Source organism: Pituophis catenifer, unplaced genomic scaffold (genome assembly GCF_029215685.1).
Source record: "Pituophis catenifer annectens isolate HBS135680 unplaced genomic scaffold, rPitCat1.0.hap2 SCAF_1, whole genome shotgun sequence".
NCBI lineage: Eukaryota > Metazoa > Chordata > Lepidosauria > Squamata > Colubridae > Pituophis > Pituophis catenifer.
In genome coordinates, this window is record NW_027256881.1 from 164,479,801 (window position 1) to 164,551,889 (window position 72,089).

Genomic DNA, 72,089 nt, shown 5'->3' on the forward strand with positions numbered 1-72,089 from the left:
CACAAACCCAAAATGTCCAGCTAATTTGGAGTCGCACCTTACCATTAAGCATAGTCTTTGGCTGGCAGGAACAACTTCCCTCCCACCCAAGCCAAGTCTTCTTTCATCAGACAGCTGGATTTATGGTTCAAAAACCATTAATCGGTGGCCAATGCTTGTTTAAAAGTTTGGGTGGTGTCATTGTCCATCAATGTTTCTTTTTTTTCCTTTTTTTTATTTTTAAACAAACAAAACATAAAACATCCATCATCCATTACAATTGCAAATAGTGTGTCGATCGGTATAAATCCCTTGTGCTTCATTTTACAAATTATCTAATTTCTCATATTATCAACCTAATATCTATCTTTATATCATTATCCTCATTTGTAATTTATGTAGCAATGGCATTATCATTTCAAAAAAAAATTATTTTCACATATTATATTATAATATTCATTTTATATTTCATATTTCACTTCTATGTTTTAGTATCTAGCCATTGATAAAATAAATCCCATATCTTATAATATTGTTTATCTTCTTATTCTCTAATTTCAAATGTCAACTTACTCATTTCAGCACATTCCATGATTTTCTTAATCATTTCATCTTGCGTGGTATTTTCTCATTTTTCCAATTTTTAGCAAACACAATTCTAGCTACTGTCAATACATTCACAATCAAATATCTCAATTCTCTATTGTATGTTTCTGGCACAATTCCTAATAAAAAAAATCGCTTAAAGTTTAAAGTTTATGTGTTTTTTTGTCATTTTTTCCAACCATGTGTGGATTTTAATCCAGTATCTTTTAGCTTCTACACATATCCACCACATATGGTAATATGAGCCTGGTATCTGATGACATTTCCAACACTTTTCAAATTTGTTCTTGAACATCCTGGCAATTCTTGTCGGGGGTAAAACATCATATACAAATTTTCCTTATATGCTGTTGACATTGTCATTTTATAATTTTGCAACCACAGTTTTTGCCATTTCTCTAAATCAATTCCATAACCAAAATTTTTCCCCCATGCTATCATTGTTTCTTTAACTTGTTCTTCTTCAATTTTACCTCTAATAAATAACCATACAATTTTTTAATTACATAGTCATCAGAAATATTTTTATAATATTTTTTTAAAATTTTATCTAAAGTCCGTCAATGTATCTTGTTTTGCCTGGGATCTGGTAATTACTTTAGTGGCTAGTTGATTGTTTTGTACTATGGGTTTGATTACGTTGGACTTTGCACTGTTGTATTGTGGTTTTCTGGAAAGCGCATCAGGCAGAAAGTTCTCCCCCCCCCCGGGAGGTATTTTAGAGTAAAACCAAACCATTTAAAGTACTGAGCCCATCGTACTTGTTTTGGGGAGAGTTTCCTTGGGGTCTTTAGGGCTTCTAGATTTTTATGATCAGTCCAGACTTCAAAAGGGGTCTTACTGCCTTCTAGGAAGTGTCTCCAGGTTAACAATGCCCAACAAACTGCATAAGCCTCTTTCTCCCAAATGGCCCACCTTTGCTCAGTCTCATTCAACTTTTTGGATGTGTAAGCGCATGGTTATAGTTGGTCTTGCTCATTTTTCTGAAGCAGGACCGCTCCTATCACCACATCACTGGCATCTGCTTGGTTTCTCCATTTCCGGGTGTTTTAGAATTGGTTCTGCCAAGAACAGCCGTTTAAGTTTTTCAAATGCCGCCTGGCATTCCATAGTCCAGTTCAATGGCTGCTTCGGTTTAGGGCTGCCCTCCCCCTTCATTTTTAAGAGCTTGGTGATGGGGAGGGCAATTTGAGTTAAAGCGGGAATAAACTGGTGGTAAAAGTTGGCAAAACCCAGGAAGCTTTGTAACTGTTTATGCGTGCATGGAGGTTCCCAATCAAGTACAGCCTGCACTTTTTGAGGGTCCATTTCTATGCCCTGGTGTGAAATGCGGTACCCCAAATAGTCAATCTTCTCTTGGTGGAATTCATATTTAGAAAGTTTAGCATAAAGTTTGACAGAGCGGAGTTTGTTTAAAACTGCCCTGACTAGTTTTACATGTTCTGCTTTGGTCTCGGTATATGTTAAAATGTCCTCCAAGTAGACCAGGACCCCTTTATACAAATGCTGATGTAGTACTTCATTTATTAACTGCATAAACACTGCAGGGGCTCCTTGTAACCCAAAGGGGAGCACCTTGAATTTGTAGCACCCAAGGGGGGGGTGTTAAATGCCGTTTTCCACTCGTCCCCCTCCTTAATTTTGACATGGTAGTAAGCCTCCCTTACTTATTTTTTTCTTTGAAAAAAATTTCCCTTTAGCGAGGTGTGCTAGCATATCTTTCATAAGGGGGAAGGGATACATGTTCTCCACACTGATCGCATTCAGAGTATGAAAATCAACACAGAGACATTTTGAGTCATCTTTTCTCTCTCTAAATAACACTGGAGCTGCGATTTTTGGTTGGGCTGGCTCGAAGAAACCCCTTGCTAGGTTTTTCTCTCTTTTTTTTTTAATTGAAAAGTTTTATGAAAAATACAAACATTTTCACCCCCCCACCCTTCCCCCCTCAACCCCACCCTCCCCTTCCCCTCCCTCCCCCCACCCCCCTCCCTAGACTTCCCAGAACAAGCACAGGGTATAGCATTCACAAACCAAAAACTAAAATTTGCTAACAAATTATTACATTTCATATTCTCCCTAGGTCCTTAACTCCTTATAACTCAGAAAAAACAAACATAAACTACTTAATATTATTTCATTCATAAGCTATATGAATCTTCTTATTTGGATACTTCTGTATGTAATCAATCCATTTTCTCCATTCTGATATATATCTCTCATTTGAATGGTCTTTAAGGTATGATGAAATTTTTGCCATTTCTGCCAAATGCACAACTTTTAATGTCCATTCCTCAATAGTAGGTGGATCTTCCTTCTTCCAGTACTGTGCCACCAGTAACCTGGCAGCTGTTATTAAGTTCAAAACCAGCTTAGTCTCTATTACAGTACAATCCATAACTATTCCCAACAAAAAAAACTGTGGTGTAAATTTAATTTTTTTCTTCAAAATATTTTGAATAATCCACCATATTTTTATCCAAAAAGCCTTAATCTTTTTACATGTCCACCATATATGAAAATATGTAGCATCTTCACACTCACATCGCCAACACTTGGGTTGTAAATCTGGATACATACAAGCTAGTTTTTTTGGATCTAAATGCCATCTATAAAACATTTTATAAAAATTCTCCCTTAGATTTTGTGCTTGTGTAAATCTTACATTTCTAACCCATATCTTTTCCCATGTTTCCATCATTATTGGTTCACCTACATTTTGTGCCCATTTTATCATACAATCCTTGACTAAGTCTGTTTCTGAATCTATTTCCAGTAATGCATTGTACAACCTTTTTATGTGCATTTGACCTTCATTTCTTATTTGCTTTATCAAATTCTCATCCTGCTGCAAAATACCAATTTTTTGATCTTCTCTCCATCTGGCCAGCAGCTGTCCATATTGAAACCAAGTCTTAATAATCCCTTCTTCTCTTAGTTGTTCCATGGATTTTAACTGTAGTCTAACTCTTTCCTTATAAAGGAGTTCCTTATATGTAATCTTATCTTGCTTTTGCTCTAAATTTATGTTCTCTATCGCGTGTCTGGGTACTGTCCATATTGGTAACCTATCATTTAGTTTATATTCATACTTTTTCCAGACACGCAATAGAGCATTTCTTAATATATGACTTTTAAAAGTCTTATCTACTTTCTTATCATACACTAAATAAGCATGCCAGTCATAAACCAAACCATATCCTTCAATATTCAATATCTTTTAAGTTTATCCAATCTGTGATTGCTGAGAGGGCAGCAGCTTCATAATACAATCTTAAATTGGGCATCTTAAGACCACCTCTTTCTCTAGTATCTTGCAATATCTTTTGTTTGACTCGTGGTTTCTTCCCTGCCCACACAAATTTATTCATGCCCTTCTGCCATTCCTTCAAGTTTTCATCTTTTTTAAGTATAGGTATCATTTGAAAAAGAAATAGAAATTTTGGTAAAATATTCATTTTTACAGCGGCTATCCTTCCCAGCAAAGACAGTTGTAGTTTTTTCCAATTGTCCAACTCTTTCTGCATTTTGTGCCATAATGGTTCATAGTTGTACTGATATAATTTCGTATTTGCAGTCATAATATAGACCCCCAGATATTTAATCTTCTTAACTACTTCAAATCCTGTTAACCTTTCTATCTCTTCTTTTTGGCTCCTAACCATATTTTTAGCTATTATTTTTGTTTTAACTGCATTTATTTTAAAACCAGATACTTGTCCATATAAGCAGGTTATATCCATCAAGGCTGTAATCGATTGTACCGGTTGGGTTAAGGTAACAACCAGGTCATCCGCAAATGCTCGTACCTTGTATTCATGCTGTCTAATTTTAATTCCCTTTATTGTATTCATCTCGCATATCTTGTTTAATAAAATTTCCAGCGTCAAAATAAACAATAACGGGGACAAAGGACAGCCTTGCCTTGTTCCTTTTTCTATGTTAAAGGCATCTGTTAAACCACCATTAACTATTATTTGCGCTGTTTGTTTTTGATATATTGCCTTAATAGATTGTACAAATTGTTCTCCAAATTGCATCCTTTCTATTAGTTTTAGTAAAAATTGCCAATTCAATCTATCAAAGGCTTTCTCAGCATCCAAGAACACAAGCACTGCGGGGACCTGGTTGTTCCTTCCCAAATACTCTAATAAGTTAACAATTTGCCTTACATTATTCTTCATTTGTCTACCATTTATAAAACCAGTTTGATCATGGTGAATCATTTGCTGCATGACTGTCATTAATCTATTTGCCAAAATTTTTAGCAAATATCTTATAGTCTGTATTTAATAATGAAATTGGCCTATAATTTTTAGGATCTGTATCATCATGCCCTTCTTTTGGGATCAACGAGATAAATGCTGTCTTCCAAGTTGGAGGTACCTCTCCTCCCTGTTGTATATTGTTAAATAATTCTTTCAACGGTTCTATCATTTCCTCCTGTAGGGTTTTATAGTAAATAGCCGTCAAACTGTCCATCCCAGGAACTTTACCCACTTTCAACTGCTTAATTGCTAACGCAATTTCCTCGGAAGTTATCAATTGATTTAAACTATCCCTCTGCTCATTTGAAATTGTATAAATATTCTCTTTCTGCAAATATCTATCTATATCTATATCTATATCTATATCTTTAATTTTATCACCAGTATACAGCCTTGAATAAAACTCTAAAAAGGATTTTTTAATCAATTGTTGCTCATAAACCTCTTTACCCTTATATTTTATTCTCTCTATTGTCCTTGATTTTTGCTTTTTCCTTAACAAATATGCTAACCACCTGCCTGGTTTATTGGCATTGTAAAAAGTATTATGTTTTGCATATCTTAAATTAGTTGCCACTTGATCTGCTATTAACATATTAAATTGACCTTTCAATAAATTGATTGCCTCTTTGATTTTCTTATCTGTTGGATTAGCTACTAAAGCCCGTTCCTGTTTACTAATCTCATCTTCTAATTCTTTTCTTTTTGTCCCCTGTTTCTTTCTATATTTATTATTCAAATATATCAAAATTCCTCGCATATATGCCTTACTTGCATCCCATACCATTTCCATCGATGTGCCCTTTTGCATATTCATAACAAAAAAATTCTTTCATAAATTTTTTACACTCTTTTACATTTTCTTCATACCTAAACAAATTATCATTTAACCTCCAGGACCTCCTAGGCCCTTTCTCATACTCCAATTCCAGCCATACTGGACTATGGTCTGTCAATATTCTTGAGCAAATCTTCGTGTTTTTCACCCTAGATAAAAGATCATTAGTAATTAATATAAAATCAATCCTTGAAAAGGATTGATGTCTATCTGAAGAAAAAGTAAAATCTTTTTCTTCCGGGTTTCTTTCACGCCAAATATCTCTCAACTCCCAATCATCCATCATTTCCCAAAACGCTTTGGGCAATTTTGCTCTTGTTAACACATTTTGTTTAGGTCCCTTCTTGTCTTTTTTAACGTCCAAAACACCATTCCAGTCACCTAACAGGATACAAGTTTTATATGCCCACTGTGTCAATTTTGAGTGTAGTAAATTATAAAAATTTTCTTGTTGTTGATTCGGGGCATAAACTCCGATTACAAGTATTTTTTCTCCTTTTACTAAAAGTTCTATCGCTAAAAATCTTCCTTGATCGTCTGCTTCAATTAATTTAGCAACTAAGTCTCTTTTCAAATATATAACTATACCATTTTTCTTTTCTGGTGCTGCTGCTACGTAAGATGTACCAAGTCTTGCATTAATCAAATATTTTTGATCTTGTATTCTTATATGAGTCTCTTGTAAGCAAATTACTTCATTCTTAAATTGCTTGAGATAGTGAAATATTTTTCTTCTTTTCTGTGGAGAATTCAAGCCGTTAACGTTCCAAGTCAAAAATCTAGTTCCCATCTCTGGGCCTTTGGAGCCTCTGAAGCAAGTCCTGATGCTCTGATCTCATTTGAGTTTTAGGTCTTGCTCCCCCCACTGCTCCTGTTTTAGTGGTATCTTGGATCATTTCTTGAGTTGCCATCTGGGATTATTGCTGTCTTCTTCCTTGAGTCTAGCTGTCACCGATCTGGTCTGTCTTTGATCCTTTGGTAACTGCGAAAAATCAATCAGCGCCAACTCTTGAGTAGCCATTTGGATTTGTAATATTTCTTCTTGATCAGCCAAAGCTCCCCACTGAACTACTGTCAAGAGCTCTTCTGTCTCAGCTTCCATTACTTCTTTCTTTCTTTTGCCTTCTGGTGATTTAGTTGATTTGGGTGTGCCAGCCTTTAATACATTAGTATAAAAATCTCTTGCTTTCCAAATTGTATTAAGCCGATATCTCTCTCCTGAGTAAGTCACCACTAGTCCAGTTGGCACCTCCCATCTGTACTGTATCTGGCATTTTCTCAGTTCATCCACCAGAAAGGCATACTCCCTTCTAGCTCTCAAGATCTTAGGGGGGATTTCTTTCATTGTCATTACTTCCTGGCCTTCCACCCGAAGCTTGTTTTTAAAAGTAGCCTGTAAAATTTCATTACGTACTCTCCTTGTAGTAAAATATATCACAATGTCTCTTGGTAGATGTTTCTGTCTAGCAATCCAGGAATTAACGCGGTACAGCTTGTCAATCTGCCAGCCCAGATCATTTTTTGACTCCCCCACCAGCGGTGCCAATGCTTCTGACATCATTTCTTTCAAATTCTCTTGTTTATTCTCCTTCACCCCTGAGGAACCAGTTGTGGGGGCAATAAGCTGACTTTGTATAAATATACAAAAGGATGAAGGCTATTGCTGAGCACATTGTAAGCCGCCCTGAGTCTCCGGAGAAGGGCGGCATATAAATCAAATTTAAAAAAAAAAAAAAAAAAAAAAGCAAATTCCATGTCTCTGTATTGTATCATTGTTACATCATCTTCAGTCCTTTGAATTCTGTTTTGAGCTTCTCCTATTTTACTATCCAAAATATCAGAAGATTGTTTAATTTCCTCAACTCTGTCATCCACCATTTCGATATTGCCTGCCAGATACTTAAATGCCATTAATATATCATCCCTAATCTCCTGATTGCGAATTGCAATCTCATCTGACACAGCTTGTATCTTTTCATTAGTTTCCTTAATTTTTTCATTAGTTTCCTTAATTTTTTCATTAGTTTCCTTAATTTTTTCATCAATCACATCAACAATTTTATTTTGGGTGACTTGGAGAGCTTGTTGCAACATCTCCAACGTTAAGGTCTGTGGATCCTCTGGAGGAGCAGGAATTTGTAATCTAGGAATATGAGCTGGGGAGCTACCAGCACTCCCAGTTCCTTTAGTAGGAATAGTTTTTACAGACTTTGAGGCCATTTCCAGGTTGAAATTAGTCTTTATATTTAATCAGAGTCAAAAAGAAGAGTTCCTCAAAAGATTTCCCAATATTAATTAACGTTTAAAATCCTCCTTCTGTCAGCACAAAAGCTTTTTTTTTCCAGGCAAAGGGCTGCCAGCAAAACGAAACTTTTCCTGTAACTTTCCGTTTCCCCTGCCCTTTCAAGCTTCAATCGCCATATTGTTGCAAAGTACTAAGTGATTACTTCTGAAGGAGGCTCTAGGCATTGGAGTTAGGTAAAAAATACTTGCAGTCTGATTTCTCCTTGCTTGTTCCGCCTGCTGTTAGTTCAAGATGTTAATTCCCTCATTTGCATTCAGCAAGATTGGTCGCGGCTTCTAATTCCGCTAATTAGTGGACACGTCCCTGGTCTGGAGTGGCTTGACAGGCTTTTAGGGAGCGCGCGCCCTTCGCGCCCCAGGATCTTTCCTAGGGCGTTCGGGGGGGCTTTACCTCCACCTGCCTGCTCTTCTCTTTCCCCTTTGCCCGGGGAGAGAATTTCAAGCCTCCAGACAGCGTTTGTCAGCTGTTCTGGGGCTTTAACGGAGCCAGGGAAAGGACGCTCTCAAAAGAACGTCTTTCGAGGCTCGCGGAGCCAAGCAGAAGTCCCAGGTTTTTCTCAATAAATGTTCTCAGCTCTTCCAACTCCCTCGGTGACATGCTATACATCTTGGGTTTAGGGAGTTTAGCACCAGGTAAGATTTCTATCGCACAGTTGGTGGCGTGGTGGGGAGGGAGCTCATCTGAGGCTTTTTCGCTAAAAACCTCAGCCAAATCCTTGTATTCTATGGGTATGCCCTCAGTTGGCATGACCAGACATGGCTGTTTCTTGGTTCTCTGCCCCCTCAGTTCCTTTATATGGATTCTCAGCAAAAGTCACGTTCATCTGAAATTTTATGATGCCTTGTTTCCAATTGATTTTTTCAGCCATGCAAGGCCCAGAACCAACGGTCATTCCATGCCAGGAGCCATTATAAATGTAAGCATTTCCTCGTGGCTTCCAATGCCTATATGTAGAGGCTCGGTGGCAAATGAAGCTGGCTCCCCTCCTGCTATTGACCCATCTAGTTGGTAGAAAGTGATGGGGTTTTTCAGCTTTTTTACGTTAATCCCCAACTTCCCTACTAGGGTTGGGCTGATCAAACAATGGGTGCACCCTGAGTCCACTAGAGCGGAGATATTTATCTCCCTGTCCTGGTTTGGGATAAATAGTCTTAAAGGGAGGGTAAGTAGTTTAATTGGTTTGCTTACCAGTGTTTCATCTTCTGGATTCCTCCTGCTGAGATGCCAGGGTTTCCTCCCCAAAGAGGGGGGAGATGGAAATTCTGCTCCTCAGGGCAATCTCCTTCCCATGCTGGCCAGGTTTTGCAGCGTTCCCCCCCAGTGAGTGGCTCCCGGAGGATGTTTGCGAACGACACTCTGCAGCTCGGTAGCCCTCTTTTCCACACTTGGAACAGGCTGAGGATTTTGGAGCGAATGCAGTTTGTGGTTTGAGGGACTCTTGCTTCCATTGGGGTGGGGATTTCTTCCATGCTCGCACGGCTCGGTACTGGTTTCTGGCCATATCGATCTCAGCTTCTTCGGCAGTGATGTACCACTCATGTAGGTGATTTGGTGTACCTCGGGCCACACAGGCATTGTATAGATCATCACTCAGCTGTCCTTGAAACAACACACTGAAATATCTTCCAGCCAGTTCACATGACACATGATGTCCCAGAATTCTTCAGTATACTCTGCTACCAGATGTCGTTCCTACCTCACCACCTTAATGTGGTTGTGTGCTTTGCGATCTGCTAGTGGGTCCTCAAACCATCGTCGCAGGGCCATCATGAAACGGTCGAAATTATGCAGTTCTGGTGCGTCGGCGTTATGCAGGGTCACCATCCATCTGGCAGCAGCACCCTCTAGGGCTAGGGCCTCAACTCACACTTGGGATCCTTGGGTTTGGAAATCATGCCCGTACTCTTGCATGTAGGTGAGCAAGCCAGATGGGTTGGGGGGAGGGGGGAAGGGCTTCCTCGAAGGCAAGTGCAGCACCCCCCCCCCTTTGCCCAAGCCGGGCGATTTGGCTTGAGTTTTGGAAGTTTCCAAGGCGAACGGCAGCAGGGGAGGTGTGGAGATGGTGGGGAGATGGCACGAGTGCTCATGAAGTGGACCTGTGCTTGCTTTTTCAGCAATAAGCCTTCTGCCCTCCCGAGTGCCCCATGGCTTTCGGCTCATGGCCTGCCCAATGCCTCATGGCACTGAAAAATGCCCTAATGTGCAGATGCTGTGCGTTGAGTAAAAATCACATTAACCACTTTAATTAAATATTTTAATTATATTTTACTTTGTAATTTTATTGCTTGTATCCTTATGATTTTTATTGACTGCTTCCAGGGGTAAAATGTAAAAATGTTTACTACTGGTTCTGTGGGTGTGTCTTGATGGGTGTGGCTTAGTGGTCATGTGGGTGTGGCCAACTTGACGTCACTCACTGTTAGAGCCAAGAGCTGCATATTTTGAAGCTCATTTTGCCCTTCTGAAGCCCCCAATGCTTTGAGTTTCCCTCCATCACCCAAGCAAACATCGGAGTCTTCTCTTGCAGAAGCAGAATCCAGGCACAGAAATGGAAAAACAAGGTGGGGAATGGGGAGGAGAAGGTGTAATTAGCAGAATCCAAGCAAAGAAATGGAAAAATGGGGGGGGGTTGTAATGAAATGGGGTTGAGGGGTACCCCGGACCGTGAACCAGCTCATGAGTAAACACACTGAGACTGAAATGATTCTGACAGAGGCGTCTTGTGTAAAAATATAATTTACTTTAAAACATTTAAAAAGCACTATGTCTTTAAGAAAACACATTAAAAACAAAGTCTTATCTGGGTATGCGAAGCAAGGCTATCTCCCTAGATCCCTCTCCACAATACCGAAACAGTTCACAAAAGAATAAAGCTAGCATGAAGGTAATCAGCTTCGGCGTCGATACATCATCAAGGCCATCATGGTGGGAGCAGCACGAGCTTCACAGCTGAAAGTCACCTGAAGTAAAAACAGTTCAAACAGCAAACATTGCTTGAAGCTTGTGGGAGGAAGAAGGTCCAGCAACAGCAGTCCCAATGATAGCTTGCGTGCTACAAAACAGCAAAAGGCAAGCATCCGTGTGAGTCTCTCTGTAACATCTGGAGTCCTTATCTGCATTCTTCTCCCATCCGCGGCGTTGCACCAAGCTTCCTGCAGGAGCAGTGCATTTAGGCCTAGATTAGACTAGGCCCGAGTAGCAAGCGAAAGGTCCTTGCTTATATAGGGAGTTAACCTGCAATTATCCAGGGCGGGGAAGGCTTGCAGGTAATTGCCAACAGCAGATGGCTTGATTAAAAACCATACTGTTTGTGAGTAGGCAGATAGCCACAGCAATCCTGGAAACACTCGTGACAATCCCCTTCTCTGCGGCTATTTGACTGGTTAACAAACATACATTCTACATTGGGTACATATATACATCAATGGTAAGTACGTTCACATAGCCATCGACATTTTACCCAGAAGATAGAGGTGTTGGTCACGGGGCAGCGGTTTGGTAAGCACGTCCGCTACCTATTCCTTGGTTTCACAATACACAGTCTTAATGAAACCTGTTTTCACCAATTGCCTCACATGTTTGTTTTGTATATCAATATGGCGCGATCTCTGGCCTACAGCATCGGCTTCCGATATGTTAATGGCAGCCATGTTATCCTCATAAACTTTTATAGGTTGCATGGGCTGCCTCCATAAGCTTACCAGAAGATCGTCAAACCAAACTAGGTTATTGGAAGCTTTGGACAAACTTACATACTCAGCTTCCGCTGTGGAAGTTGCAATTAACTTCTGCTTCCCAGAGTACCAATACACGGGGCTACTATTTAGGTATACAATGTACCCCGAGGTACTTTTTCTAGATCTAACATCCCCTGCCCAATCGGCATCCGAAAAACAACTCAATCTTAATTCTCTAGTTGCTTCTGGTTCCAATAACAATGAATAGTTCACAGTACCTTTTAAGTATCTCAGGAGTCGTTTGATTCCACTCCAATGGTACTGTGTGGGATGTTCAGAATGTCTAGATAACACATTTACACTTAGACTGATGTCCGGTCTAGTCCAATTTGCAATGTACAACAACGACCCAATCACGGACTTGTAAAGGGTCTTATCCTCAAACTCCGTGCTCTCAGTGTACATATTCTTAAGGAAGTCTGTTGCCATAGGGGTATCGCATGGCTTCGCCTCTACCATGCTACACTTTTTAAGCAATTCCTGAATCTTATCTTCCTGAGAGAGCCGAAACCCCTTCTCGGTTTTTACGAATTGCACCCCTAAAAATTTGCTAATGTGACCTAATGGTTTTAGGGCGAAACTCTTACTTAGGTCCTCAGAGAACTTCTTATGCCTGTTCTCTGATCTGCAAATATATAGTATGTCGTCAACGTACAACAGTACTGTTTCCCTAATGCCCTGATCTTCCTTGACAAAGACACACTCGTCAGCCGACGATGGTAAAAAGCCCATCTCTCTCAGGCTTTTTGTGAGACACTCGTACCATCGTTTACCAGATTGTTCTAAGCCATATAGGCTCTTGTTCAACAACCACACATCGTCTTCCCGATGGCTTACTCCCTGAGGAATCCTCACGTACAGCTCTTTGTCTAACTGGGCGTGCAGGTACGCGGTCTGAATATCGAACTGATATACATGTTCGCCTAGCATGGTAGCGATGGTGAGAGCTGTTCTCACGCTCTCAGGGCGCACCGTGGGCGAGAAGGTGTCCTCATAATCGTCAGGGAATCTCTGCGAAAATCCCTGCGCCACTAGTCTCGCCTTATAGATAAAGCCCCCACCTTCAATGGGCTTTTGCTTGAAAAGCCACCTGGTGCCGATCACCCTCTTGTCCTTGGGCAATCTTGTTGGCATGAATACATCGAGCCTTCTCAGGCTGTCTAATTCCGTATCCATGGCGGCCAGCCACTTCTGCCGTTCATGGTCAGGTAAGGCCAACACATCCTCATATCTCTGAGGGGTGGCCAGAACCTGGTCGACTGAGGTAACAAAGTTGTCGTACCTCTTAGGCTTATTGCCCCTGGTAACCCTAACTGGTCTGCCTTTAGGAGAGTCACTTACATCAGAGTCGTCCGATGAGTCATCTACCTCGTGACTATCACTATGCGTCTCAGAAGCTGGGTGCCTATCCTTCCTGGCTACCCCCATCTTACGCTTCAATATCCCTTTCAAGGGTGCCTGGGATGCACGCTTCCCAGAACCAGATGTATCCCTATCCTCAGGTAGGTTCTTCGATACATCCTCCGCTCGCCTATGGCAACTACGGGAAGGGTTCCGAGTAAGAATCTCATTGGCATGGATCTTACTCCAGTTGGCCCCTTCGTGAAAGGTGGCGGACCTTGATATCATTAGTTTTCCATTAGGGTAGGCAAACCTAAATGCCTTGGAGCCCTGCTCATAACCAACAAATCTCAGTTTAACAGAGATTGGGTCTCCCTTTCTCCTGAGCTCCTTCGGGACATGAACATCGGCCATCGCTCCGAAAACGTGGAGGTGTGCCAAGCTAGGCTTATGGCCGTATAGCACCTCGTATGGGGTCTTCTGCACCACGCTAGACCACACACGGTTCAGGGTGTAATTCGTGTATCTAACTGCTTCTACCCAATACGCGAAGTTTAATCCGGAATCCTCTAGGGCGCACCGCATCATAGTTTGTAATACGTCGCTGCGCTGTTCTGCAACGCGATTTTGAAACTTAGAGTAAGGCGCAGTGCGTAAGTGGACTATGCCCTTACTCCTTGACCAGCTGGAGAACTGCCTGGAATTAAATTCAGTCCCCCTGTCAGTTAAGATCTTCTTAACTCTGACCTGGTGCTGGTTCTGGACTAAGTTACAAAATTCCTTAAACTTAGTCAATGTTTCACTCTTGGACATTAGGGGAAAAACGAATCCAAATCTGCTATGGTCGTCTACTATGGTAAGAAAGTACCGTCTCTTACCCACGGAAGGTGTGAATGGACCCACCAAATCCATGTGGACGAGCTGAAATGGGTGTTCAGAGTACCTCTGAGACCTCTTGGGTGCAGATTTCACCTTCAACTTTGCACTCCTACAAATTGAACAATCTAGAAATGTGTTACAATCATTGATCTTGGTTCCCCTTGAGTGTTCGGTTATCTTTTTCACTATAGGAAAACTCACATGACCTAGCCTGCGATGCATCAAGTGAGCACATTCATTGTGCAACGGCTCTCCTATAGAAATTGCATTAGCATTTTCAGGTTCCCTATTATCTGACTCTAAGTTAAAATTTAAAAACTTTTTATTAACTTTACATTTGTCTTTACAAGGCTTCCTCTGGTGAAAGTCTTGATCCTCATCACCTAGTTCTAACTGTGATTCATTGTTACTACCAAATGAGATTGCATAATTGCTATCACTGCAGGACTCAGCATTCGTATTGGGGGAATAATAAGGCAAGCCACCTATCTTCAAAACCTCCCCAATCACACATTTGTTGTTTTTGATCACAGCTGTTCCTCCTGAGAACAGAATCTCCATTCTAGGGTTCTCACATATCCTCATTAGGCTTAGCAAATTATGATCTATCTCTGGTACATACAATGCTCCATGAATCTCTCCTATCCCAGGAATGTAAACATCTCCAATGCCAACAACATTCACCTTTTTACCGTTTGCAACTTTGACCATGGATTGATGCCTTCTCATATTAACAAACAACCTTCGGTCACTGACAACATGGTTACTGGCTCCACTGTCCATTAACCACAGTTGCTCTCGCTGTTCCCTTGTAAGTTCTGACTCAGTAGTTTCCACTATACCTACAGAACTATCATTAAACCTGGGATTGTTCCCTTTGTTGCCTCCATTTGGCTTTTTACCCCTTCTGTGGTTAGGAAGGTCTATACTTGGCTTTCTACCAGGAGGCAATGGCCTCCTTTTACATTTATTATCAGAAGGTGCCTTTGAACATGCCCTAGCATTCACATTTTGTGGGCAATCCCTTCTATAATGTTCTCTTGAACCACAATTGAAGCATTCTCCGATAGTATATGCTCTATCTGAACTATCGGGCCTTCTTAAAGGTTTTTCCTTTTTGTGAAAAGCCGCCCTGCATTTTCGCAAGTTATCTTCAGCAATCAGTCTGCCAGATAACACTTCTAAAGATAAGTTATTACAACTAACATTATCCAATTGCGATATAAAATTATCCCAGCTAGGATCAAGGGAATTGAGTATAACAGTAATGAGGGTTTGTTCAGACACTGTTTCCCCCCTCAACATCAATTCCTGCCTTAACCTGTTTAACTCACATAAGTGTTCATTAATATCTACTCCCGCCTTCAACCTTGCGGAATAGAACTCCCTATAAACTCTGTTTGTAACATGGGAGCTTTTTGAACAAAATAGCTTATGCAGTTTCACCCAAACTTCTGTTACGGTCAGGTTACTAGGTATACTGGGATATAGTGCAGGGTTAATGGACATCAATAAAATTACAAAAGGCCTTATGATGTAAAATATCAACTTCTAAGGACCATGGTCTAGGTGGGGGTTTTAACAGCAACGATAAAACATTTTCTTTCATTAAAATTACTTGAATACTTTTAACCCATTCCTTAAAATTTCCTCCACCCACACTTAAACTTTTAAAATTAGGAGGAAGGACCTGTACATTATTAAACATGGAAACAGACATTAATTGATGTTCAAAATGTGGTCCATCCTGGAACGGGCAATAAGGCATTGGAATGGAAGCACACAGCACAGTGTCTTCCATCAGGCATTCTGACGATCGTTCCTCCCCAATGGGAGGGATTAAAACTTCAGGTTGTGTGGATGCAAAACTCATCCTGGCTTGATCACAAAAACTCGAGGGTCCTCTCTGGTGCACATCCCTAGGAATTTTTGGACGTGCTCCCAAATTCCTATCTTCAGTTGAGGTAGCCTCCGGAACCGTCCTGGATGTCGATGTCGTCACGGATGGATATATCCCACTCGTGGCGTGCGCTGAATTAGTCGCAGACATCAGGGGTGCTTTGGTATGTGCAGCTACTATTTGTTGAGCCGATGGTGCCTGCAAACCATCGCCTAAAATGGTTGCCAAAGTTTCTATCACACTCGCAACCTTACGCTCAACATGATAGTCTCTTAAATTTTTAGCAGAAGTCACTGATGTCATCAAGGGAGCTAAAGTCTTTATAGCCTGATCTATGATGGCTTCAACAGCAGGTGGCGCAATGTCAACTTGGCCATGCTGGTTTAACAAAGAAGCAGGAACATTTGAATCAGGCAGTCTGTTATCCCCCATTCTCCACTTATGGTCTGAGGTGGGGGTTTTAGGAAAAGATTGAAAGTCTCTTACCGATCCAGTGTTTTGTAGGACTTCGATCTTCTTTCCTTTCACGGCTGAATTCTTTAATAATTCACTAGAATCAGCAGTCGGGTTCTGACTTACTGTGGGTAAACCTAAAAACTGAAGGATTGCCTTCCTAAACTCATCATCCACCTCTGTATTTGTTTTCAAGACCTGAAGTGGCGTTCTTCCAGTCTCTACTTCTATAGGTGATGATGGTTTACTCACTATCTTAGGCCCTTCAGAAGTTGAGGCCTCTGCTCCAAAACTTACAGCTCCACTATTCTCTAAATCAATTAGAGTTTGGGGTTTTTCAGCCAAAACATTTTTGGCCTGAGCCCCAGACAGTTCAGTTTGTGACTTCATACTTTTTGCTGCTGCTGCTGCCCTAGTCAACATCTATTCAACTGCAGACATTCAGTCTAGCGCGTTACCACATGAGCGTGAGTTCGTTAAACCATCCTCTGCTACCAACTGTTACGAAATGGGGTTGAGGGGTACCCCGGACCGTGAACCAGCTCATGAGTAAACACACTGAGACTGAAATGATTCTGACAGAGGCGTCTTGTGTAAAAATATAATTTACTTTAAAACATTTAAAAAGCACTATGTCTTTAAGAAAACACATTAAAAACAAAGTCTTATCTGGGTATGCGAAGCAAGGCTATCTCCCTAGATCCCTCTCCACAATACCGAAACAGTTCACAAAAGAATAAAGCTAGCATGAAGGTAATCAGCTTCGGCGTCGATACATCATCAAGGCCATCATGGTGGGAGCAGCACGAGCTTCACAGCTGAAAGTCACCTGAAGTAAAAACAGTTCAAACAGCAAACATTGCTTGAAGCTTGTGGGAGGAAGAAGGTCCAGCAACAGCAGTCCCAATGATAGCTTGCGTGCTACAAAACAGCAAAAGGCAAGCATCCGTGGGAGTCTCTCTGTAACATCTGGAGTCCTTATCTGCATTCTTCTCCCATCCGCGGCGTTGCACCAAGCTTCCTGCAGGAGCAGTGCATTTAGGCCTAGATTAGACTAGGCCCGAGTAGCAAGCGAAAGGTCCTTGCTTATATAGGGAGTTAACCTGCAATTATCCAGGGCGGGGAAGGCTTGCAGGTAATTGCCAACAGCAGATGGCTTGATTAAAAACCATACTGTTTGTGAGTAGGCAGATAGCCACAGCAATCCTGGAAACACTCGTGACAGGGGTGGAATGGGGAGGAGAAGGTGTAAGAAGACGTTTACTTAGATCACTGATGCTCCCAACAATGAGTTTAGCGGCGATGTAAGGAAATACCTTCCAGCTCTTGAAGATTGACTTTAAGCCGACAGCAAAAGTAGTGGTGGGGGGGAGGCAACAGGGGCATGTGTGTTTGTGTGTGTGTGTATGTCCCTCCCTCCACAAGGACTTGGAGGCAGACGCTGCCCTCTGAGGAAAAGAGGAGGCAGTGAAGCCCTGGCTGTCAACCTGGGAGAGAAGGAGAGCATGCTGGGAAGGGAGTATGCTGCTAGCTCCCTTCCCCGCAGCCCTGCGAAGCTTGCCTGCCTTCCATGTGGCCTTCCGCTTGCCTGCCTTCGCAAGCTGGTCACGGAAAGGCTGCATGGGAAGGCAGAGAATCATGGCAGGACTGTGGCCGATGGCCCGGTTCGGGGGCATGGCCAGCCACCAATTGCTACTGGTATGGCGAACTAGCCTCAATTTCCACTACCGGCCCTCCCGAACTGGTCTGAATTGGTAGCATTTCGCCCCTGACTGTTTCCTAATATGACTTGATTGCTTATTTGTACCCTATGACTATCATTAAGTGTTGGACCTTATGATTCTTGATGAATGTATCTTGTCTTTTTATGTACACTTAGAGCATATGCATCAAAGACAAATTCCTTGTGTACCCAATCACACTTGGCCAATAAAGAATTCTATTCTATTCTATTTTTTATTCAGTTTGACAGCTGACTGCACCCTACCCTCCAATACATGTGTTCGAAATGTTTTGTGGCTGGGTGGGATGAGACTTGGCCACGGCCACCAGGCGTGGCTAGGGGGGTCATGTGACCAGGGAGAGTGCTGAGTTGGCCATGCCTACCAGGCATGGCTAGAGGTCATGTGATCAGGGGGGAGTGTCAAGTTGGCCACATCTACCCAGGCATTGCGGCTCCCAGTGTTTTTTTTTTTTTTCTGTGGGAAATGGGTCCAACACTCAAATGGGTTTGAGTGTTAAAAGTTGCAGACACCTGGTCTAGACTGTGGTTGACCTGTTTTCAAAACAAGTGCACGTCAACCTCAGCCTGGAGATTGGCCAAAATGTTCATACAACACATCTACAAGCTGCATGGAGTCCCAAGGCATATCATTTCAGACCAAGGGGTGCAGTTTACAGCAAAGTTTTGGCAGGAGTTCCTAAAGCAAATAGGGTCAGCTCAGGGACTTAGTTCCATCTGAGCATCAATGGGGTGGTAGAATGAACTAATGTTGGAGCAATATCTATGTTACTATGTAAACTATCAGCAAACCAACTGGGTGGAGCTCCTACCTTTCACAGAAGTGGTTTATAGTAACTCAATGCATAGCGGTATTGGATTCACTCCTTTTAAAGTAACCATGGGAGTTGAATTTGTACCAATGCCAGAGTTTTCAAGGGAACCTCTTCCTTAGTAACAATAGCTGAATGGATGGATACCTTAAAAGCTGCTTGGGGAAATGGGCAGAAAGCCCTGAATTGCAAAACAGACAGGCAGATTGGAAGAGAGCCACTCAAAAGAAGTTTGGGGAGAGAGTTTACCTGTCTATGAAATACTTAAAGCTGGACCAACCTTGTAAGAAACTGGGTCCTGCGTACAAAGGTCTATTCCCAATTGTTCAAACCATAAACCCAGTTACAGTGGAATTAAGTTACCTAACATACTCAGGCGAGTCCACCCAGTGTTCCACTGTAGTTTATAGAAACCCTTCCAAGGCTCCGTTAAAGCCAGTCGAGGACAGTCCTCCACCTCCTGCGATGGTGGTGGTGGTGGTGTGAAAACACTATGAGATAAAGAGGATACTGGACTCAAAATTACAGAAATTAAACTTGGGGAAATTACAATACTTAGTGCAGTTGAAAGGATATCCCTCAGCTGATGTGGAGAGGGTAGGTGCCCAAAATGTTAGTGCAGACAAGTTAGTAGAAAAGTTCCATGCAAAATACCCCAAGTGACCAAAGAGATTAGTGAAGGCCAGGACCATCTAAGCAACAATAATTAATCTGATTTAATATTTTCCAGGTGCCCTTTTCCTTCACGGGGTCCGCATGTCAAGATTGAATTGCTTTACTTCTTTCAAACCTAATGCTTTTCAACTTGCCAATGAACTGGGGGAAGGGAAATGGAATTTGGAGAATGTATGCAGAGATCATGAGAGCACGGAGCCAGCAAGGTTACGACTACAGGTGCTTGAGAAAGAAATGGACTGTTCTTATAACAAAAGTCTCATAATTGGACAATGTGATCAACCAGGGGTGGGGAGAAGGAGAACGTGTTGTTTAACAGGGCAAGCATTTGTGTGGGAAACCAGAGCTGGCATTGTTTCTTCAGTACCAACATGGTGTATTCAATAAAGCTTTATTTTTGGGAATTCAATTCTCCTGAGAGTGTTTCCTTGTTTTGGGTTCATTAATTGGACAGTTGACAGCAATCTTATCTTACACATAGGTTTTACCCTAGCCTTCCATATAATATAAGCACAAATAAAATCCATATAAATCCATATAAATCAAATAATGAAAAATGGCAGATGGAAACAATCTTGATGAAAACAATTAAAAATAGCAATCAATTAAGGTAAATGGGCTCAAATTAATTGTCAGATTCCAAGTAATGCACCCATCATAAATTGAACTCTGAGGCAATCTCTTTCCTCAAAGAACAAATTTATTTAGATACACCATCTTGGCACTAACTGGTGGAAAGCCAGTACTGACATTCCCGCACTTTCCACCCCAATATAAGTATTAGTTTCTCAAATTTTCAAAACAAACTGTCACATTGTCCAATTCAGTTGAGAGCTGGTTATTTGGTGACTTCTCTCCTCCTCTTCCTCCAATCAGCCAGCCATTGGAATGTACTTGATCATCGGCTAGCTATGTTGTTTCGGCTGAAGGCTCTATCCTCCTCGACTCTCCCCCCTTCAGCTCCAAACTGTGTCAACCTGAATTCATGTCAGAGTACCCAAGGATACAAACAACCCCACACCCGAATCAAATTCAGGTTTGACATTAATACATTAGAGCAGGGGTGTCAAACTCAATTTCATTGAGGGCCACATCAAGGTTTTGTTTGACCTCAGGGGAAGGTGTGGCCAGGGTGGGCATAGCCACCTTGACATCACTCATGTCAGGGGCACCTGTGGAGGCCCAAGCGCTCTTCCAGTGAAAACTGGTCACTTGGAAGGGGGTCAGGCCAGTGCTACTGTGCACTGCATTGTTGTACACTACTTCAGCAAATGGCAGCAACTCCACCCAGTCTGATTGCTGATAGTTGACGTAACATCTTAAATATCCTTTTATTAAGCAGAAGTGATAGCAAGCAAGTTAAAGCAAGATCTGAATACCCTTAGGCAAGACAAGTAGGATTAAAGCAGTAGAGACCCCTCCCTTTAAGTCAGAATGCAAATTTTAGCCAATACACAAGTGTGAAGATGTTTTCTTTACTAGTTTCCCTGAGAACCTGAACAAATATGTATTCACACCATTATCCTTTAAAGTGCAACAACCCATATGGCTCTCATAAACATTCCTTCATGTTAAGAGGATCTCAGGGCTCTTTGGCACCAGGATACAGAGCAGATCACTTTATATATATATTTTGATTTAACATAATTAGCAGTTACCTTATTTGGTACTTAATTTGCTTTAATACATTTGAATTAATAAATCATCATTATCTGAATGTAACTGTATTTAGTACTTATATAACATTAGAAATAAATTCCAGTGATTTAATATAATAGTTCTATTTAATTTAACTACTCCCCAAATGATAGATTAGTGCTTATCTAATCAGATTGTGGATATTTGGTATTGAACCATAGCTGCAACCAACAGTAATTTGTTGCATTATAATTGCTTAATTATAGAGGGGGGAAAATCTCAATTTTGACTTCTACTCCATTAGTTTTTGTTCCATCCAGTGCCTTGGGCAATCAGTTGATCCATTCTATAATGAGGGTTGATCCATTCTATAATGAGGGTTGACCAGGTGTGATGTGATTTTTGTATGTTGCTCAGGAAGAAGCACCTGATGATAGATTATTATATCTATCTAGATACTACTAAAACTCATATGCCTGTTTGTAACCTCCAGTTGGGCAAAATGGTGCATCATAGACAACTGTCAGACCTACCCCAATCTGATCCCTTAGGGAAATAAAACTCTCAACTCCATTTGGTTGAAGTGAAAAGTCACTTTTACTAAGAGATGCTGATTGCAGTAAAATCAAGCTGAATCTAAAATTCCTATGTGCCAATACAGAACTAAATCCCTGCTTTCCCCTAGTCCTCCTCCTATGGTCCATCTCTGTGTAACCAATCTGGCATCACCAAAATGTTTTGGGAAGTGTTGAGGTGTTTGGTTTGGTGAAATTCCAATCTCAGGGCAAATGGCCTTGAAGATGCCAGCACAACAGCACAAATCAGATTCCAGAATGCTCTGTTCTTCCTCAACTTTCAATTTGCCCCTCCCAATTTTCCATAATAGAAGTATAAACCTTTATTGCCCATTTGTTCCCTCCTCACATGCCTGATTGATGGCAGAATGCTGGCAAGGCGCCAAGCTGAAGCTGGTGGATCTGACAGGCAACATTTTTTACCAACAAACCTCAAATAAGTAAACTTATGGAATGCATCCAAAATCCGGGCCCCATGACTCACATGAGACTGAAATTTGGCAAATTGTGGCCACTTTAGTGATGCCACGTTACCATCTTGCCACAGTTAGCCATGGTCACAGAATCATAAACTTCATTGCTCCCTGACAGCTTCCTACAAGTCAATGGGGAAACCAGCAAGAAGTTGGTGATCGAGATTACCCATGCTCCCTGTCAGCTTCTCACAAGCAAAGACACACACTCCTGTGCACTCTTCCTAACTCGCATTACAATCCCACACACCATCCCTGAGCCACTGGGCACATTCATACAATCCTAGCACATCCATGCACCCTTCCAACCGATGCCACACTCCCTTTTGCCCACCCTGCTCGCACAGCACCTCCCATAAATCTCCCCCTCCCCAGCCCATGTGTCATGGTCCTATCGGAGCCTGTTTCAGAGGAGGAGGAGGAAGAACTGGGACCGTCCAACGGGGATGGCACATCTCCCTTGGAATGTTTGGAGAGGCCAGGGGCTGAGGACAATGCTGTCTCAGGCATTGGGAGAGGTGGTCAACCAGACAGAGAACTACCTGCAGTCATAAACACAGGGGAGGATCAACTATTGATAGGCAGTGGTGCTGAGAGCAGCAGATCCCCTCTGATGAAGAACAGCTGCCTGCCTCCCCTACTTGATCCAAGGGCACAGTGAGCAGAGCATAGGCAAACTCAGAGAAGGGCTGTGAGGCTACTCAGGAGAAGGTCACCCCACCCCTCTTCACAAGGAAAACCTGGAGTAGATTCAAATCCTGATCCCCTTGGGAGATTGACTTAAGGAGAAGCCATGGAGATTTAGTCTTTGCCAGAAACAATTGTTTGTTTTGGCTTACACTTCCCCAGCTTTGACGCATGCCTTTTGCCTTGCCTAGCCTCCAGGACTGCCTTTTGCCTTGTACCTTCCCTTTCCCCCGAGGACTGCCTTTTGTCTCATGACTTGACTTTGCCTTGTGGACTACAGTTCACCTCATGGACTCGCTTAGCTGGGTGGGGTGGACTGGACTTGGGATCCTGGAACTGACCCTGTGAGTGTGGTTCTGCTCTGTGAACTTTCTTTGTTATATGTGGGCTGTTGTTTGAGGGATTGAAAGTGGCTGCCTTCAGGGTAGTGTGGGGTGGAGCCTTACTGGTTGTTGGAGGGCTGTTTGTTGGAACATTTACTTAGAGCAATAAAGGACTCTCCTTGCCTTGACCACCTGGGTCATAACACCATGTGGCACCTCTCAACTCTCAGCCCTGCACACCCACCCTAACCTTCATAGTATCCCTACACACCCTGACCTGTGCCATGCTCCCATATGGCCTCCCAGACCTATATGGCACCTCTAACACACCCCCATGTGCCTGACCCACACTTCACTTCTCAAGCACCTTTGTGTATCTTTCCTGACCCATGTCGCAACTCCATGTGCCTCCTCAACCCATGCAGCACCTCACATACACATACACCACCACACCTATCCTGTGGGCTCTCCTTGATCCACATGGAACCTCTCCTGCTTCTCTGCACACCTCTAGCGTACACTTTCTGACTCTCACCATACCCCCACGCACCCTCTCTGACCCACACAGCACCTATTATTTTTAATTAAATCAATGGGGAAGCCAGGAAGTCTAAATTCAATGTAGCAGGAAGGAAAAAGGAGGAAGGGAGGGAGGGAGGGAGGGAGGGAGGGAAAGAGGGAGGGAGGGAGGGAGGGAGAATTCCAATGCTCCCTGCCAGCTTCACATAAGGAAGTTGGAATTCACTGCCAGTGCCACCCGTGGTCATTCTGTTTCTCTGTTTAAATAAGGAAATATCTCTGAAACAATAACTCAATGGGTCATGGGTTGTCTGGTTATCATTATATTTTTATTCTGCCTATTTATTCATTGATTGATTGATTGATTGATAACTCAAGGTAGGAAACATAGGTAATACCTAATATTCCTCCCTAACCCTAACCCTAACCCTAACCCTAACCCTAACCCTAACCCTAACCCTAACCCTAACCCACAACAACCCTATAAGGTGGATTAGGTTGAGAGAAAGTGTGATCAGCCCAAAGTCATCCATCCAGCTTTCATTATTAGTATGGAAGTGGAGTATAACATAAAAGTAACCTTTAATTGGAGCTTAAGTTAATAAGTAAGTTGAATAAATAGATAAATAAATATGAGTTTTGTCTTTGATATATCTGTGTATTTATAGATAACACTTTTGCACATTGTTGCTGTGTTAAGTTTAAAAATGTGAACTATTTTCCAAGGATCTTGCCCAATAACCATAGACATGGATTATCTTAGTTTCAAAGGTATTTATTTACACCATTTCTTTATCTTTCAGGTACACATCTGGAACTGGCTGGTGGGTCCCTGTGCAAGGGCTTATATACTGCCAGGGCGGAGTCAAGGTAAGGAGGGGTCATGGGAAGGGCTAGGTGAGGGAGGAGGGGTCAACCCATGTGTTGATATGTACAGAGTTAGTCATTTACTCATAACAAATCCCCCTCTAAATGACTAACATTTGGAGTTGATTCTGTATAAGGCATAGCTACTCCTACTTTTGATGTCAGGTATGTGTGTTGTTTGCTCGGTAATGGTTTTGTCAGAATGTCTGCGGCCTGTTCAGAAGTTTCACAATGTACGGCTCTGATGAAACCTACGTCTGATAACTGTCTGACGTGCTTGTGCTTGATGTCGATGTGTCTGGATCTTTGACCTACTGCGTCCGCGTTGGAAATGTCTATGGCTGCTTTATTGTCCTCGTGAATTGTTATTGGATAAACTGGTTCAGTCCATATGTCGGAAAGCAGATCATCAAACCACACTAAATTGTTAGCCGCTTTTGACAGGCAGATGTACTCTGCTTCCGCTGTGGATGTGGCAACCAGATTCTGTTTACCGGTGTACCAATGTACTGGGCAATTATTGATGAGAAATATGTAACCAGAGGTGCTTTTTGTGCTTTTGGTGTCACCTGCCCAGTCAGTATCCGCATAGCAGGTCAGCATGGGTTCTTTGGACTTGGACGGTTCCAGACATAGATATGCGTCTATGCTATATTTCAGGTATCTAATTATTCATTTTACACCTTCCCAGTGGTATACCTTGGGTTCACTGACGTGTCTGGATAACAGGTTAACTGCTAAGCTGATATCTGGCCTTGTCCAATTGGCAATATATAGGAGGGATCCAATGACGGATCTATACAGAGTGTTGTCCTTAAATGGCTTCCCCTCTTCATGCATATGTTTCAGGAAGTCTGTTTGCATGGGTGTTTCACATGGTTTAGCATCCTTCATGTTACACCTGTGTATAAGTTCTAATATTTTTTTCTTTTGCGATACCCTGAACCCATTCTCTGTTTTCTCGATTTGCACCCCTAGATATTTGTTGACTCTCCCTAAGGTCTTGACTGTGAAGTGTTTCCCCAGTTCTTTGGCAAATTCATCGCATTTTCGTTTGTGTTGTCCTAAGTATAGAATGTCGTCTACGTAAATGAGTGCGTACTCGACTGATGTGCCCTCCCTCTTGACGAAGAGGCAGAGGTCCGCTGAGGTGGCGGTGAAGCCCATGTCCCTGAGTGTTTTGGCTAGACACTCATACCATCTTTTTCCCGACTGCCTTAACCCGTACAGGCTTTTGTTTAGTAGCCAAGTGTCTCCCTTTTTTGTGTCCTTCCCTGGGGGTGCCCTGACATATATTTCTTTGTCTAGCTTTGCATGGAGGTAGGCAGTTTGAACGTCGAATTGATACACTTCTAGGCCTAAGACGGATGCTATTACTAGGGTGCTTTTGACACTTTCTGCCCTAACTGTAGGTGAATAGGTATCCGTGTAGTCGTCTGGATACCTCTGTGCGAACCCCTGAGCCACGAGCCTAGCCTTGTAGAGAGTCTTGTTGTCTTCGAGTTCCTTAATTTTGAAAACCCATTTTGTACCTGAGTGTTTTGTTGGCTGGGACCTTAGAGGGGGTGTACACGTTTAGTTCCCTTAGGCTAGCCATCTCCTTTTCCATAGCCTGTTCCCACCTATTTCTCTCTTCTTGTGGTAGGCTGATTATCTCCTCGTATGAGTTGGGGGTCACTTTATTTGGGTGTATGGACATGACATAATCCTCAAATCTCTTTGGCATTCTATTTCTGTTGTGTCTTATGGGCCTGTTTGGTCGTGCATCGGTGTTGTGCATGTATTTGGCTTCTTTCTCTGTGACTGCATCTACCTTAATGATGGGATGGTCTTCCTTCCACCCTTTGGTGACTATCTTGTGGTGTCTCGGTTTTTGCCTTTCTTGTGTATCTGTTTCTAATGTGGTATGTTTGCTCTCATCCCTTAATTTGTCTGTGTCTTCCTGTCTGATGAGTGTCTCATTGAGATGTATCTTTGACCAGTTGGTGTTCTCGTGGAACACTGCAGTCCTGGATATGATGAACCTATTGTCCCTGTCTATGAATCTGTACCCTTTTGTGCCTGGTTCATACCCCATGAACCTTAATTTCTTTGAGACCTTGTCTCCTTTTCGCCTCAGCTGTTTGGGGATATGTACATCTGCTGTGACCCCAAATATGTGCAAGTGTGTAATTTTTGGCTTTCGGTTGTACATCATCTTGTAAGGTGTTTTCTCTACTACTACTCTACTACCAAAGCCTATTCAGTGTGTAGTTTGAGTAGGTGAGTGCTTCTGCCCAGAATGGCTGTCCTAACCCTGCATCCTCTAGAGCGCATCTCACCATTGTTTGTAGGACTCCATTCCTTTTTTCTACGACTCTGTTCTGGAACGCGGAAAAAGGAGAAGTCATGTAATGTATTATCCCGTGCATCTTTAACCAGTTCGAGAAGTCCCTTGACAGGTACTCAGACCCCCTATCCATCATTATTTGTCTTATTTTTGTATTGTGCTGCGTCTCCACTCTCTTGTAAAATTCCTTAAATTTTTGAAATACCTCGCTCTTATGATTAATGGTATACACAAAGCCATAGCGGCTGTAGTCATCTACTATTGTCAGAAAATATCTCTTTTTGTATTTTATAGAGGGCTTCATGGGGCCCACAATGTCCATGTGTACCAGGTGGAAGATGGAGTTGGTGGTGCGGGTGGCCTTCCTAGGTCTAGGTTTGTTCTTTAGCTTAGAGGATTTACATACGGAGCACTCTAAGTAGTTTTTACAACTTTTTATTTTCAAGTCATTGGTACATTCTGTCATTTTTTGGATGACTGGGAAGCTGGCATGGCCCAACTTTCTATGTAGCAAGTGGGCACAGTCATCGTGAATGGGTTTGCCAATTAACAACTTCCCTTTGTGTGTTGTGGTTGTGTTTGTCTTCAGTAGAGTCATCTTCCCTGTCCCCCTCTATCTCGACTTGGGTATTGGCTTTGTCCTCTGTGTTTTCTAGTTGGGCGATTATGCGGGTCTGGCTATTCCTCTTAGGATGGAGGTATGTTAGTCCTCCATCAATGACTATGTTGCCGATGCTTTCCCTGCCCTTGGTCATGTAGGCCTTTCCTTCCTTGAAGGTGGTCTCTATGCCCATGTCCTTGCTGAGTTTAAGCATTGCTAAAATATTGTGGGGTATTTCGGGTATGAGCAATACCCCCTCTATTTTGCCTATCCCGCTTATGAATGTATTTCCTTTCCCTGTTACTAGGACTTTGTTTTGATTGGCCACCTTAATGTGGTAGTTCTCCTCTGTAAATGAAGTCAGTATCTTTCTGTCATGAGTAGTGTGGTTGGTGGCTCCCGAATCAATGAGCCATGCTTCTCCCTCTCTTGTTTGTGTGTGTGTGTGTTTTCCCCGATCCCATACATGGATCCTGATTGGCTCTCCCTGGAGCTGTCCCTATTTCCTCTTCTGTCCCTTGGGTTGGGGGAGTCCCTGCACCTATATCTGTTCTCAGATGGGGATCTATCGGGGAGTCCTGGCTTCCTACCTTCCCTTTCCCTGCGGTAGGTGTGGTCTCTCCCCCTCGAATTTTTGGGATAATCCCATTTATAGTGGCTCTTGGAACCGCAGGTGAAACATTCTGGGTAGTCTTGGTTCCTGGTTTGGAACTCAACCCTCTTTGTTGGTTTGCTGTCCCTGTGGCTGATGGAGCGGTCCCTCCTTAAGCTGTCTTCTGCAATTATTCTGTTTGTCAGTGACTCAAGTGTGAGGTGGCCTAGGCTTATGCTATCCAGCTGCATTATGAAGTTATCCCAGCTGGAGTCCAGGAGTTGATGACAATGCTCTTCATACTCTGCTCTGATATATCTTCCCCTTTTGTATCAACTCAGCCCTTGTGGCATTCAGGTTTAGTGTGTGTTCACCCATGGGAGTCCCTGCCTTATGTCTAGCTGAGTGGAATTCCCTGGATATCTTGGCTGTGGTGGCAGCGCTCTTACTGTAGAACAAGTTAAATATTTTCTGCTGTATTTCGGATACAGTCAGATAATGGCTGAGGCTGGGGTATATGCTTGGTGAAATACTTGCTATGACTATATAATAAGCCCTGTGGTGCAAGCAGTCTATTTCTAAAGTCCAAGGTTTTGTGTGTGGGGGGGTCATCAATTAAAAACAACATGTTCTCCCTTAAAAATAAAACCTGGAGTTGATGATTCCACTGCATAAGGTTTGATCCATCTAATTTAAGAGTGGGAAAGTCAATTGGTAAATTTACTGAGCTGTGTGGCAAATTACTCACAGTCTGTTGCTGTCCATGGTATCTCAGGTGAGGGAACTCACAATATGGCTTGGGGATACTGTTTGTGACTCTGTATGGACTTGTATTTATGTTCTCTTCTCTTCTTACAGGAGCCGATTGAGCATGCACGAAGCCTATTTCGCGTCTGTAGTCGATGGGTGAGTAGCTGGCTGTTGCTGCTCTTAGGCCTCAGCTTAGGCCTACAGTTGGGGGTCCGGACTCACCCCTGGGGTATCCGGCTTCGTCCCTGGAGGCAGGCATCCATCGATGGGCGGCTGGATTCCTGCTGGAAGCTGGAGAGAGGTGAGGAGGCGAGGAGGTTGTAAGTAGAGGACTTCTGGAATTCGGTGGCGCGGTGGCGGCGGTGGCAGCGACGGTGGCGGCGGCGGTGAGAGGTCCCGATTCCTGGTCACTGGTCCCTGGACATGTGAGGAAGCCTGGCGGAGGTCGCATGGAGGGTGAGTAGCCGGTGCGCCCCCCTTCCCTCGGGTCTCATATTGCCAGTGTGGTGGGTGGCGAGTTCGAGTCCTGCCATCTGCATGTCTCGTGTGCGATTGGTGCTTGGCGATTGCCCTCGTGGTGTGTGGCCCTCGGGTGGAGGAGCTGGGGTGATGCATCATCACCGATGGCCCCCTCGTAGTCCCCTCGGCTCGCGATTGTGGCTGGCGCATGGGGGTTGTGTGCAGGGCCGGTTGCTGTTGCTGGGGCCTCAGGTGTCTTTCTGGCTTCGAGCTCGGCAGGCGAGCTCCTGATATCTTGGTATCTCCCTTCTGGGATGTTTTTGTTTGTTCCCCCATTTGTCTTGGGGTTTCTTTCGTTTCGCGCCATTGAATTTGAATCCTGGCTCCCCATTGGTCGGCGGCCATCCCAAGATGGCCGCCGGGAGCATGGCACGAAACTGGAGTCATTTAAGTCCTGGGTCCCTGCCAGGGGGTATCTTTCCCTTACTGGTCTAGCAGTTTCATAGTTTCGTTCCTGGGGGCTCATCGCTGCTCCGTGGTCATCTAGCAGGTCCCGGAGTTTCGCGAGAAGCTCCCTCTTGCTGATGGAGGCCTCCATCATTTTTTGTATGGTCTCTTTCAGCTCATCTCTCTCGGGCGATTCATTCCTGGCGTGCCTGGCTGCATTTTCTCTTGGCCTCACGCTTCTGTTTGCCTGGTCCAGGTCTCCCACTTCCATGGCATTTGGAATTCTGGCTATGGCGTCTTCGGATTCCTGCAGCTCTGCCATTAGTCTGGTGATGGACCTTGTGTTCATTCTTCCTTCCATCTTAGGTATTATTCCTGGTTATTGGGCATAACCATCCTCTGCTACCAATCTGTGAACTATTTTCCAAGGATCTTGCCCAATAACAACAGACACGGATTATCTTAGTTTCAAAGGTATTTATTTACACCATTTCTTTATCTTTCAGGTACATATCTGGAACTGGCTGGTGGGTCCCTGGGCACGGGTTTATATACTGCGAGGGCGGAGTCAAGGTAAGGAGGGGTCATGGGAAGGGCTAGGTGAGGGAGGAGGGGTCAACCCATGCGTTGATATGTACAGAGTTAGTCATTTACTCATAACAAAAAATGCCAAAATAAACTTGGATTTTTCTTGTCTGTTTTTTTTTACTTGATTTATGTGTATATTTAAGAGAGGAAGTGCTGTTGTCCTGTTGTGAGTTTTTCAGAAAAGGTTTTGATGCTGATTTTAGAGCAGTATTTCATAAGCATGGGACTGGGCTGCAGTATTCATGATTTAAAAATGCTTTGTTTAATTAAAATAAAAATAAATAGCTTCATAGTGAACAGTACAATTTATTTTGGATAACTATATTCTGTTCTTTCAAGAGACTTGGTTACTCCTACTGCTACTTCTGACTGATAAAGTTGGTGCTAATGAAAATAATTTAAGCAGTTAGCTCTCTGTGTGTTGCCTGAGTGCTTTGTGACTCAAAGGTGCGGTACTATAATTTGTTGTAATTTTTCAAAAATATTTTAAAATAATCTCTTTTGCTAGTTTTTCTGAAAATTGGCTAATTGCTAACAATCTGGATACCTGGATGAAGCTGTCTATCTAGACCCGCTCCAGTCCGGCTTCTGGCCTGGGCACAGCACGGAAACAGCATTGGTCATGTTGGTGGATGATCTCTGGAGGGCTCGGGATAGGGGTTGTTCCTCTATCCTGGTCCTGTTAGATCTCTCAGCGGCTTTTGATACCATCGACCATGGTATCATGTTGCACCGGTTGAAGGGGCTGGGGGTGGGGGGCACCATTCTGCGGTGGTTCTCCTCCTACCTCTCTGACCGGTTGCAATCTGTGTTGACAGGGGGGCAGCGGTCGACCCCGAGGCACCTTGCTTGTGGGGTGTCACAAGGGCCAGTCCTCTCGCCCCTTCTGTTCAACATTTATGTAAAGCCTCTGGGTGAGATCATCCATGGCTTTGGGGTGGAGTTCCATCAGTACGCTGACGACACTCAGATGTACATCTCCACCCCAGGCCACCCCAACGATGCCCTTGAAGTGATGTCCCAGTGCCTGGAGGCCGTGCGGGCCTGGATGGGGAGAAACAGGCTCCGACTCAATCCTTCCAAGACCGAGTGGCTGTGGCTTCTGGCGTCCCGATATAGCCAGCTGGTGCCATCACTGGCTATTGGGGGCAAATCACTGGCCCCCACGGAGAGGCCTTGCAACTTAGGCATCCTCCTGGATGCACGGCTATCTTTAGAAGAGCACATGACGGCCGTGGCCAGGGGGGCTTTTTATCAGGTTCGCCTGATATGCCAGTTGCGCCCCTTTCTGGATCGGGACTCCCTACACATGGTCACTCAAGCACTCATCACTTCCTGCCTGGACTACTGCAATGCTCTCTACATGGGGCTCCCCTTGGGGTGCACCCGGAGGCTACAGTTAGTCCAGAATGCGGCCACGCGGGGGATTATGGGAGCGACGGGGCGCTCACATATGACACCTCTCCTGCACGAGCTGCACTGGCTTCCTGTTGTCTTCCGGGTGCACTTCAAGGTGTTGGTGACCACCTTTAAAGCGCTCCATGGCTTAGGGACGGGGTATCTGCGAGACCGCCTTCTGCCGCCAATAGCCTCCCACCGACCGGTTCGCTCGCACAGAGAGGGCCTCCTCAGGGTGCCGTCGGCCAGACAGTGCCGGCTGGCGACTCCCAGGGAGAGAGCCTTCTCTGTGGCCGCACCTGCCCTCTGGAATGACCTACCCCCTGAGATACGCATGATATCAAACCTCCGGACTTTTCGTCGGGCCCTGAAAACACACCTATTCCATCTAGCCGGGCTGGCTTGATCCCATCCTCTCAGTTTTAATTGAATTCGGTTTTAGTTTATTTAGTTTAGTTTATTTGATTTGGTTTTAATTGGGTTGTTTTTAAATCTTGGGCCGAAATTATTTAATTGTTTTTTAAACTGTTTTTAAATTTTATATGCAATGTTTTATCTCGGCTGTACACCGCCCTGAGTCCTGCAGGAGAAGGGTGGTATAGAAATAAAAATAATAAATAAATAAATAAATAAATAAATAAATAAATAAATAAATAAATAAATAAATAAATAAATAAATCAGCACAAACTCTAAACTCCATCTAGTGGTGATGAATGAAAAACAAGAGATCAAAAGACTCATAGCAAAGGTTGGAATACTCAAAATGTTTTAAATTTTGCTCTAGTGAAATATTCAATTGACTTATTCTGAATCAAAAACAAAATACATTGTATATACACCACTGTGGGTTTTTAAGAAGAGGCTGGACAGCCATTTGTTCAGAGTGGCATAGGATCTTCTACCATGGGTAGGCAGGTGGGCTTGAAGATCTCCAAGCTCGCTTCCAACCCTATTATTCTATGTTCTTTTTCCCCCCCCGATTTTATTGATTTAAAAAAAAACCATACACACAGAAAAAAAACCGCACATATGGGTACAAATAAAACATATACAACATATATAACATTTAAACGTGATGACTTCTTTCTTAAGACAGTACATCGGTAAGATATATTTTTCAATATATACTCTGACCTCTCACCTTATATAACGATATTATTTTTGTTTAGGTTTCTTTGTACTCTGTTGTGTCTCATTTGGTACAGGATTTGGTTCAAGTCTTTTTGGATAGTCTTTTTGTTTGATTTTTCTTCAGCCATTGATACCACTTTTGCCAAACCAGATAGTAGTCTGATTCTTCCTTTCCTTGGATTTCTTTAGTGAGTTTGTCCATCTCGGCACATTCCATTACTTTCAATATTATTCTCTCTTGTGTTGGGATTTCTTCCGATTTCCAATTTTTTGCAAAGATGATTCTTGCTGCGGTCAAAATGTGTGTAATTAAATATATTGTTTCTTTTTCATAATTATTTGTAAATATACCTAATAAATATGTTTCCGGTTTTAATGGTATTTTTTGTGCTGTTATTTCTTCCAGTTGGATTTTGATTTTATTCCAAAATTGTTTTGCTTTCGGGCACAACCACCACATGTGGTAGTATGTCCCTTTTTGTATTTTGCATTTCCAACAGAGAGGAGAAGTATTGGGAAACATTTTTGAGATCCGTGCCAGCAGGAGATGCCATCTGTAAAACAACTTGTAAGCATTTTCTTTATATGGTACTGATAACGTCAATTTACTGTTAATTTTCCATAATTTCTCCCTTTTACTTAGTTCAATACTGTATCTGAAGTTTTTCGCCCATGTGATCATATTCTCTTTTACTATTTCCTCTTCTAGCTTATATGTCAGTAGAAAGTTGTAAAGTTGTAAATTTTTGTTATTAGTTTCTCATTTGGGCCCAATAGTATTCTATCCAGTCCATTTAATTCTTTTTGAATTCCATATTTTTCCATGTCCGTTTTGTATCTGGATTTTAATTGTAGGTAAGGCCACCACTCAATTTCCACACCTTGTATTTTTAGTTCATCTCTCGTTTTTAATTTTCCTTCATTGTTTAAAAGATCCTGATATGTTTTCATTTTGTTTATGTCCATTATGTTTGGATATATTTGTGCAGCCATTGTTGAAATCCACCGTGGGATTCTTTCATAATGGTTCTTCCTAATTTCAATCCAGATCTTTAACAAAGTGTCTCTCACGATATGTCTACAGAATTGTTCATGCTTTTTAGGTTTCTCTTCCCATAGGTATGCATGCCATCCTTTCGTCAGGTCAAAGCCTTCTAATGTTAGTGTGCGTCTATTTTTGAGTTTGATCCAGTCTTTAATCCATGTTAGTGATGATGCTTTGTGGTAAGTCTGCCAGTCTGGGAGTCCCATTCCTCCTCGTTCTCGTTTGTCCTGTAAATGCTTTAATTTAACTCTTGCCTTTTTCCCTTGCCAAAGGAGCCTTGGTAGTACAGTGATTTAATGCACCCTGTAATTAAAACAGCTGCCTGCAATTTCTGCAGGTTCGAATCTTACCAGGCTCAAGGTTGACTCAGCCTTCCATCCTTTCTAAGGTAGGTTAAATGAGGACCCAGTTTGTGGGGGCAATAAGCTGACTTTGTATAAATATATACAAAAGTATGAAGGCTATTGCTTAACGCATTGTAAGCCACCCTGAGTCTCTGGAGAAGGGCGGCATATAAATCAAATAATATATATATATACTTTAATATCATCTATACTTTAATATCATCTTGTCCAAATCTTTGAAGTAAATTTTGCCTGGATTTATTGGTATCACCCGAAATAAGTACAGCAACCTTGGCAGAATAATCATTTTAATTGAGGCGATTTTACCTAGAAATGATAGCTGAAGTTTAGTCCAAAATTCTAAACCTTTTTCTATTTGTTTGGCCAATTTAATATAATTATCTTCCTTAAGTGTTGAGATTCTATTGGTAAGCCACACCCCTAGGTATTTCAATTTCTTTACTTTTTGTATCCCTAGCATATTTTCCAATTCTTTTTCTTGATTTTTGGCGAGGTTCTTCGTTAACATTTTTGTTTTTTGTTTGTTGATTTTCAGGCCCGCTACTACCCCATATTGTTGTATTTTTGTCAATAATTTTGATCCTGATTGTAGTGGTTTTTCTAGGATGAGTACTATATCATCCTCAAAAGCTTGCAGTTTATATTCCTGGTTCTTTATCTTTAATCCCGTTATTTTTTTATCTTCTCTAATTTCTTCCAGTAATATTTTCAGTGTTAGTATAAACAATATGGGGGATAGGGGGCATTCTTGCCTCACCCCTTTCTTTATATCAAATTGTTCTGTTGTCTCTCCATTAATCAATATTTTTGCAGTTTGGGTGTTGTATATCCTTTTGATCATCTTAACGAATCTTTCTCCAAATTTCATCCTTTCCAATTGTGCAATTAAAAATGTCCCATCAAGATTATCAAATGCTTTTTGTGCATCCAGGAAAATTAAAGCTAGCTGTTTAGCTGGTCGTTGTTTGTAGTATTCAAGAATATCAATAATTATCCTTGTATTGTTTTGGATTTGTCGTCCAGGGATGAAGCCATTTTGATCTGGATGTATATAGTACTTAATGAAATTTTTCAGTCTCTGTGTTATGATGGATGTGAATAGTTTATAGTCCACATTGAGAAGGAATATTGGTCTGTAATTTTTAATTTCAGCAGGATCCAAATCTTGTTTTGGTATTAATGTGATTATTGTTTCATTCCATGATTGTGGGATTTCAGCTTCCAATAGTGCGTCATTGAATACTTGTATTAGGATGTTGTCTAGTGATTGCTGGAATGTCTTATAAAACTTGGATGGTATACCATCTGTTCCCAGTGTCTTATTGTTTTTTTGTTTCTTTCTTGTTTCTTTTAATTCTGTCATGGAAATCAGTCTATTCAATAATTCAATATGATCTTCTTTTAATTCCTGTATATTTTGTTTAAATATTCTATAGTATCTTCTTCTCGATTTTCTTCTTTTGAGTTTTGGAAAAATTTCCTTGCAATTTGTTTTTTATCCTCATTATTATGATGTATTTGTCCATCTTTGTCTTTTAATTGCAATATCATTTTCTTCTCTTTTTCTTTTTTCAATTTGTAGGCCAGCCACTGTCCAGTTTTATTTGCATGTTCAAATTGATTTTGTTTAGCCATTTTAATTTTCCTTGCTATCTCCGTTGTTGTGTTTAAGTTTATTTTATGTCTTGTAAGGTTTTCTCTTTGTTTTCTTGATTATGTGGCTCTTTCTGTAGTTCTGATTCATATTGTTGCAGCTGTGTCGCTAGATTCTCTTTTGTTTGTTGCGTGTCTTTATTTATTTATTTATTTTTTGCTGTATAACCGATTGTGAGGCCTCTGATATATGCTTTGGTTGTATCCCACAAATTTTGAAGACTAGTGTGTTCTTTAACATTAATTTGAAAAAATATTTTCAGTTCTCTTTGGATCATTTCCACGTATTGTTTATCCTTTATGATGTCTTTATCCATCATCCATCTTCTCTGTGTTTGGTGACCCTTCCATGTTATTTCAATCGGACTGTGATCTGCCCATGTGTTTGTTGTGATTTCTATTTGTTTAATGTTTAATCTGAGCTCTGCTGTCATCCAAGCATGTCGATTCTGGACCAAGATTGGTGTGGATTAGAATAGAATGTGAATTGTTTTTTATTGTAGTTGATTTCCCTCGAAGCATCTTGTAATTGAAATTCTTGTACCATATCGTGAATTGTATCTGGAAGTGTTTTTTTCCTAGATTTATTTTGTTTACTACTTCAATAATCTTTCTTTGCATTTACGATTGCATTGTAGTCTCCGATGAGACATATATTTTGGTAATCCAATTCCTTGATTATATTGTGTATTTTTTTGAAGTAATCAGTTTGGCTTCCATTCAGCGCGTAGAGTGACACTAATAGTATAGTTTTTGTTCCTGTTTTGATCTCAACCATCAGGGTCCTACCCTCCTCATCTGCAAATATTTGTTTTGCTTGTATGTAATTTTTAATATACATTGCAATGCCTTTCTTTTTTTGTTCTGTTAGTGCAGTATAGTGTTCCCAAATGTTTATTTTCTAATAATCTTTGATATTGTTTTTTGATGTGAACTTCTTGTAGTGTTATAATATCTGTCTTCAATTTCTGTAAGTTTTTAAATATGCGAGTTCTCTTAGATGGAATATTTAGGCCATTTATGTTAATTGATATCAGACTTAGTTCCTTCTCCATTCCGATCTTCTATCTCCTTACTGTCCTGAGTCTTCTTGTGTTTTTTGCAATAATTTGTATTTTTTCCCTTGCTCCCTCTCTTTCCCTCTTCTCTTTCTCCCTTCTTGTTCTTCCTTCTCGTTCCCTCTGTACTTCCTCCACTGGGTCCTCCTTATTTGTTAAGTCTTGTTGAACTTCTGATTCTTATTCCTCTTCTAGTACAAAATGCATATCGAAAAACTGTTGTGCCTTTTCTAAAGTGTCAAGTCTGTGTTTTTTGTCTTGCCATGAAACAAGAATTCCCTCGGGCGTCAACCACCGGAACATTATTTTGTGATTGTTCAATTCTGTAGTTAGAAAGTTGTAATTTTTCCTTGTTTCTCTTATTCTTCTCGGTATTTGTTTTAATGTTATTATTTCTTTGCCTTTGTAAGTAATTGGTTCTTCTCTCATTATTCTATATATTTCTTCTTTCACCAATTTCCTTGCGAATCTAATATGTATCCCTTTGGGTAATTTGTTTCTTCGGGCGTAATTTGTGAATACTCTATAGATTTAGTCAATTTCTTTATTAATTTCCTCCTTGTTTTTTTGGGTGCCTCCGCTAAGATCCCCACCATTAAGTCTCTCAGATTCTCTTCTCTATTTTCTGTGATGTTTTGGAATCTTAGGTAGAAGGATGCCTTCTCCATTTCTAAGTATGAAATTGAATCTTCCATTTCTTTATTCAATGCTATTTGGTCATTTTCCATGTCATCCAATTTTTTCTCTGCTTGGTCCATTTTTGTTTCAATGTTTTGAATCCGTTGTTCATTTTTTGCGATGTTTTGTTGAATCTTTTCCTTCTTATCGTCCATTTTTTTAAAGTTATCCTTTATTTCTCCTACGTCTGATTTTAATTCTTCATGGTTCTTCCTGCTTTCTTCATGATTATTAGCTATTGATTCCTGTGTTTTATTCATCCCCTGTATCATCGCCAGGACTGAATGTATATTTTGAATATTGAAAGTTTGGGGAGTTTTCTCTTTTTCTGTTTTCTAGCATTGTGTCTATCATTTTCTGTTGTGTCGGTGATGCAGTGGCCGATGTTTGCTTGGAAATTATCCTTTTACCTGTTTTTACTGTCACGGATGGACCAGTGGTTGTCATCTTAATTTTCTGTTTAAGAGCTTTCCAAATTTTCATACACAGTCTATGTTATGGAGTAGGATTTCTTGTTGATAAGTTATTTATATGGTTTATGTAAGTTATAGGAACTAAATATGCTTATTAAACTTTCAGATCAAATCAATATTCTGGAGTTCACTTTGCAATATCGTTATATAGGGATCGGAAAAAAACTTAAATGGGGAGTAGGGAAAAAATCAAATATTTCAGCAAATCATGTGTCTATTTCTATATTTCTATATTAAATCCTCTATTAAATTCTTGGTTATATATGTATTAAATCTTACCAGTATCAAACGTCTATTCTTATTCTAAACAGTGCTATATATATGGTTACTATTAATTTATATATATAATAAACACAAAGTATATGTTTTAAATATTCTAGAACACTCTGTTTCAGTTTATCAATATAGTAATGTACCTATGACTTAGATTTATAATAAGTTATATCACAAAGAAAGGAAAGGAAGAGAATAAAAATAAACTATTTGTTATAGTGCTGTTTTCTATTCAAATCTTATATTATTATCAATCTATTTACTAAAGCCAGATACTATTCTATCTTTCTTCCTTATGTAGCTATAGGTAAATATATACTCTCTTCTTATTTCTGTATATTTATTAATTCAATTTGCTTAAAATATGCATTTAAATTTAAAGATTATAATACAATATACTATAAGTATAGAAAGTTAGAAGAGGATAGAGAAAATTTGATTAATTAAATTTCAAAGGTTGTATTTAGCTTCCCGAATCGTAGTCGTTGTAACTCTCAATTAGTCTTGCATATTCTAATTTTTCAAGTTTCACTTGTATATATAGACAATTAATATACTGAGTTATACTTTTGGCTTTATAGTCTTCCCCCCACTATCTTGGCATCTTTGGAAGAACTGTTAAAATTTACAATAAATGAACTATTTACTATGTATTGAACATTAGCTTGAAATGACTAATTTGTTTCCTTATAACACTGAATATTAATGTCAGGGTTCCAAGTAACACCCCCAACGAAAGAAGACTCTGAGGCTAGAAGTTCCTCAAAGTTCCATTTTATTAGAGATGTCATATTGGCACATCTAGGAAAACCTAAATCTGAAAGCTTCCAGGTTTTCTCCACCCAAAAGAAAGTCCAAGTCCCTTCCCCTGCACTCACATGTCCATCACATGGTCCAATCAATGCACCATCCCAACTGGAGATGTCTCCCAGTCACAGGTGCAGGGAATGTTATTATGGTTAGATATTTCCCCAGCTCCATACAATCTACCCTCCCAGTTTCCCACAGCACTAAATGTGGCAGCCCTGAAGATCCAAAGAAAAGATGGCTTCCAGGACTGACAGGCCACCCCCCTCAACCAATGATCGTGTCCTACAATACTACAATATTCCCTAACCACCTCTTCCCCCTCCCCCAGGGGGACCCTTTGGTTTATCAGGGAATTTGTCATGGAACTGTTTCATTAATCTGTCTGTTTTTACATCCCAGCTTTTAACCCAAGTAGCTTCAGACAAAGTATGAAAGTTTAGTTCCAATGAACTAAATACTGTAATCAACCTCTATACAATCTAGAATCTAGGATTTTCTTAACTTCATAATGGGTATCCCCTTGCACCACTATAGGTTTAGGTGCCGGTTGGGTCTGGGGCCTTAATCTCGACCCGACCACCAGCTTTAGCAAATTGCAGTGAAAGACAGAATGCACTTTCCCTAGTATGCGTGGGAGGTTAAATTGAACTGTTACTGGGTTATTTACTTTCACTATTGGGAAAGGTCCTAAAAACTTAGGTCCTATCTTTTTACTGGGCAACCGCAATTTTATGTATTTGATTGATAGATAAACCCAATCTCCCTCACAGAAGGGGGGCTGGAGAGATCGGTGTTTGTCTGCTTGCTTTTTATACACCTCAGGGGCTTCTGCCAGAGCTTTTTTTGGTGTTTTCCCACCCCTTCTTTAGCGACTCCATCCACTCAGTTAGAGTCATGGATGAAGGTGGTTCTCTTGGCAGCTTGGGCATGGGGACAAAGTCCATGCTGCTGATGACCTGAAAGGGGGTCAATCTGGTGCTCTTTGTATGGCGTTGTTGTAAGCCACTTCTGCAAATGGCAGTAGGTCTGCCCAGTTCACGTTGGTAATTCACATAACATCTTATATATTGCTCCACCATTGCATTCGCTTGTTCTACAGCTCCATTCATACTTCGATGGAAAACCGAACTAAGTCCCTGAGTTGATCTGACCAATTTCAGGAACTCCCTCCAGAATTGGCAGTGAATTGGATGCCTCAATCTGAGATTACTTGGAGGGATACTCCGTGCAGCTGGTAAATCTGTTTGATAAACATCTTTGCCAGTTTCTTCGCCAAGGGCAAACCCCAGCAAGCATTGAAGTGGATTTGCTTGGAAAACAAGTTGATCTCTGTCCAAATCACTCTATTTTCCCCACTCTCTGGGAGCTTGACTATAAAGTCCATTGCAATTACCTCCCAAGGTCTGCTGGAGTTGGCTACTTGCTGGAGGAGCCCAGGAGTCTCATTTTCATGGCAGCACAAGTGGCACAGCTTTTTATATAATCTTCCACATTAACTTTCATCTTTGGCCACCAAAACTGCCTCCTGGCGAGGTGCAGAGTTTTCAGGAACCCAAAATGGCTGGCCAGCCGTGAGTCGTAGCTGCGCTGTAATACTTCCAGCCTCAAGCTGGCAGGGACATACAGTTTGGACCCCTTCCAAGCCAGTCCATCTCTCATGGTCAAGACATCTTTATTAGCTGTGAGCCATTGGTCGGATGGGAGCCCTGCTTTCAGGGCCACTGTCAGTTTGTCCCGTCTGGGATTGGGTTGCCATCTGGCTTGGCCCCTAGTGGTGACTTGCGCTGCTTGTTGTGAAGAGGGGATGATGGCGTGGACAACTTCTTCCCTCTGACTATCAAATTGTGCCTTTCTTGATAAGGCATCGGCTAGCAGATTTTTTTCCCCCTGGAATGTATTTCAGCTCGAAGTTAAATCACTTGAAGTACTGTGTACAGCAGATTTGTTTGGGAGAGAGTTTTCTGGGCTTTTTTAGGGCTTCGAGGTTTTTGTGATCAGTCCAAACCTCGAAAGGCACTTTGCCCCCTTGAAGAAAAAGTCTCCAGGAGAGGAGGGCCCAGCAGTGTAGGCTTCCTTCTCCCAAATTGCCCACCTCCTCTCGGTGTCAGTGACCTTCTTGGATACATGTGCAGGGCAGGAGCTGTCCTTGTAGGTCCTTCTGTAGGAGCACGGCCGTCACCGCTACATCACTAGCATCTGCTTGGATGATGAACTATCTCTCTGAGTCAGGGTGTTCGAGGATCGGCTCCTCGGTAAAAAGCTGTTTTAATTTCTCAAAGGCAGTCCATTGGCAGTCCATTGATTGGGTGAGCGGTTGACTTGGTCGTGATTTCATGGGAGGAGGGCCTATTTTTAATAGCTCCATTAAGGGCAAGGCGACTTCTGTGAATACGGGGATGAATTACCTGTAGAAGTTCGCAAAACCCAGGAAGCTGTTTGTGTGTGCGTGGAGGTTGCCAATCTAGCACCACTTTCACTTTCCCTGGGTCCATTTCCACCCCTCTGCTTGATATTTGGTAGCCTAGGTAATATAGGGAGGTTTTATGGAATTCACATTTTGACAGGGCTCAGGACCCCAGACAGCACCCAGGAGATCAGGGAGCTAGTTGAAGTTTTAATGGAGATTCTGGTTAATGTCAGGGTTCCAAGTAATACCCCCAATGAAAGAAGATTCCAAGGCTAGAAGTTCCTCAAAGTTCAATTTTATTAGAGATGTCATCTTGGCACATCTGGGAAAACCTGAATCTGAAAGCTTCCAGGTTTTCCCCACCCAAAAGAAAGTCCAAGTCCCTTCCCCTGCACCCACATGTCCATCACATGGTCCAATCAATGCACCATCCCAACTGGAGATGCCTCCCAGTCACGCCACTCCAGGTGCAGGGCAGAATGTCCTTGAATGTTATTATGGCTAGGTATCTCCCCAGCTCTATACAATCCTCCCTCCCAGTTTCCCACAGCACTAAATGTGGCAGCCCTGAAGATCCAAAGAAAAAGATAGCTTCCAGGGCCGACAATTAACCTTTTTGTTAGACTTTGAAAGCCTAATATTTCAGACATGCTAGGGTGTATCAACCTCCCCGCCCGAAAAAAAGCTTGTGTGTGTGTGTGTGTGTATTATATATGTTCTATCTATCTATCTATCTATCTATCTATCTATCTATCTATCTATCCACACACATACATATATACACACAAACATACATACACACACACACGCACACATATGTTAAGGTAAGGGTAAAGGTTCCCCTCGCACATATGCACTAGTCGTTCCTGACTCTAGGGGGCGGTGCTCATCTCCATTTCAAAGCCAAAGAGTCAGCGCTGTCCGAAGACATCTCCGTGGTCATGTGGCCGGCATGACTAAATGCCAAAGGCGCACAGAACACTGTTACCTTCCCACCAAAGGTGGTCCCTATTTTTCTACTTGCATTTTTTACATGCTTTTGAACTGTTGATTGGCAGAAACGGGACAAGTAACGGGAGCTCATCCCATTACGCAGCACTAGGGATTCAAACCGCTGAACTGCCGACCTTATGATCAACAAGCTCAATGTCTTAGCCACTGAGCCACCAGGTCCCTTATATATATGTTAGTGCATATATAATATGTACATACACATATGTATATCTATAAATGTATAATATATATATATATATAACAGTACATATACAAACAGACAGATGATACAGAGATAAATATATTATATAGAGGACATTAGTCCAACTTTATGCAAGATTTAGTTTCTTTGAGTCTGTCTTGCTCCTTCGGCAACTTCAATTTAACCCTGTTTTGAAGTTCCTAGCACAATTATCTCCCCTATACTGATCCAATTAAGACAGCTGTGACAACAAGGAATGAAATTCATTTTCTTAATATGAATACTTTCTGTTTATATATATGTTTTATTTGTAATTTTCCTTTAACAGCCATACATATTTTGTGAACAGTGTATTGACTGGGTCAATATACGTTTTACACAGGGGTGAAATGCTCCCGGTTCGGACCGGCTCGGGTGAGTAGGTAGTGATGGCGGCGGGCAGTTTGGAGAACTGGTAGCAAAAATCCCTGCCCCCACCCCCCCATGCCCAGCTGAGCCCCGCGATCATCAGAGCCTTTTTTTTTTAATTTGATTTATATGCCGCCCTTCTCCGGAGACTCAGGGCAGCTTACAATGCGCAAAGCAATAGCCTTCATTCTTTTGTATATTTATACAAAGTCAGCTTATTGCCCCCACAACTGGGTCCTCAATTTACCTACCTTAGAAAGGATGGAAGGCTGAGTCAACCTTGAGCCTTGACGAGATTCGAACCTGCAGTAATTGCAGGCAGCTGTTCTTAATAACAGGGTGCTTTAGACCACTGTACTACCAAGACTTTTTCCTTTTAAATGGCTCTGACCAGCCAAGCTCTGACATCCCAGCTGAGTTGCCTGCTAATTAGGCAACTCAGCTTGGATCGCCAGAGCCATGTAAAAGAAAAAAAGTTTCTTTTTTTCTCCCCCCCCAGCCTCCAGCTTGCTTACCTTAGCTGCTGATCACATGATGATCACAATCCATGCATCAGCAAGCAACTGAATCTCCCTGCTTGCAATCAAGCTCATCGGTGAGCAGCTCTTTCTGCCTTCCTGCCTAGACTTGTGGACTTCAACTCCCAGCAAAGCTGGCTGAGGAATTCTGGGAGTTGAAGTCCACAAGTCTTAAAGTTGCCAAGGTTGGAGACCCCTGTTCTATTGGGTAAGTTTTTTCCCCCTTTGGGAGCTTTAAAAAAAATAGTTAATTTGGGGTTTTTTTAGTTGTTCTTTTTTTAGACCTAGCCATTTAAAGTTTAGGAAGTTTTAAATTTAGCTGCTTTTATATAAAAATAAAATAAAATAAAATAATATTTGTGCAGCTTTCTGAGATTTAGTGTGTTTCTGTAGTGTTTCACTCTAACTACACAAACAAACAAAATCTCACAAAGCTGTATGTGGAATTTTGTGTGTGTAAAGTGTGAAAGTTGGTTTTTTGGGCTTTTTGTGGCTGTGTGAGGTTCCTGCTTGTGGCAGGGCCATTTTGAGTCTAGCACAGCTGCTTTTACATTGTGGGTGAGCCAGTTGTGTTGTGTTGTGTTTTGTAGGTTAAAAAAGGGCAAAGAAGTGACATTGACTTGGTCAAGCCCATCCAGTCACCTTACCACCAAGCCCCACCCACTAATTAAGCCCCGCCCACAGAACCGGTAGCAAAAAATTTTAGATTTCACCCCTGGTTTTACACAATGCTAACAATAATAATACAATTAAATATACATAATCATAGTCTTTCAACTTCTAATTTACTTTCTGAAATTTGAAAAAGTGGTAGTTCACAATATGTGTCCAGGTCATCCCATTTTACCTTTGAAAAATATGACTTTTCCAGAAAGAACTCATGAGAGATTGTAATTTAATCAGGGTAGAAAAGATAAGGTGAAAGGGAGTCAACTTCAGTGAATATGCCACATGAATGACCTGAGTATACGTTTGTCCTCTTTGATTTAAGAGAAGAAAAATACAACTGCATTTCTTCATAAATGAAACCTCTTGTTTGACATTATTTAATATTGACTAGACAGCATACCTAGGCCTTCTTTCTAATCACATAATCCTTTGTCCATTTCTTCATCTTAAGAGGACATTTTCTAAGATTTGGTAGAAACTGGTAAATCAGCCTCTGTAAGGCCTGGATTTTTCTTCTGCTGTGAAAAAACAAAATGGCTCAGAGTGACAATAGATATGTTTTAAATATATGGTGGAAAATATTTTAGAATCATACCTTCAGTACTTCCGTAGCATTTCTCTTCAACAAATTTTCCTCTAATTTAAAATCTGCCTTATTCTTGGATTTACGGCCCTTCTCTATTTGTATTTAATCTTGGCACAAACATGCTCTGGCAACCTTATTTTTCTGCCATCTCCCCATCATGTTGCCTTCAACTCATCTAGAACTGAAGCCTCTGTAAGGCCTGGCCTCTCCCCCTTATTCAAGAAAGTAAAGACTCTTGAAACTTGGAATTTCAAAAGGAACCTTTTATTGAAAAGGGGTGATACCAAGCAGGGGTGATACCAAAACAGGCTCTGAGGTCCCTCAGGGCATGCAACTAGAATAAAAGAAAGTAGAGACCCCTCCCAACAATCCGATGTGGATTCAGCCAATCCGCAGATGTGAAGATGTTATTGTACTGACCGCTCTGAAAAAGAGATAAGAAAACTTTCTCAGGGCCATCTTCTGCTGATGCAGTCCACATGGCACACCCTCCCCTTACATTCCCCAAGAGGTGAGAAACTGACAGGCAGTTATGGAGCCAGACAACAATTATGAATCAGATTAAAAGTTATAAAAGAATGCAAGGCAGGATATGGGACACATAGAAAGGAAAAGAAAGTAAATGTAGCAAGTATAAGATTCTGCCCACCACCATCCCCTTCCTCAGAAGAATGGCAGATACACAGATCTGACAGAATCTTTCAGGCTGTTCTACTACAAACAGGATTTCTCCCCTTTATGAATTGAAGCTTCCATATTGTCAGTTTTGTCTGGATTATAATGCAATGTGTTGTTTAACAGATTCCTGCATTACAGAAATCCAAAAATAGATTATAATTAATCAATCAATCCGTCTGATGTTATGCAATGCCAGGTCTGTAGTAAATAAAGCCCCCCTCATTTGTGATCTTGTTCAGGAGGGGGGAGCGGACCTGGCAGGTATTACGGAAACCTAGTTGGGCCAAGAGGGGGGGTCCCTCTTGTTGAAATGTGCCCACCAGGTTTCCGCGCATTCCATCAGCCGAGGTTGCAGGGTAGGGGCGGGGGGGGTAGCGGTTATTATTAACGAAGGTCTGAGACCGAGGGAGGCCACTGGTCCTCAGACGGCCGGCTGTGAATCCCTCCTTGTGAAATGGGGCCACGGGGTTCAGATGGGTTTGCTGATCACATACCTGGCTCCCTGCCATGTGGCAGCAGCCCTGCCCGAGCTACTCAGTGTCATCGCCACGGTGGCGGTTGAGACCCCTAGGCTTATGGTCATGGGGGATTTCAACTTGCCGTCCATTGGTGAGGCATCTGAGGTGGCTCGGGAGTTCATGGCTTCCATGACAGCCATGGACCTGACCCAGTTAATTCATGGCCCTACCCACACGGGGGGGAAACACGCTGGATCTGGTTTTTGTCTCTGGACAGTGGTTGAGTGATTTCGAGATAGGGGATATAGTCACCAAGCCCTTGTCATGGTCTGATCACTCTCTCCTTCGTCTTGACCTTCGAACCGCTACACCCCGCCGCAGGGAGGCGGAGCCGGTAAGATGGTTCCGCCCCAGGTGCCTGATGGAACCGGATAGGTTCCAGATGGAGCTTGGGCCATTCCCTGAGGCTCTGGCACACGCCTCGACTGGAGACCTAGTGGCCGCCTGGGATAGGGCGGCCGCTGGAGCTCTGGATCGGGTCGTGCCTTTGCGGCCTCTGACCTGGCGCCGATCTCATTTAGCTCCTTGGTTCACTGAGGAGCTGAGGGAATTGAAGCGCCGGAAAAGACGCCTAGAGAGTAGTTGGAGGGCCAGTCTTTCTGAATCTGACCGGACACTGGTAAGAGCTCATATTAGGAATTACCTAGTGGCGATAAAAGCAGCGAAATGTAGCTATTTTGCTGCTCTTATTGCATCATCAGATAATCGCCCGGCCACCCTGTTTAGGGTGACCCGCTCCCTGCTCCACCAGGAAGTGCGGGAGGACCCCTTGGAGGGTAGAGCCGAGGATTTTGTTCAATATCTGTATGACAAAATAGCTCAGATTCGGGAAGATCTGGACTCTGACTGGATAGTCTCAGGGGGAGGGACTGGGGCAGGTCTTGAGAATGTTATCTGGGATGAGTTTGATCCTGTGACCCCTGAGGACGTGGACAGGATTCTGGGTAGACTGAACGCGACCACTTGTTTATTGGACCCGTGTCCCTCCTGGTTAGTGCTGGCTTCTCGGGAGGTGACACGAGGCTGGTTCCAGGGGATTATAAATGCTTCGCTGGGTGAGGGTGTCTTTTCTGCCGCCTTGAAAGAGGCGGTGGTGAGGCCTCTCCTCAAGAAGCCTTCCCTGGACCCGGCAATGTTGGTAAATTATCATCCGGTCTCCAACCTTCATGTGTGGCGAAGGTTGTTGAGAGTGTGGTTGCACAACAGCTCCCCCAGCACCTGGATGAAACGACGTATCTGGATCCGTTCCAGTAGGGCTTCAGGCCCGGGTACAGCATGGAAACGGCATTGGTCGCGTTGGTTGATGATCTCTGGAGGGCTCGGGACAGGGGGTGTTCCTCTGTCCTGGTCCTGTTAGATCTCTCAGTGGCTTTTGATACCATCGACCATGGTATCATGCTGCACCGGTTGGAAGAGTTAGGCACTGTGTTGCGGTGGTTCTCCTCCTTTCTCTCTGACCGGTCGCAGTCTGTGTTGACAGGGGGACAGAGGTCGACCCTGAGGCCCCTCATATGTGGGGTGCTGCAAGGGTCGGTCCTCTCACCTCTCCTGTTCAACATTTATGTGAAGCCGCTGGGCGAGATCATCCGTGGTTTCGGGGTGGAGTACCATCAGTACGCTGATGACACCCAGCTGTACATCTCCACCCCGGATCACCCCAACGATGCCCTTGAAGTGATGTCCCGGTGCCTGGAGGCCGTACGGATCTGGATGGGGAGGAACAGGCTCAGGCTCAACCCATCCAAGACCGAGTGGCTGTGGTTTCCGACGTCCCGATATAGCCAGTTGACGCCATCACTGACTATTGGGGGCGAATCATTGGCCCCCACAGAGAGGGCTCGCAACTTGGGCATCCTCCTGGATTCACGGCTGTCTTTAGAAGAGCACTTGACGGCCGTGACCGGGAGGATTTTTTATCAGGTCTGCCTGATTTGCCAGTTGCGTCCCTTTCTGGATCGGGACTCGTTACGCACGGTCACTCATGCCCTCGTCACCTCCCGCCTGGACTATTGTAATGCTCTCTACATTGGGCTCCCCTTGAGGAGCACCCGGAGGCTCCAACTGGCGCAGAGTGCGGCCGCGCGGGTGGTAATGGGAGCGACATGGCGCTCCAATGTAACACCTCTCCTGCGCGAGCTGCACTGGCTCCCGGTGGTCTTCCAGGTGCGCTTCAAGGTTTTGGTTACCACCTTTAAAGCGCTCCATGGCTTAGGGCCTGGTTATTTACGGGACCGCCTACTACCACCAATAGCCTCCCTCCGGCCAGTACGCTCTCATAGAGAGGGACTCCTCCGGGTGCCGTCAGCCAAACAGTGTCGACTGGCGGCCCCTAGGGGGAGAGCCTTCTCTGTGGGGGCACTTACCATCTGGAATGAGCTCCCCCCGGAGATACGGAGGATCCCGGATCTGCGCTCCTTCCACCGTGCTGTGAAGACCTTTTTATTCCATCAAGCGGGCTTGGCCTGATCTCTTCCCTTTTTAAATATGTAAATTTTAATCTGTTTTTAAATTATTGGGGTATTTTAATTTGTCTGGGCCAAAAAGTTTAATTTGATTTTATCAGGTTTTTAAATTTTGTGTATTTATGTATTTTATTGTTGGCTGTTCACCGCCCTGAGTCCTTCAGGAGTAGGGCGGTATACAAATCAAATAAACTAAACTAAACTAAACTAAATCAGTATAATTGATTAAATAATATTTAAGATGAATAGTGGGCAGGGAAATCTAATAATAATCTTCTGATAATTTATGGGGAATTCAACACAAAAACTGTTTGAAGCTAATGTGCAAAGTAATCAAATATGTAGTTATGAATAATAATTCATTTCAATGACAGAAGAATAGAAATGAAATTGGAAAGCAACGAAATTTGAAAAGTTATTTGCTTCAATGGAACATACACAAACTTCTACTGTAGTTGAACAGAGCAGAAAAACTAAAGTCTGCCGTAACTTTAAGATAAAGAAACATTTGTTTTAACAATATGAAAGGAAGATGTTCATGCTAGGAGGAAGATGTTAGTACTGATAGAGCAAAAAAATATTTTAATAAGATGACATTTTATTCTAGTAATAATGATTAGGTAAATTTTAAACTAAAGGACCTATAAAAAAGGATAGAAAGGCAGCCCCAGTGCAACCATCCATCCAAAGCAATTTGCCAACTTCGGTTGAATAAACATATTTTGAATCTCCACTTATTATCTGGTGATTTCTGTTAATTTTTTTGGGTTGAGAATGAACAGAGAAAAGGAGAGAGTCTCATCCTTCTGACAATGGAAATAGCTTTAGATAAAACCAGGCTATAGCCAAAATGTATATTTCATCAAAAAGGATCGAGTAGCTATTTCTGTTAAGTTGATATAGGTTTTAATAGTGCCTCAATTCCTAATTTATAACATTTCAACATTTACATTTCAGTAACTTGTTGTAAGGTAGAATGAGAAGGAAGGTTTTTAAGAGAAGCTATGGAATGATCCCAAAAACATCAAATAGGGAGCTAGAGAAGAACCCTAAACCTGCCATCTAGCCCTCTGTTAAAATTTACTTCCTTATCTTCAATCCTTGTTCCTGTTCCATATAAATGGGAGAGAATGATGGATGGGTTTCTGTTTCTCTTGGCTAGCAGGAGGAAAGAGACTTGAAGAGAAAGGAATCTACCAGTCCCTTATCTTAAACAGCCCTGCACAATATAAATATTTAAATATTGTTTTAAATGTAAGCCAGAAATCTCAAATATTCAAAGACACTGCTCAACAACAAAATTGCATGTGAGTTTTGTTTTGGAAGGAAAATCTCTACAATTTTATTCTGCAGAAAAGCTATGACTGTTAGATGTGGGACAAAAAGTGAGTAGAGCTAAGCTCTGATAGAATGAATTTCCTCTCTGTACCCAAGTATTTCCATTCTGTGAGGACTTCAGCCTTCACAGAAGGATCTATCTTTAACACACAATTTCAAGCACTGATTGAAGATTACATTATATGAGAGATAATCCAAAGTATCCTTTGTTATCATCTGAGTCTTAGGTTAGATACCAGTAACAGATTCTTTTTCATGTTCCTGGATAATTAAATCTCCCCAGGGTGAAAGAGTGCTTCATTAACAGGCTTTAACTATCAGTGACTCCAATGGCAACCAGTTTCACTGAGACTTCTGTGAAGGAGTTCTCAAAGGGAAAGGATGGTAGTGCAGGTTCATCGCCAAAGAGTTCCTGCTCTTCCTCTGCAACTAGGAGAAAACTCTTCTAATATCTTTTTAGAAATCTACAGCTGCTATCTTACCAGAACATTCCTAGTAGCTAGGAGAACTAACATTTATCCCAAAGCAACCTTCAATTCTGTTAAATCTACTGCATTGCATATCTCAAGACTTATATAACTTGCAATGCATTGTTGATCCCATGCTCATTTATATTTATTCTTAAACAATAGTTACCTGAACCACTTTCCTTTAATTACAAAGTATAAGGTAAAGGTAAAGTTTCCCCTCGCACATATGCACTAGTCGTTCCCGACTCAAGAGGGCGGAGCTCATCTCCGTTTCAAAGCCAAACAGTCAGTGCTATCCGAACACGTCTCCATGGTCATGTGGTCATGACTAAATGCCAAAGACACACAGAACACTGTTACCTTCCCACCGAAGGTGGTCCCTATTTTTCTACTTGCATTTTTTATGTGCTTTCGAACTGCTAGGTTGGCAGAAGCTGGGACAAGTAACGGGAGCTCACTCCGTTACGTGGCACCAGGGATTCGAACCACTGAACTGCTGACCTTTCGATCGACAAGCTCAGTGTCTTAGCCACTGAGCCACTGCATCCCTTTATATAGTAAATATATATTTTATACATATTTATATTTACCTTTATATAGTAGTTTCTTAATTATATTATGCTATTGGTTAATTCAAACCTGGTTAATCTAATTGTAGAATGGCAGACTAGAAGAAATGGGGTAAAACTTGTCTTCTCAAATTAACAGTTATACAGGTAGTCCTTTACTTATGACCACAACTGAGTCCAAAATTTCTGTTGTTAAGTGAGACATTTGTTAAGTGATTTTTGCCCCATTTTATGACTTTTCTTGCCACAGTTGTTAAGTGAATCACTGCAGTTGATAAGTTAATAACCTGGTTAAGTGAATATGGCTTTCCCTTTGATTTTGCTTGTCAGAAGATTGCAACAGGTGATTACATGATCCTGGGACACAGCAAAGGTCATAAATATGAACCAGTTGCAAAGCATCTGAATTTTAATCACATGATCATGGGGATGCTGCAAAGGTCATAACTATGAAAAATGGTAATAAGTCACATTTTTCAGTGCTATTGTAAATTTGAGTAGTCGCTAAATGAATTGTTGTAAATTGAGGACTACCTGTAGTCAGCTAGACAATTAGATGTCATCAGATTTGCTATCATAATATAAATAACACCAGTTAGATAAATGTTTAACCATAATACAATATTATAGTTAAGATATGGACAATAAACGTGTATGGGAAGTGTCAATTGGGAATTGGGAGAGATGAAATCTAGCACTCTGAGGAGTGGCAAGAAGTTTTGAAAAAGGTACTGGTGGCATCTGCTTTCATATTATCCCAGTACTGTGTTTAATAGTCAGTTGCAGTTGGGAGATACTTTTGTCTGCACTTTCATAGCAGAGGCAAGTGTAATACAAGGCCAGAAGGTCAAGCAAACTTCTTAGGAGGAAACTCCTGTGCAGTCTGTGCACCATGTATTTCAAGATAGGAACACGAAAAATTTCAGAGATTACCTGAATCTTTATCTTACCTTATCTTTTCAAAATGAATAGTCTGTAAAATGTATCCCAGTGATGTATCTTTTTCATCAGCATATTCATACTTTCTGAGCAGCTCCATTGTCAGAAAATAAGCATTTGCAGAAAGCAGCAGCTTGTCAGACCTCTGAACTTTCACATTCATAACATAACATTTTTTCATATTTCTGGTTATGGAATTAGTTCCTACTATTTAAAATCAGTGCCTTACTGCCTTAGTTGTTTGGCAACCAGACCATTTGACTTGAAATACTGAGCCAGAAGTAGTAGTTTCTTCTATTTATCTTTCTGAGAAGCTAACTACAAAGCCATGTTTTGTCTATTTCAATAATATTTTTCATATAGTCTTTTAACTAAGCAGGAATCCTTTGGTTGCTGACTTGAAAAGTTTTAAATTTTTGAGTAAATCTACAACATGAACAAACTGATAAAAGCACGGTTCTATTCATCATCATCAGAGTGCATCTTCATAAGACTGCAGACCATAGATCTTGCAATCTTCTGTGAATGTGAAATGGCACGTTTTAAATACAAATTACATCTTCTGTTTATTAAAGTAAAAGCATCATATTGCATGGAAACTTGTTGTTTAACACATGAAAGTATGCATTGGGCAACATTTTCTGAACACAGGCTGTGCTTCATTATTTTTCTTTCTTTTTTCCTGTGCCTCTCCAAATTGTAAGGGGTGTTATTAACAAATAGACCCAAATATGTTTGCACATTGACAGCATCTTCTTTGAGAGACAGAATTTAAAGTGAAAAATTGATCTGCTTAGTGCCATGGAAATTTAATTTACTGTACCTAATTTGAACCATTTAGGAACATCTTCTCCTCCCCCCAAAAAGCTACAGAAAATCAGATATTTCTGTTCTAGGGAGCCACAAAATGGAAACTGGGAGGCTACTTTTACGCCATGGGCTGCAGGTTGCCTATTATGTGCACTTTCTTTTTAGCAATAACAGAGGTTGAGAAACAGTTATTTTTCAGTGTATAGATTTCAGACACAAAGAGAATGGTATGGACAGTTTTAATTTGCACAGTCTCAAGTTTAACACAACAACCCCCCGCCCCCCAAAGCTCTATCTCTGGTAAGAACTTTTGCCAAATACACAAAAGGACCTTCCTTCCTTCCAAACTCCTGAAGATGCTTGTCCTCATCAGTCATCGTATAGTTGGGTGGAGTGGTAAGAGTGAGTGAGAAAAAAACATAGTTTAATCACTACTTTTCATCTCTGAAGGAAGTAGAAGTTTTATCTACTTATCTATTTTTTCTTCTAGTAATACATAAAACTATAAATATGCAAAGTATACAAATTTCTCACTTATGCAAGTGGGAAAACATCAATTCCAAATTCTCCTCCTCACTTAAAAAAGAAGATGAAAGGGGCAGACTCCCCTGATTCTCTGTGATTTTGCTTGCAGGGGGTTTTGTCAGTGAATCATGAATCAATGATTATTGAATAATCATGAATCAGTTATTATTACAGTGGAGACTAACTTAATTCAAACATCACAAGACTCTTAATAAGAGGTAAGAAAAAGGGCAGAATGATATCAAGGGTGTCATGACTGCATCCCTGTTCTCCAGGGGGGAACCATGAAGGGAATCCCCTGGTATTAATAGAGCATACTCCCAGGGAACATGCATGTCTACAAAGACAATACAGGTAGTATTGACATACAACTATTTGTTTAGCAATCGTTCAAAGTTATGACAGTCATCACCCCCATTTTCATATGTTTCCAATTAGTGCTTGGCAACCAGCTCACATTTACAACCAATTGCAGCATCCTGCAGCTTTGTGATCATGATTTGCAATCTTTTTTGTCAGTTTCAAGAAGAATGGGTTCACATAACCATGTTGCTTAATGACCATCGTAAAAATTGTCATAAAATAAGATCTGACTCAACTTATGACTATAACAACTTGAAAATTTCTGACCTGAATTGTGGTTGTAAATTGAGGACTATTTCTATGTATGTTACTGTATATGGCTGCAATTACCAGAGATGTACATGAGCCAAAACGCTTGTTATTTCTTAACAGCACACTGCTAGCCGGAAAAAAAAAACATAACAGCATCCTGTTTATTCATTGCTTCATTAGCATATGTTTAAGTCTGCATTCTATCTCATATACAAACATACATAAACTTTCAACTTTCCCTGCTATCTAATAATAATGAGTTTCCTTCCTTGCAAGAGGCTTCCACCATTTCTCTTTTCAGAAACTGATTTTATTAAGGCTGCCAAGTAGTACTTCTTCAAGCCTTTGAGAACTGAAGGCTGCAACAATTGTTTATAGAAAAATAATCCTTTCATTTACACATCAATCAATCACTATGGTTTTCCTTTTTTGTAATGGTATTATCCTACAATCAAATTGCTATCAGTTTGACAGGAATTATAAACATTCCTCATATTTTCACTACAAGTATCCTATGTGCACAGAAAACAATCTGGTTATATATCACCATGTGTGGTTAAATTGTTGTGATATATTCAGAAATGAATTTTAGTTGGTAAACTTTATGTAAAGGATTAAGGTCAAGGAGATTCTTTTTTCATAGCTGTTACTTTAAAAAAATAAGCTTTTCTTACACGAGCAAAACATTCCAAGTTCTTACACTCACACTCCTCTTAGGTCATTCACAGGACAATCTTTTCTCTATGGAATCAGAAGTCTAAAGAATCTTGGCTGTGGCATGAACTCACCAGCAGCCTTAAGAAAGTCACGTCCTCTCAGTTCTAGGGCCTCTTTGGAATATTACTCCCCTGTCTTAGGAGGAAAAAGGTTATCAACTTTTTTGGTGGCTCCAACCCTTAATTGTGTGTAAGGTGAACCACAACTCCAGTAGTACCTTCAAACTAGCATGTTGTTGACTGGGACTCCTCCTGCTTCATCATCAGCACTTCTAGATTAGGAGGGTAAATTCCTCCTTACTTTACTGCATGAGAGTAACCATTGCTTTCTTTTTTTCTTGCTTTCACACCATCTCTTTACAGTTTTGCCCAAGAAACGGTATGAAACATGCCTTAATACAAAGCTGAGATTGACTAAATTATTTATGACAACTTTTGACAATGAAGTCTGCAGTATCAAGTTTCTCCTGTATTTGTAACTTTGGGTAAAATATATGAAATATATGTACATTGTTAAAGAAAACCATATTTTTTGTTTTCCTCCAAACAATGTCTTCCCAATTCTCCAAAAAGGCAAACATATTAGCAAATGGAAAATAATACAGAGTCAAGTTGCATATGTGATTAAGTGCAGAACCTTTCATCTTCTGAAAATGAAATGTTTGGGTATATTGCCTTAGTCACTTGACCCCATTATTTGAGAGATAAAATTGTAGTGGGAACAGTGGTTACTTGGAAGCCCATACTTAGTGGAATGGGGTATTAATAGAGGCCATAAGAAAGTGTCACTCAACCACGGATGGGAGAGAATAATAGGTGATGATTTGCTTATGATAATAAAGTGATCATACTTCCCTTGTTTTTTGTATTGAAAATACACCCCTGCCTTCTTGGTTTTTTCCTGGGAAGGTGAACAGTATGTATTGAACTCTGGCTCCATCCTATCTGGGCTCAAGCAAACTGTTGCCTATTCTCCATCTTCCCTCATAGAAGCTCTGATTTATAGAGTGCAATGTGGTGACAGCTTTAGTAAAAAGCTGTTGGTTTCCAAAGACCTTCTAATACCCAAGATGATTGGGCTTTTCTACATCACAGCTTTTCTTCCTGACACCCAGCATGTATTGAATGCATACAACATGTATTGAAAAATCTGAATATTTAGTGGGTTTATGCATGCCAACAATTAATTTTCTTTGTCTTCTGCACATTTGGAGTGCAGGTTAGAGGATTTTTTCCCTCCAGAATCTGAGGCAGCTCAGGAACAGGATCCTTTTTGAGGTCAGATTCTCCTGCTGATCAGCAGAACCAACTAAATAGTCCTGCCTATCAAACATGCTGAAGCTGGAAGGAATGAAAACAAATGTCAAGAAAAACTGTGCCATTGGGAAGGATTCTAAGTCTAAGGAATTTCTCTATCTTCTGATGAAGAAGGTTCTAGCGTGTGAAATTAGACTGAGGCCACTCAACTGTCTACAGAATGCCTTTTTTGATGCCAGCCCTAACTCAACAGTCTAAGCAAGCACAACTGACAGATCATGTCTTATTTTCCCATTTCCCCCATCCCATTCCCCCTCTCTCCCAGCCATCATTGAAAGGAAAGAATACAAATAAATCATACTCCACCACTTGGTGTGCTCTCCATCAAAGGATTTGCTGCCTGGATTCAGCATGGGATACATCATTAACCACCACATAAATGGTGCTACATTCTTAATCATTGCCTGGCTTAATGTCAATATAATGTGTCCTATGTACAATCCCAGGTTCCCCTCTTTATCTTTTTCCTTTTCCTTTTTTTTTTTTATACAAGTTATATTTTGGCTGGAACAAAAAAAGTATTGCTTCACTGAAAGAATTTAGAGAAACCTGCAGGAGAGTATTTGTTAAAGAAGAAACTGCCTATTGGATATTAGAGTCTAATGAAATTTGTCTTTGTTGCATTTGGCCCGTTTCTTTTTTACTTTTTGTACAAAGTCAGGCTTATTAAAATTCACAGTGAGCCCAGTACAAAAGCTCTATCTTAGGATCTATAGGCCTGCTTATTAATGCAGAATGTTTGATTCAAAATTGTCCAGGGCAGGACAATTTTAGAAGACTTTCCTTTTTGTTTGGGGTAAAAAAAGAAAACATGCTGATCATTATCTTTTTCAGTTGTTTAAGCAGCAATTGAAACAAGTATATTTGGTGACTCAGCAGAGGCTAGGCTAGAAGAGACTCTGACCGGGAAGAAGTACCACAAGCAAGAAGTCACCAGCATTGCCTGTCTCTGTCTGAGTGCTCTGTCTGAGGCTACCTCAAGGCAATGGAAGCCCAGGGTCCATGGTTAAGAAGCTCCAGCATCTGGAACCTGTCAGTGTTCTCAAAGTTCAACTCTGTAGGGGAAAGTCTTTTATCGTGCACACTTTTTCTGTGTCAGCATTCCAGAAAAACCCCAACTCCAAGTAAAGACACGAAAGCAAGCATTTTCCAAAGTTTTCTTTACTAGAATAGGCAAACTGGCACATCTGGGAAAATCCAAATCTGAAAAGCCCAGGTTTTCCTTCAGTAAGTCAAAGCTCCCAAAACCATCCCCTTTCCCCCCCAGTCAGTCACATGCTCCAATCAATGTCCGCTCCATCTTGATCCAGCCCCCTGACCACTCCTTCTCCAGATGCTGGATCGCCCTGACCTTGACTGACAGGAAGAATGCCATATATGTCTACTAACAACCCCTCTCCTTAATTCCCCCTCCTACTTTCCCACACACGAGAAGGTGGCAGCATTGGAGCTTCTGGCCTAATATAGCTTCCAAAGCTGGCAGGCGTCCCCTCCCTGCAAAAAGAACCACCTCCTGAAAAATAAAGCAGACAAAATACAAACCAGACCCCTTAACTCCCTCTCCCCCCTCCCCCTGGGGGACCTTTTGGTTTCTCAGGAAATTTTTCATGGAATTGTTTCACTAGAGCATCAGCCTTCACATCCCAACTCTTCACCCAAGTAACTTCAGCCAAAGGGTAACCTTTCCAATGTACTAAATATTGTAAGCGACCCCTGTAGAGTCTAGAGTCCAGGATTTTCTTCACCTCATAATGAGTCTCCCCTTGCACAACCAAAGGAGGTGGTGGAGCAGCTGGCAAGGGTCTTAGGTTAGATTCTCTGACCGGTTTCAATAAGCTACTGTGGAAAACGGGGTGTACTTTCCCTAATATGCGAGGGAGTCTAAGTTGGACAGTCACTGGATTAATAACTTTCACTATAGGGAAGGGACCTATGAATTTGGGTTCAAACTTCTTGCTGGGTAACCTCAATCTTAGGTACTTGGTTGACAAACACCTTATCGCCTATTCGGAAAGGTGGTTGGAGGGATCGGCATTTGTCGGCCTGGGCGTTATATTTTTCCGCTGACTCAGCTAAAGCTTTCTTAGTATTCTCCCAACCCTTTTTCAATGAGGTCATCCATTCCATTAGGGACATAGAAGTGGGTGGCTCTCTAGGCAACTCAGGCATTGGCACAAAATCCATGCCCGTAGTTATCTGAAAAGGAGTCAACCCAGTACTGCTGTGTACTGCTTTATAAGCCACTTCTGCAAACCATAGCAAGTCCGCCCAGTTTTCCTGTTGATAATTGACATAACATCTAATGTATTGCTCCACCATTGAGTTCAATTTTTCAGCAGATCTGTTAGTCAATGGGTGAAAAGCTGAGCTAAGCCCCTGGGATGACCCAATGGATCATAGAAAGTCTCTCCAGAACTTAGCGGTAAACTGGACCCCGCGGTCCAATATTATTCTCCTTGGGATCCCATGTAGCCTGTAGATGTGTTTCACAAACAGCTTTGCCAGCTTCTTGGCTGAGGGTAGTCCATTGCAGGCAGTGAAGTATGCTTGCTTGGAGAATAAATCAATATTTATTGATTTATAGGGTCCAAATACCAACAGTGGGGGTAACAGGGTCCAAATAACCCTGTTACCCCCACTGTCAGGGAGCTCAACTATGAAGTCCATCGCAATCTCTCCCAGGGCTTGGTAGTTTCGGTCACAGCCTGGAGAAGTCCAGGGGGCTTCCCTGGTCTGGATTTCATGGTGGCACAGGTGGCGCAGCTCCTCACATAGTCTTCCACATCAACTTTCATCTTTGGCCACCAGAATTGTCTCCTAGTCAAATGGAGGGTTTTTAAAAATCCAAAGTGGCCACCTAGTCAAAAATCATGACTCCTCTTTAGCACCAGGAGTCGCAGGCTGTGGGGCACGTAAAGCTTACTCCCCTTCCATGCCAACCGTTTCTTAGGGTTAGGTCCGCCTGGTTTTCCTTGAATCAGGAATCAGTCGAAAGCACTGCTTTTAGCTCCGCTGTCAACTTGCCTTCGGGTAGGTTGGAACCCTGGCACATTTGTGCTCTGGTGTGGGCTTGGGCGGCTGGCTGAGTCTCCAAGATCATGGCATGAACTATTTCTTCCCGTCGGCTGTCAAACTGGGGCATACAGGAGAGAATGTCAGCTAAAAGGTTTTTACCCCCCGGGATGTATTTCAGGTTAAAGTTAAAGCATTTGAAATATTGAGTCCAACGAACCTGCTTGGGAGAAAGTTTCCTCGGGATCTTCAGCACCTCGAGATTCTTGTGGTCAGTCCACACCTCAAAAGACACATTAACCCCCTCTAGGAAGTGTCTCCAGGATAGGCGAGCCCATCACACCACAAATGTCTCTTCCTCCCATACCGCCCATCTGCGCTCAGTGTCCGTTAACTTTCTCGATACGTAAGCACACAGCATTAGATTGTTTTGGGCATCCCTTTGCAGTAGAACAGCAGCCACCACCACGTCACTTGCATCTGCCTGAACCACGAAGGGCTTATTTGGATCAGGATGCTGTAGGATCGGCTCCACTGCAAATAGGCGTTTCAACCATTCAAAGGATTTTTGACAGTCCATTGTCCAAGCTAGGGGTTGGCTAAGTTTTGGCTTGGTGGGAGACGGTCCGGTTTTTAGCAATTCTGTCAAAGGGAATTCCTCAGTGAAGGAAGGGATGAATTGTCTGTAAAAGTTTGCAAACTCCAGGAAGCTTTGGAGTTGCTTACAGGTATGTGGGGGCTGCCAGTCCAGCACTGCCCTCACCTTCCCTGGGTCCATTTCGATTCCCTGACTCGACATCCTGTATCCCAGGTAGTCCAAGGACTCCTTATAGAACTCACATTTGGACAACTTTGTTTGGCCGCTAGGAGCTTTTTCAGCACTTGTCTGACCAATTTGACATGTTCTTCTATACTTTCGCTGAATATAAGAATGTCATCCAGATAAACAAGAACCCCCTGATATAGGTGCTCATGCAAAATTTCATTGATCAGTTGCATGAAGATTGCGGGGGCCCCTTGGAGTCCAAAAGGCATGACCCGGAATTGGAAGCTGCCCAAGGGGCAGTTAAAAGCAGTCTTCCATTTGTCTCCCTCCTTTATGCAAACTCAGTAGTTGGCTTCTCTTAGATCTAGCTTGGTGAAAATCTTGCCTTTTGATAGTTGGTTCAGCAAGTCCTTCATCAGTGGGAGGGGGTAGGTATTTTGTATGCAAATGCTATTCATGCCTCTAAAATCAATGCACAATCTCAATGTACCATCTTTTTTTTCTTTAAACAGTACTGGAGTGGACATCCTGGATTTCACAGGCTCGATGAACCCTCTGGCTAGGTTGTTCTCAAAGTACTTCCTCAACTCGGTCATTTCAGCAGGTGTCATGGAGTACATTCTGGGTTTTGGCAATTTGGTTCCCAGTTGGAATTCAATGGCGCAGTCCATGGGCCGATGAGGGGGGAGGAGGTTACATTCTTCCTCACTGAAAGCTTCAGCTAAATCTGCATACACCTTAGGAATCTGGTGTTCGCCTGGAGGCCCCATCTGAACAAACCACTGCTGTTTCTGGTCGCTGGCCATTATGGGTAAGTTGCTCTTTGGGGGAAGGGGCATGGCTTCGCTTTCATTTATGTGGTCTGGGTCTTCAAATCAGGAACGGAGCAGTGTAATAAACCCATCGGCATTATTTAGTTCTGCAGTGTCCTCATTGTGCAGCTGGGCTATCCATTCAGAAACCTCTCCCTCATTCATCCCATCTGAGATTGCTGACACCAAGTCCCGTTCTGATTCGTATTGGTCCCCATATTGATCTACGTGAGCCCAGACCCTGCTGAGGAAATAAGCTAGTTTGGCCGGCATCCCGTCAAAGGTTGCTCTGAAGCGGGGTGGCGTTGGCCTCGCAGGTGAAGGGGCTCTGGCAGTGGCTGGCTGGGATAGAACTTGCTGCAGGATTGCTCCTGGTTGCTGCATTCCAGCCGGCTGCTGGGGGACTTGCTGGGCTGGAGAGAGGGGGGGCAACATCATCGGCTGCTGGGGGAGGGGGCGCGGCTGTTGAGCTGCTTGCTGTGCTGGAGGGAGGGGGGGCATTCCAGCCAGCTGCTGGATTAGTCCCCCCTGTGGTGCCAGGATCGTTGGGCCATAGGTGGGGGTCCATGTGGATCCCTAGAAGCTTGGAACAGATGGTGCGGGATACCACTGGCACTGGACCCATCCCTGGCTGGGATAAAACCTCTTCCGGGTGGTATATTCTCAGCAGGAGGTAGCGCAAAGGCAGGCTGGCAAGGGCCCCCGAAAGGGGTTTTTTGCAATCCATATACCTGCTGCGCCTGGTGCTCCACTGCTGCAGGATGGCCATGCTGCGCTAATCCTCTTATTTCACCCCTGGCCGGGTAAGGGCGGGTCTGCACCCTACTAATCTCCCCTCCATGTCCTGGATCAGGGAAGGTGAATGTAGGTTGCGCTAGCCTCCATTTCACCTCAAGGGTTGGGCAGAGGGTGCATAACTCCCCACCTCCATCCACTCAAAACACTCAGGGAGCCCAGTTAAGGACTGGCTTCGCATTGGATGCAGCCGGTCCCAGTCCTGGGAGTCTTCGGATCCCACAGCAGTCCCCATCCTCCAGTCTGGCTCACGGGGCGACTTCATTTCCCCTCCTGGAGCTGGGTCAGACTGGCAACTCTTCCAGAAATCTGATGCCTTGGGCCGAGCTCCCAGCCGAAGGGCTTCCTCTGCAGCCTCCATGGCTCACCCCATTTCTTCAGAAGGAGAAAGCAAGGGGTTGGCAATTCCTTGAGCATCCGCCCCCCTGGCAGGCCCCTCTCCGATTTCTCCTTTCTCCTCCATCTTCACTGAGTCTTTGCACCACCCAGGGTTTAGGTAAATGCTGGGGCTCAGCACCCTCGACAGTCCCCTTATGGGGTGCTGTTAGGTTTTTAAAAGTGTTAATGTCAGCGTTCCAGAAAAACCCCAACTCCAAGTAAAGATGCGGAAGCAAGCATTTTTCAAAATTCTCTTTACTAGAATAGGCAAACTGTCACATCTGAGAAAACCCAAATTTGAAAAGCCCAGGTTTTCCTTCAGTAAGTCAAAGCTCCCAAAACCATCCCCTTTTCCCCTCAGTTGGTCACATGCTCTAATCAACGTCCGGTCCATCTCGATCCAGCCCCCTGACCACTCCTTCTCCAGATGCTGGATCGCCCTGACCTTGACCGACAGGAAGAATGCCATTATGTCTACTAATAACCCCTCCCCTTAATCCCCCCTCCTACTTTCCTACACATGAGAAGGTGGCAGCATTGGAGCTTCTGGCCTAATATGGCTTCCAAAGCTGAAATTCTGTGTGTGTATTTGAGTTATGTTCAGAGCAGGAACTGCAGAACCCAATTCTGATTTGGAAAAATAACCAGTCCAGTTATGAAACTGGTATATGCCAGGGCAAAGAGAAGTGTGTACAAACCCTAGAAATTAGTTGAGTACTTTATGGAAAGATATCTCATCCTTTATCCAGGATAATTGTACTCCCAAACTTTTATCACCCCAATGGCTTGCATTGCTACTTTAGCACTGAAACTAAAACTTCCTGCTACTTTTGGTTCTGTAACTTCATGATGATAATTTGATGACTAAGTTGCAGATAAAAAAGTAAACAGTATGATAGATCTAAGATTACAAAGGGGTAGCAGTTTATAAAACATAAATCAAATTTTGCAAAAAAATTAATTATTTAGTGCATTTAGTTAATTATTTAGAATTTTAATGCAAATTCTAGATGGGCTAAAGTGAACATGCTTGACCATCAATAGCAGGCATCTAGCGGATTGCAATAATCCATTCTTCTCCTTGTATGTAACAAAATAGCCTCATATAGTCTTTAACGTAAGTTATATCCACCTATGATGAATCTGCTGTATTCTAGAACTGTTGCTGCATATGAAATCTGAACCTTCAGTTATTGGCTCAAGACTCAGTTTCAAACTGTAGTAAAAGCTACAGGTATCAACTCTTCCCTGGTCTAATTGGAGCAGATCAGACAATTCCATTGGGTTCCAAATTGTAACAGATGTCATCAGAGCACAGGTGCTTAAGAGCAATGTGGAATGTGGAACTGAAGAAGCTTCTTGGATGAGAAGCGACACGTTTTCAGGGGGGGGAACCCCTAAGAAAGTCCATTGCCTTTTGAAAAACACCTTTGAGACAACTATGACCTGGATTATTGAGATTCTCCATAGACAATATGGAATTAACAATTCTACTCTGAAGCACTGTGGAGATAAAAATAGAAAAGATATATTTTAACTAAGGAAGACATAAATTTAAATAATACACATTTTTATTATTCCAGTAGATGGTGCTCTCTGTATTAGCTATGGAGATTAGGTTGAAGCAAAAGGGAATTTATGACTATATGGAAATAACAGGATTTGAGGAGGACACACAAATGGAGCATAGTTTCTTTGCTTCCATTAAGAGTCTCAGGTTAATTGTTGCTTGGCTTAATTTACTCATGATCCAAAAATGATTTTGTCAATTGTTACTGAATTATGTATTTAGAAAATTGCATTTTCAAAATGTCAAAATTTTAATTTATTGGTTTTGTTTAGTGTGGATCAAAGTAACATTGCTAAAGTATTGTCTTAATCAAATATTGGTAATAATAAAAATGAACTTTCTTGTTTCCCTTTTTTGTATTTTGGGAGGGGAGTATTCTGTTATTGCAATGCTATGACAGTGCACCAGCAGGAATTTCACACTCAGTTCAGTTATTCCAAAAAGGGAGAAGTAATTGTGTATGAAAATTAATAAATTAATATAATGAACAGGTTCAGTAAAATGATAAACCACTCATTCAGTATTTTTTTCCTCATCCATGACCTTTTCCGGAAATGTGATCTTAAGAAAATCTCTGCAAAAAAATAAAATGCTTTTCCTAAAGACTTTAATTTTAGAAAACTCAGCACAGAAGATATCTTTATTTACAGTGCTTTCAGAAATTATTCAGACCCTCTTCACTTTTGTCAATTTTGTTATGCTGCAGCCTGATTCTACAGTTGTTGAAAATCATTTTTTTCTCATTAATCTACGCTCATAATGACAATGCGAAAGCAGAATTTTAGAAATGTTGTTAGGTCTGTTTCTTTTGAATAGTTTGTATCATTCCGTCAGTACATTCCAGTCAAAATTTCATCCCACAAAGTTTTGGTTATGGCAACTATCTAGAATATAGAATAACAGAGTTGGAAGAGACCTTGGAGATCTTCTAGTCCAACCCCCTGCTCAGGCAGGAAACCCTATAGCACTTCAGACAAATGGTTGTCCAATCTCTTCTTAAAACATAAAAAAGTGTTGGAACATTCATAACTTCTGGAAGCAAGTTGTTCCACTGATTAATTGTTCTGTCAGGAAATTTCTTCTTAGTTCTAGGTTGCTTCTCTCCTTGATTTCCACCCATTGCTTCTTGTTCTGTCCTCAGGTGCTTTGGAGAATAGCTTGACTCCCTCTTCTTTGTGGCAACCCCCCAGATAGCAACCCACTGCTATTATGTCACCCCATTCCTTCTTTTCATTAAACTAGACATACACCAATTCCAGCAACTGTTCTTTGTTTTAGCCTCCAGTCCCCTAATCATCTTTGTTACTCTTCTTTGCACTCTTTCTAGAGTCTCAAATTCTTTTTTACATTTACATTTTTTTACATAATATTGGATGCAGTATTCCAAGTGTGGTCTTATCAAGGCATTATAGAGTGGTAGTAACACTTCATGTGATCTTATTTCTTTTTTAAAAAAAGTTTTTTATTTTTCATAAACACATTTACACGTACAGCCATTTCCATCATTTTTCATTCATCTTTTCTTTTAACTTTCATTTTTCATTTTTACTTTTTCGGGGCTGCTCTTTTACCCTTTACCTTTACTCCAACCTTTCTTCTTCTCCTCCCCTTCTCTTCCTCTGTTTCTCCTCCTACTTCCTTTATTCTTCCTCTCCTTCTCATTCCTACTTCCCCTTCTCTTCCCCCACTCCTCTCTTCTTCCCCCTTTCTAACCTTCTCCTCTACTCCTCTTTTCCCTCCCTCTTCTTCCTCTCTTTTTCCATTTCTTTTTTCTCGTCTTCTCTCCTCTCCTCTTTTTTGCCTTCCTCTCTCTCTACTCCTTCCTCTCTTTCCTGTTGTTTCCCTTTTCAGTTCAATCTAAAGTGGTATTCGAGCAGCCTCAATTTCCTAATTATCTTTATTCTCATTTCAATTTCTTATTCAATTAATATTTATTTTTATTTCCTTATTTGCGTACATTTTTATAATATCTCACTTTTTTCCCTTTTACCCACCCCCCACCCCCTTTCTCCTTTTACCTGGCATCATCTGGGTATCTATTTTTCCAATTGTTTTCTCCCATCTATTCTCTATCTATTTTATCTCTATGTCCTTATTCATATTTCTTTTCTAACCAATCATAAAATTTATCCAATGTCTTGAAATACATCGACTCCTCTTTATCTTTTATTCTCAATGTTAATCTATTCATTTCTGCACATTCTAAAATTTTCTTTATAATAACTCCTTCCAATGGAATTTTATCCGCTTTCCAGTTTTGTGCAAATACAATTCTAGCCGCTGTTATTATATGAATACTCAAATATGTATCTTCTTTGCTATAATTCTCTAGTAAAATTCCCAATAAGAATATCTCTGGTTTTAACTCTATATGTTGCTGTAACATTCCCTCTAACCATGTTTGTATTTTCACCCAATATTGTTTTGCTTCTTTACATGATAGTATGATCCTGGCAACTGGTGACATTTCCAACACTTAGCTGATTTATCTTTAAACATCTTAGCTAATCTTTTTGGTGGCATATGCCATCTATAAAACATTTTATACAGGTTTTCTTTATAGGCTGTTGCCATTGTTAATTTATAATTTCTTTCCCAAAGTTGTTGCCATTTGTCCAATTCTATAGTGTATCCAAAATTCTTTGCCCATGCTATCATTGTTTTTTTTCACTTCTTCATCTTCTAGTCTAATACGCAATAAATAATTATATTTATTTATTATTTATTATTTATTAATCAAATTTCTATACCGCCCTACTCCCAAAGGACTCAGGGCAGTGAACAGCCAAGATAAAATACAGATAATACAAATATTAAAAATCCCTTAAAATTATTAAATATTTTGGCTGAAACACAGATTAAAACACCCAATTTATAAAATCACGAATTAAAAAAATTTAAAAGAGGGGAGTTAGGCCAGGCCAGCTTGCTGAAATAGAAAAGTTTTGAGAGCACGGCGAAACGTGCGCAGGTCCAGGATCCTCCGTATCTCTAGGGGGAGCTCCTTCCAGATGGTATATATAATTTCTTAATCATTTTCTCATCTGTTCCTGTCAATATTTCATCCAGTTCTGATTTCCTCAAGTTAAAGCCATATTGTCTACGATCTGCTTCATATCTTGATTGTATTTGCAGTCTTCTATACCAATTATCTGAATTCCTTGACTCTCTAGTTCTTGTTTTTGTTTCAGTTCTCCCCAATCTGTCAAAATGTCTTTTTTTATATATATATAATTTTTATTAATATATTCTATACACTAATATACAAATAAAATATACAATCCTGCCACCATGGTATAATATGATTACATTGTCCATAAGTATAAAATCATTCCTTTATACATACATATTTGCCATCATATATACATCATCATATATCTATTCTATCCCACCTTTTCTGGACCCAATCGTACCATACTTTCTAACTGTTATAAAATTCTGAATCTTTTTTACCATTGATCAATCTAGTTAATCTATCTGATTCCGCACACTCATTGATTTTATATATTATTTTCAAATCTATCGGTAAGTATTGATTTTTCCACTCCTGCGCATATGCTAATCTTGCTGCAATGATAATGTGAATCAACAAGAACCATATATCTGATTTAACATTCAAAGGTTTTTCCCCCAATAGGAAAATCTCAGGTCTTAATTCCAAATTAATCTGTGTAATTTCCAAAATCCATTGCCACATTTTTTTCCAATATTTAACCGCCTGCGGGCAGGTCCACCATTGGTGAAAATAGGTTCCATTGCTGTAACCGCACTTCCAACAGCAGGCAGATGTCCCGGGAAACATTTTAGCTAATCTCGCTGGGGGGAGATGCCACCGGTAGACCATTTTATATATGTTTTCTTTATATGAGGAGGCCATGGTTAATTTCATATTTTTCAACCAAATCTGTTCCCATTGCTGGAAGTCAAGGGGATATCCAAAATTTCACCCCCATGCTATCATACAATCCTTCACTACATCCTGTCCCATCTGCAGAGACAATAAATATGCATAACATTTAGATAATATCCCTTTCCCTCCTTCTAATAAGATCTTATCCAATTCTTGTCTTTTACGGTAGATTCCTTCACTATGTAAATCTTTTTTATACCTGGAGTGCACTTGAGAATAAGACCACCAGTCTATCTTATATCCTTGAAGAGTTAATAATTCTCGTGACTTCGGATTACCCTGAACATCCAAGAAACCTTCATACGTCAAGGTTTTCTCCCCTTTATACAATGTCGGGTAAATCTGAGCTTCCTGCGCCGAAATCCAACATGGAACTTTTGAATATACTCTTCTTCTAACCTTTTCCCAAGTGTACCCAAGCGTCCTACGTAAATAGTGATCATCAAAGTGTCTAGGACGGCCGGATGTTCCCGGCCATAGAAAATAGTGCCAGCCATGTTGAAGACCGGCTCCCTCAAATGTCAAAAGTCATCTCTTTTGTAGGACCATCCATTCTTTCACCCAAATCAAGTTCGCTGCTTGGTGATAGAGCTCCCAATTTGGGAGTTCAAATCCTCCTCTATTTTTGGGTTCTTGTAACATTTTGAGTCTAATCCGCGGCCTCTTTCCCTGCCAGATAAATTTAGATATACTCCTATCCAAATTTGTAAAAAACTCTTTATTCAACATTACCGGGGCTGTTTGGAATAGAAATAACCATTTGGGTAACACGCACATCTTAATGGTTGCCACCCTTCCCAAAATTGATAGCTGGAGATATTTCCATCTTTCTAAGTCTCTGAGCATCAGAGATGCTTTTTATCTAACAATATTCCCCATGTTCACCATATTTAGTTTCTATTGTAGAAAGCCACATTGGAATATTCAAATAATGTTTTTCTTTCACTCTCTCCCACACTGATAACAAACCATTTCTTACATAATGTCTTTGGAAATATCCATGTATCCTTTGTTTCCTGTACCATAAAAAGGCATGCCAACCCAGTTGTAAATCATGACCCTCCAATGTCAATAGTCTTGTATTCCTTAATAAAATCCATTCTTTAATCCATGTTAATGCTGCTGCTTGATAATACAATTCCCAATTCGGAAGGCCAAACCCACCTCTAATTCTTGCATCTTGTAGTATTTTTATGTTGATCCTTGCTCTCTTTCCTTGCTGCACATATTTCCACATTATTTTCTTCAATTCTTCAAAATATTTTTTCTCCAGTTTTATTGGTATAGTTTGAAATAAAAATAATATTTTGGTAATACATTCATTTTTATTAATGCTATTCTTCCCATTAGTGATAATTGCAAGTTTCTCCATTTCTCCAAGTCTATTTCAATTTGTTTTTTCAGTTTGTGATAATTGTCTTCCTTGAGTGTTGCACATCTTGATGTCAGATAGATTCCCAAATATTTCACTTTCTTCACAATTTGAATGTCCAGTTTCTCCATCATCTCCTTCTTTTGCTTTTCTCTCATATTTTTAACTAATATTTTTGTCTTATCTTTATTGATTTTCAGACCTGCTATTTTCCCATATTCTTCTATTTGTTCTAATAGTGTTGGCGCTGTCTCTATTGGGTCTTCCATGATAAACACCAAATCATCCACAAATGCTTGTAGTTTGTATTCTTCTTTTTTAATTCTCATTCCTTTTATTTCCTTTTCCTGCCTCACTTTTCTATTTAAAATCTCTAATGTTAATATAAATAATAATGGAGATAAAGGGCATCCTGGTCTTGTTCCTTTTCTAATATGTATTTTCTCTGTCATTTCACCATTTACCATCAGCTTTGCCACTTGGTCTCTATATATAGTTTGGATCATATTTAAAAATCTATCTCCAAAATCCATAATTTTCAACTGTTTTATCATAAATTGCCAATTCACATTGTCAAACACCTTTTGTGGATCTAAAAATAACAACGCTATTTGTTTCTCTGAGTGTAGTTCATAATATTCTAATGTGTTTAATATAGTTCACATATTGTCTCTAATTTGTCTTTTTGATAAGAAGCCATTTTGATCCAAATGTATAAACTCATTTAGTAATTTTTTTAATCTTTCAGCCATGATTGATGCAAAAATCTTATAATCCGCATTTAATAAAGATATCGGTCTATAATTCTTTATCTGTTGCAGATCTGCCTCTTCTTTTGGTATTAAAGTTATATATGCCTCCATCCATGAGTCAGGAATTTTAGCTTTAAGTAATAGTTCATTGAATACTTGCAGCATCACATTGCTTAGTACATCTTGTAGGGTTTTATATACCTCTATTGGTAATCCATCTGGGCCTTCCCATTGTCTTCCCATTTTTCTGTCTTTTAATTCCCTCCATTAATTCCATCATAGATATTCTTTCTTCTAATATTTTTTTGAACTTTTCTGGGATTCTAGGCAATTCCATTTTCTTCAAATATTGTTCTATCTTATCTTCTTCTACTGTTTCTTGTTGATACAATCCATTACGTGTGGGATACCAGTAAAGCATATATTAGAGGATTGGCAATAACATATTTAGGAAAACGAAATAAACAAAATAGACAAATGCATGTGATCTTGTTTCTATCCCTCTGTTAATGTAGCCTAGAACTATGTTTGCTTTTTGGCAACTGCAGCACACTGCTGACTCACCTTTAAGTAATTGTCTACTAGGACTCCAAGATCCCTCTCACAGTTACTATTATTGAGTCAGGTACCACCTATACTATATCTGTGTATTTGGTTTTTCTTGCTTAAATGTAGAACCTTTTTTCACTACTGAATTTTATTTTGTTAAATAGTGCCCAATGTTCAAATCTGTCAAGATCCTTCTGTATCTTAAGCCTATTTTCTGGAGTGTTGGCTATTCCTGCCAGCTTGGTGTTCTCTGTAAATTTGATGAGTTCCCCATCTATCCTCTCAACCATATCATTGATGAAGATGTTGAAGAGTACTGGGTGTGAAGTTTCCGAAAGATGCCCTAATTAATTCATGAGCTATGAGCCAAACTTCAAAAGAAATACTGTAAGGATCGCCTTTCCTTCTAACTTAAGAAAGTGAGAACTCTTGAAACGTGGTTGTTCAAAAGGATTTCTTTTATTAAGCAGAAGTGACAGCCATCTAGTTAAAGCAAAATTTGAATACCCTTAGGCAAGATAGTAGGATTAAAGTGGACCCCTCCCTTTAAGTCAGAATGAAGATTTTAGCCAATACACAAGTGTGAAGATGTTTTCTTTACTTGTTTCTCTGAGAACCCAAGCAAACATGCATTCCCACCATTATCCTTTAAAGTGAAACAACCCACATGGCTATCATAAAAATTCCTGCAGGTAAAGGGAATCTCAGGGCTCTTTGGCGCCAGGATATAGGTTGTAAAATATCTGTTGACACAGGCAGTGCTAGTAAATTGAATCCAAATGTCCCCCCCCCTCTTCTGATTGAATGGCAGTATCACTTTTAGGGATCTGACATGCTACCCTCCTTAGAAAGCGAAAGGGTCCACCTGAAAAAAAAACAAATATACACAAGATTTCATGACAGTATATTAACAAGGTTTGTTACGGTATTGGGAGTAAGTATACGGTATTTCTCAGTAAGATTGGAGCCCTAATGTGGTTGTTAGCGACCCATTCATTGTGTGCTGATGGTAAATGTTTCCAAGCAACTAAGTATTGGATTTTCCCTCTGTGGATCCTAGAATCAAGGATTTCCTTGATTTCAAAGTGTTGTTCACCTTCAATCATGATGGGCACAGATGGTGTAGATGCAGATGGTCTGAGGGATGAGATTACTTCTCGCTTGAGTAAACTAATATGGAATACTGGGTGGACTTGCCTGAGTGTCTTTGGAAGGAGTAGTTCAACTGCTACTGGATTGATGATTCTAGTGATGGGGAAAGGTCCAATGAACTTTGGCCCTAGTTTCTTTGATGGTTGTAATGATTTCAAGAATTTTGTAGATAAGTATACTCTGTCTCTAATATGAAAAGGTTTGGGTTCCATCCTTTTCTTGTCAGCTTGAATCTTAAAAGCTTCTCTAGCTTCCTGTAAGGCTAATCTAACCACTGGCCACGTGTTTTGCAAATTATCCATCCATTCCTTAAGTGAGGGGATGGTGGGTTCTTCTGTGGGTAGTTCAGGCATGGGGCTGAAATCCTGGCCTGTTGCTACTCTAAAAGGGGTAAAACCAGTGCTTGAATGTACAGCATTATTAAACGCAACTTCAGCAAAAGGCAAAAGTTCGGTCCAGTTATCCTGTTGAAAATTAATGAAACATCTTAAATATTGTTCTAGTACCGAGTTCAAAATTTCAGAATTACCATTAGTACACGGATGAAAAGATGTGCTCAACCCCTGGCCAGTACCAAGTAAGCCCAAAAATGCCCTCCAAAAGTTGGAGGTGAATTGAGCCCCTCTGTCGGAGATGATCCTTTGTGGAGCACCATGAAGTCGATAAATTGTATTAGGAATAATTTGGCTAAACTTTTAGTAGTTGGGATTTTTTGGCAGGGTATAAAATGTGCCTGTTTTGAAAACAGGTCTGTCACCACCCAAATAACAGTATTTCCCTCACTGTTTGGCAATTCTACAATGAAATCCATAGCAATCTCTCTCCAAGGCGCTGAAGGTTCAGCTACCTTCTGCAATAGATCTGGGGATTTCTCCTGACATCTTTTTGCTGCTGCACAAATGGGGCAGCTAGCTACATAGCTTTCTATGTCCTTTTTTAGTGATGGCCACCAAAATTGTCTTTTAATCAGGTGTAAAGTTTTCACAAACCCAAAATGTCCAGCTAATTTGGAGT